At 31.4% G+C, this 72,089-nt stretch overlaps 5 protein-coding genes and 2 pseudogenes across 5 annotated transcripts; 5 read left to right on the forward strand and 2 right to left on the reverse strand.

Moving 5' to 3' along the window:
• The first annotated feature begins 2,784 nt into the window (after positions 1 to 2,784).
• LOC132937386 (uncharacterized) lies at positions 2,785 to 3,131 on the forward strand (annotated as a pseudogene).
• A 138-nt stretch (positions 3,132 to 3,269) lies between these two features.
• Positions 3,270 to 6,406, forward strand: LOC132932574 (uncharacterized; annotated as a pseudogene).
• On the forward strand, positions 6,407 to 11,817 carry LOC132932575 (uncharacterized). Its single transcript, XM_060998955.1, has 9 exons — positions 6,407 to 6,542; positions 6,788 to 6,883; positions 6,986 to 7,451; positions 7,519 to 7,753; positions 7,823 to 8,291; positions 8,352 to 8,609; positions 8,681 to 9,512; positions 10,628 to 11,549; positions 11,599 to 11,817. The coding sequence occupies exons 1-9, from the start codon at positions 6,407 to 6,409 to the stop codon at positions 11,815 to 11,817; spliced, it is 3,633 nt and encodes a 1,210-aa protein (XP_060854938.1).
• An 8,400-nt stretch (positions 11,818 to 20,217) lies between these two features.
• On the reverse strand, positions 20,218 to 21,014 carry LOC132934017 (zinc finger MYM-type protein 1-like). Its single transcript, XM_061000308.1, has 3 exons — positions 20,820 to 21,014; positions 20,479 to 20,746; positions 20,218 to 20,417 (listed from the first exon to the last, which is right to left on the reverse strand). Exons 1-3 carry the CDS (start codon positions 21,012 to 21,014, stop codon positions 20,218 to 20,220), a joined length of 663 nt encoding a protein of 220 aa, XP_060856291.1.
• Positions 21,015 to 33,831: 12,817 nt separating this feature from the next.
• On the reverse strand, positions 33,832 to 34,927 carry LOC132937446 (uncharacterized). Its single transcript, XM_061004274.1, has 4 exons — positions 34,760 to 34,927; positions 34,401 to 34,523; positions 34,146 to 34,342; positions 33,832 to 34,040 (listed from the first exon to the last, which is right to left on the reverse strand). Exons 1-4 carry the CDS (start codon positions 34,793 to 34,795, stop codon positions 33,884 to 33,886), a joined length of 513 nt encoding a protein of 170 aa, XP_060860257.1. The 5' UTR covers positions 34,796 to 34,927; the 3' UTR covers positions 33,832 to 33,883.
• A 6,772-nt stretch (positions 34,928 to 41,699) lies between these two features.
• Positions 41,700 to 56,504, forward strand: LOC132932576 (uncharacterized). The gene is made up of 5 exons (XM_060998956.1): positions 41,700 to 42,015; positions 53,457 to 54,203; positions 55,020 to 55,183; positions 55,386 to 55,606; positions 55,892 to 56,504. Exons 1-5 carry the CDS (start codon positions 41,700 to 41,702, stop codon positions 56,502 to 56,504), a joined length of 2,061 nt encoding a protein of 686 aa, XP_060854939.1.
• Positions 56,505 to 64,248: 7,744 nt separating this feature from the next.
• On the forward strand, positions 64,249 to 66,150 carry LOC132932578 (zinc finger MYM-type protein 1-like). Its single transcript, XM_060998957.1, has 2 exons — positions 64,249 to 64,689; positions 64,792 to 66,150. The coding sequence occupies exons 1-2, from the start codon at positions 64,249 to 64,251 to the stop codon at positions 66,148 to 66,150; spliced, it is 1,800 nt and encodes a 599-aa protein (XP_060854940.1).
• Positions 66,151 to 72,089: the final 5,939 nt, after the last annotated feature.

Genomic DNA, 72,089 nt, shown 5'->3' on the forward strand with positions numbered 1-72,089 from the left:
ATAATTTTATACTTTTAGATTGATGATGATGATTGGTTGTCTAGTCAAATCTGACGAAATAAATACATCAGAACTCTTTAAATATACGCCTTATGGAAATGGCAAGGGATTATATTACGAAAATTTAGGACCTACTAGGATTATAGGGGCTGAATATAAACTTGTAACATATCTTTCGCTAAAGGAGTATAATACAAAATATGATTTATTGGGGGAAAAAATGAAAAATATCACAAAAATATGTACCGATCAAAAACATATCGATTTATGCGGGAAATACCAGATAGTAATAACGGATTTATACAGCGAAATAAGTAAACAAAAAGAACGTATGTATTTGTCATTAGGAAGTGGTATGGAACAATTCGATAATAAGCAACGGAAAAGAAGGGGGTTAGTAAACATAATAGGTAACGCTATGTACACGTTATTTGGCGTATGCGATGATAAATGCACTAAGAAAACACGGGAAGCTATAAAGCAAACAGAAGAATCGGGGGCTAATATACTACACATAATGAAGGCTCAAACAACATTAGTAAAAACAATAGTAAAAAATATAGGAAATACGTTAGAACAAACCGAACAATTATATAGAAACATTTCTACTAAGGAACAACAATTATACGTAAGAATGTTACAAATACAAACTAGAACTGACGATGTTTTAGACTTATTAATGGCAGGAGAAGTACATAATTTATACACAATAATCACAAATCAATACGCCTACGAAACTCAAACGTTAGGATAAATAGTAACAGCCGCTAGAGAAGGAATAATACACCCAAGTCTTATGACACCGCAAGAATTAGCATCAACTTTAAAATCAATAGAACTAACAATTAAGAAACAATATAGCATTCCTATGGGAACAAAAGCTTCGGAATTAAATGAATTTCAAAAAATTACTAAAATGAGTATTTACTATGAAAACGATAATTTAGTATTCATTACAAAAATACCGTTAGTTATTGACATTGAACTTACATTATACCATTTAATACCTATACCAATAATCCATGTTCAAAATAATACTGAAGGGTGGTATCTTCCAACAGTTACTTATAACAATATTGCAATAACTAAAGATAGAAAACGATTTACTACATATACAGACAAACAATTGGACGACTGTACGGAGACTACAATATATAGAATATGTAGAACACCACAGCCAATTATTCAAGAAAACAGTGAACGTCAACCATGCGAATTACAATTATTCAAAGGACCTGATACTACTTCTAATCAACGGAACTGTGCAATCGAAAAATTTAATCTACACAGAAACATATACCATAAATTGCGAAACAAAAACCCCTGGTTACATGTGGGAAGTGAAGCACTGACCGTAAGTTGTACAGATATGGTCGAGCCATTTACGCTAGATACTAATAAAATTGGAGAAATAACTATCGTGAACAATAATTGTCAAGTATTTACACAAGATGCAGTACTAACCGCCACAGAAGAGATTACCAACACGAATTATAAAGATTTCATACCTACAACTAACATAAAAAGCATTTTAGAGAAGATACCTGAACACATACATAGATTCGAAGTAAATAAAGAATGGGGGGACAATCCAAATATACAATTAACGGATCTACACAGCGTATCCAAGTCCTTGGATGAAGTACAACAAATGATAGACCAAGAAGTTTTAAGAGAACAAAGCCAAAAACACCAGTTTATACACAGTAACTTACTATATGTAACACTAGTATTAGCAGCACTATCTCTCGTACTCATAATAGCAATATATATATTAATTAAATGCAAATATATTAGTGATGAACAAGTAATAGATATACCCAGAAGGATAGTTAAATATAGACCATCAAACAGAAGTGACTACATAAGGGGGTTTGAAGAGACACCATTCACTCCACCACCGTCACCAAGATAATAAAAAAAAAAGAGAATAATATATAGAAAAAATATAGAAAAAATATATAAATAAAAAAAAATATATAATAATAAATAATAAGCTAATTAATTAATATTAATAATAATTATAATAGTAATGCAATCAAATAATATAATTGTTTCAGAAAATAAACAAGAGAACGTCAAAATAAAATATACGTTAACCATTAAATTAAAATTATAAACATGGGCGAAACTGCACAAATATCTTTAGATTATTCATTTACATTACATGCAATCGATTTTATTAAAGAATTAAAGGAAGTATTATTAACTAGTGCGCATATTCAATAAGTACGAAGAAACATAGTATACGTAAGCTGTTTTGAACACCATGTACTAGAAGCAAACAATAGAATGCCCGTACCATTATCAGAAGAAGAATTAGATTTAGTGATGATTCCTTTGACCACTTATCTTCATCCATTTTGTAACCTTACACGTCCGAATAGATCAATTTGTTTAACTATAGGTGCAGTATTAAATCAATTAATTAATAGACGTATCATTACCACCGAATTCTTTTTATAAATAAATCCTTGTAAAAAAAATAAATAAAAAAAAAAAATAATAATAAATAAATAAATAAATAAGAATAAATCAAATGAAAATAAATAAATAATAATAATATTAAATAAATAATAATATAAATTATAAATACGTACAAATAGAAAAAATAATACGTAAAAATAATATTTCATAAGTAATATTAACAGAAATTAGAATAGTAGTAATATTAACGTAACTATCGTAATAAATAATGAAATTTTAACTATTTCAGAGTATAAGAAGAACGAAATATAATTACACGTAAAAGTTTAATATATAAAGATTTTAACAGAGACAAACATGAACGAAAACATACCATTGTCGGCAGAACAACCATTGACACTACAAGCAATAGAATTTTTCAGAGAGCTGAAAAACGAATTATTAAACGGGCAGCACAATCAGTTCGTCCGGGGGGATATGATTTGTGTAGGATGTTTCAAACGACACGTCATAGAGGCTAATAGGAGAATGACTATGCCGTTTACACAACGTATTTTAAATCAAGCTAACCGGTAACTGCATTTATACACGCAGTAATTGTTAACCCTAGGGCGGATAGTTCAATCTGTGTAGAAGTCGGAATGCTTTTAGAGCAACTAATTTCACGACGTATATTATCCACGGACCATATATTCGAAGAGTAAAACATAATAACAACAACACAAGAAAATTAAATATAGTAGTAATATGTAACTATAGTTATAATAATATACATAAATTTAATATTTTATATATATTCTAGCTCTCAAATCCGTTTTTTCATAATGGATTTCGAATTCACTATGATCAATAGGACCGAAATATTATTGGTATCCGGCGCCATCTCCAACAGTTTAGAAAAATATAAACCGATGGAACTGGAGGGGAATCCTCTTGTACTTACACAAGACGATAAGTTAAGGAGGTTCCGGCGCCGTGACTTGGGAAAAGTTGTGCAAACAATCAAAAGGGTATTCCGGAGTAAACCAAACTTGACCACACCATTGTTGGACCAATTATACAAAAGTATAGACCATCAGGGGGAGTCGACTTTGTCAACGGTATACCTACAGAAATATTTGCACATCGATAGCAGGGAGCCAATAATAGTTTTTTTGGAACGGAACGACAGATCTAACAATTGTAAAAAGATTAAGGTTAAGGGGTATTTTAGCGTTTTTAAATATAACGGCGTACAGTGATAGGAATAATAATGAATTTAATTTAAAACTAACTAATATAGAAACAAGAGAAACCTTATATTCAGGGTACATAGGAAAACTTAATAAAAACGGCAGGATGTTAAACTTATTAGAAGCACATGGATTGGTGTGCAATACGAATCATCATATCACGCATTGTCACGATCCAATTGCTGATGTAATTTTAACCAAATGCGTTTTTTACTATGTAGTCACGAAAATAAGGCCGATATATTTGTATAGACTAGGTAGAAAATATAGGAAAAAATAAAATATATATAGAGATTTTTAGGATAATTTCACGGTGAAGGTAATTACGTAGACTTAACACAGTTATATTATTTTAGATTTATCGAAGAATTAAAAAAAATATTAAGCACCGAAGTACATATTTATAAACTTAAGGAAAATAAGATGGAACCGGTATGCTTTAACTGGCACATATTAAAAGCAAACAAAAGATTAAACGAACGTTATGATTTCAAAAAATTAAATAAGATAACCAGAAATATTGAACTCTTTATGAATGACCATAGTAACGGAGAATGTAAGGAATTACTTAAATTAATAGAGAAAACAAGAGATCCAAGCTATATACTCGAATATCCTAAGTAAATGAAATTATGTTGACATATATGTGTAACAGTTTATTATATTATTCACATAACTTATCAATTTGTGGAAGATTTATTATAACTAACAAATATTGTATTCAAAAGGGGAAATATAAACTTATATTATATAATAACTAACATTTTAACACTTCTAATATTATAATTTCAAGTAATCAAAATTTTATATTATTATGTATTCAAATTTTATCTTATTGTAAAAAAAAAAAAAGAACACAATGTAATTAAATAATATTGTAAATTACATTATAAATGTAAAATGTAATAAAATATGTATAACAAATTGTAACCTATTATAACAAAATTGTAAATGTAAAACATATATATATATATATCAATTATTATAACTTGTTATAAACAAGATTGTAATGAAATGTAAAAATTATAACAAATTGTAAATGTAAATGTATACCAAATTGTAAAATCAACTACTGTTGACTATTGAACTCAAATAGTATTGTTAAAGATTCTTAACCTTACAGGCTAATAATCTTTTTTTTGGCAGGGAGGTGTAAAGGTGCTACGCACTCAATTCATGTATTAGTATATAAGTATTATTATACTCAGAGAGGCAGTTCTCCTTGAGTTGTTATGGTCTCCTAGACGTAACCTCATAGTTAGAAACTATATCCTATTTTGGCAAACTAATCAAGGGGAGCGGCCAACAACAAGTGACGAGCGGCGGTTGCGAGAATAACAACTTATTGAACCAGCTACATACACCGCCCCGTCCATGCGCAGGATCCATCAAAGGAACCGACATCATATATAGGAGGGCTGGGAACACAGTAAAGACAGATGTACCTGGACCAGCAACGCAGAAGCGACTTCACGCCACTAGCCATATACAGAACGACGACTACTACTACTACTATTACCACGACGATACTATACAGTTTATATTTGTTCTAATAAAACATTGTATTATAAATCTAATTTGGCTACCATTATTTCCAAATCATCTACATAGTGAATCCCTGAAGGGGCAGCACGTAACACGGTTCTGGCTCCCCACCTAGTAGTTGGTCGACTGCAGCTCTATCAGCGGCGTAAGATGTTTGACGCCGACAGTATGTGTGTGTAACGTGTTTACTGTTTACGTGTCTGCATTATAACGCCTCGACCAGACTAGTGCGACTCCTATACCCCGATACGTACCATTCAGCTGATGCTTAATACAAACACCGGGAGCGGTATAGACAATCTTACTGTGCAGTGCGCATGCGTAATACTTAAAAATAATTTGTCCAACTGCCGTCGCTGACTGCTGCCCAGTGCCCGCCGGTAATTATAATATTTTACAATATACTTGTCTACGACTATCGCTGTGTTTGCCTGCTAGTGATTAATTATTACTTTATGTCCGCTTGTGTGTTTATATTTGTACGTTATACTTATTTACCATGTCAACGTCAGAAGCTCAGCGTTCTAAAAATATTTCAAGGTGTGTCATTATCGGCTGTAAATCCAAAGGTAATAGGTATACCAATATAATTTGTTTATTCATGACTTAATAAACAAAAATGCACCTAATGCGCTCGTGCCATTTACATACACCATATTATAGGTATGAACATTTTTGTCTCACAATTTTATTTTATTAGGTATAGTATGCCATCGTTTTCCAAATCCAAACAGATACATGGAAAGACTTCTGAAATGGATTGATATTGTTGGTTTGGATAAAAGTGATGCATTATCTGTTTACCAAAAAAAGGTAATTTGTGGTAATCATTTTTAGTATAGATTTTCGAGTCCGGGCACAAAACGCCTCAATGCTAATGCCTATCCAACATTGAATCTACCAGGTATAACATATTATTATAGTAGATAATAGACTTTACACCAGATAGGTATGTTAATTTGTTTTATAAAATCCAGGTGAATGGTTATTACCGGTACCAGCAAATGTTAGTACATCAAATGCCAAAATTAACAAAGTTGCAGATATTAATATATCTGGCTCTGAAGTTCAAAATTTAGGTTTGTATTTTTTAACGAAAACATTCTTATTGCACATCTACCTGTTAAGAATTAAAATATTGTAATTGGTTTTATATATTTTTTTTATTAGAGATGAGTTTAACGACTGATAAAACTGAGTAGATGTATTCAATTCCTGCTGTGATGCAAGTTAATGATCTAAATGTATCTGGCTGTGAACTTTTTGAAAATGAATTTGAAAACACACCTTCCAATTGCAACAGTTTAAATGTTGCTCCATCGGTACTGCGTTTAATGAGTAAGTTTCAGTTTATTATTCAAAACTAATTTTTATGATTATATTAGACATTAGTTATATGGCTTATGCTTGGTGTGCTCAATGTTGGGGAAGTGACTTTTTTTGGTAGATAAATTACATTCAAGTATAAATTACCTATCAAAATTGTAAAAGTAGTTTCATTACAGTAACCTTTAAATTATGTTAAATTATTCCCCAACACTGCTTATGCTTAATATAAATTATAAATGCAATGCTTTATGTAGATGATGATGATGTAATATCAATGCATGTTGGCAATAGTAATGCTGTTAGTAGTTCATTAAAAGCTAGGGCGATCAAAAAGACAAATAATGATATAGGTTAGTATTTGTAATATTTTTTTTTTAAGTTAATATTTATTAATACCTGTGTTGGTATTTAATTACTATTATTAGACATACATTTGTTTTAATGACTTGCAGGATTGTTATGTAGTATTGGTGTAAAAAATAGAAGACAACTTACTCCAAAATGTTTGAAACTATACAACGCAACCAATATTCTGTTAAAAAAATGTAGACGTGCCAAGAGCCAAAAATGTCTTTTTAAAGACAGACTTAAAGGTGCAGAAAAACTGAATGATAATTATTTGACTGATAAATGTACAAATAAAATAAATGCAGCCACTTCATTGTTCATGAAACTACAAGTAAGAGAGACAACTAAGGCAAGCCGTGGACGAAGATTCAGTATTGATGAAAAAATGTTAAGCCTATCATTATACAAAAGAAGTCCTAAATGCTATAGGATGTTATCAAAACTTTTTACTTTGCCTAGTAAAAGGACACTCAACACAATTTTATCGACGGTATCCATTCGACCTGGCATTTGCCCTCTCGTGATGAGTGTACTCAAAGAAAATGTACAGAAATTAAAGCCAATTGAGCGGTAAATATATATACACAAATAATTCAAATATTTTATCTGTATTACTTATTCCTTATTTATTATGTAGATATTGTTCAATTATATTTGATGAAGTGTGCTTGAATGGTGGACTACAATATAATTCAACCACTGATGCTATTGATGGTTTTGTTGATTCTGGAGATTATAAAAGTCAACTACTTGCTGATCACGCTCTGGTGTTAATGGTTCGTGGAATTAAAAAAAAATTTAAGCAGCCAGTATCTTATACATTTTGCCAAGGAGCTACCAAACAACATGAACTTGTGCGGCAATTGAGAGAAGTAATGATAAAATATTTCATTTTCAAATGATATAGATTTTTAAATATATACTATAATTGTTTTCATTAGGTAATTTGTCAAGTCCAAGCAACTGGTTTGTGTGTGGTTGCCACTATATGTGATCAGGGATGTGCAAATGAAGGTGCCATAAATATTTTGAAAAATGAAACCAAATTGTATTACCTAAAACAACAAAATGACTACCGGGTTGACATTTATGAAATTGAAATTAAATCTGATGATGGTGTAGAACGCATTCCTATTGTGCATTTGTTTGATGTACCCCATCTTTTAAAATGTACAAGAAATAATCTTATGACAAAAGATTTATGCTTTTCTTCTGATGGGGTCAAACGAATTGCGAAATGGGATCATTTAAAACAATTGTACGATACTGACAGTATCATACCGGACTGTAAAATGCTTCCTCGTTTGACTGACAACCATGTTATACCGGAAAAGGTACCAAAAATGAAGGTACGATTTGCCACACAAGTGTTCAGTCAACGGGTATCTGCAGTTATGAACTTTCTTGCTTGTAAGATTCCATCTTAACTATTATTCAATCATGAGAAGTTAATTACATTTTTATTTCTAGCTAAAAGTATCATTGACCCAAAAGCATCTGACACAGCAGCTGCCTTTTTATTTTTTAATAAGCTGTTTGATTCCTTAATTGGCTCATTTGATAAACAAGTAGACGGTAAAATGTATAGAACATCTGTGAAACAAAATTCGGTTCACCATAAACTTTGGCAAGAGAGTTTGAAAATATTGTCAACAATGCAATTTGTTGGAAAGAATGGAAAAGCAGTTAAAGTACCAACACTTAAAAATTGGTCAACAACAATAAGAGGTAAATTAATTTAAAAACATGTGAAATTTAATATGACTATAGTAATGTAATTATTAATTTCTATTTTTTAGGTTTCCAAACACTGTCAAAAAATCTTTATAATAAAGGAATAAAATCATTACTCCCCAGGCATCTGAACCAAGATTCTTTGGAATGTTTCTTTGGTGCTACAAAAAGTGTTGGTTGTTCCAAACCGACTTGCAGTCTATTTATTTCAGCGTATAAAACTTTACTTCTAAATAATTTGGTGTCCTCACAATCTCCAGGAGTAAACTGTGAAGAAAGTCTGATGAGTTATAAAAATTTATTTTCATTTCAACAAGAACATCCTAAACCAATTTTCTCATCATTTAACTTCCCAGAAAAACAAGTAGCTGAATCTACTAATTCTACTAAAGATTTAAGAGATTTGACGCATACCTACATTGCTGGATATATAATCAAAAAACTTAACAAATGTGTTTTTAAAAACTGCGAAACTTGTTTACAACAACTATGTAGTGATAAAGTTCTTAATGAACATGCATTAATTGAAGCAAGGGAATATCAATCATTAAGACCATCTTTGAAATATCCAGCTGCTACTTTCAAATATCTAGTTCAAGACATAATTTCATACACCAGCAAAATACTGCCTTCAATATGTCATCACTCGCAATTGAGACAATCACTAGTCGCAGATATATTAACTAAGTTCAATGTTGATATTCTTCATTGTTCCAAACATGAAACAGATTTCAATAAAAAAATAGTAAAGTGTATTGTAGAGTTAATAATAAATCATTGGTGTACAGAAGTAAATAGGATTTTAACGGGAAAACGTAAGATACGACTACATGAAAATGACCCTATATTTTTATTTGCAAATACATGGTATTTAAAACACTCAAAAAAAAAAAAATTGTTCAAGGTAAATATAACCTATTACTATAAATTATGTTTTTTTAAATTATTGACTGAGTAAGTACTTGGATACATTTTTGTTTTAATATTATTATTATGTTGTCAGAATTATTATTATAATTTTAAATAAACCAAATTATTAATTTTTTAGTTATAATATATTACATTAAAAATGTTTTTTTCTTTTATTGCTTTATATTAATAATACATTTTTATCATGTAGATAAAAATATGTAATTTATACATTTATTGTTATTTTTTTTAATAATTGTATTTTTCTATTTTCTTAATTTTGTTCTGCAATTGACTGTACTTATACCATTTGCTGGTTGTTAAGTTATTTATATAATTATATTATTAGTATCATTATATTATTCTCATAAAATATTTTCAGTTTAAATATAATAATGTACCTAGTGTTTAATAGTTCTCGTGTTGTTTTTTAAAATACAAATATATATTTCATTTTCAATTGAATTGTTTTTTTTATTATAATACATAAACATAAATCATAATTAACTATATTTTAAACTATCGATAACTGTAAATATCGATAACGGTAACTATCGATAATGGTAACTATCGATAATAATAAATTCTCTGATTTAGTGTCATTATACAACCACCGGGAGCAGTTATGACGGTCCAACAATTTAACACAGGAGTCGCTTATCTATTCTATATACTTGTCTATGGCCTCGACGCCTTCGTGCTTGCCGCTGAATTACGCGCCTGTCCGTTTATACCGATTTGTTTGTTTGTTATTGCAATTGTGTTTTGTTTATTATATAATGGGAGATAATAATGAAATAATCACGGGAGATATCCCTGAAATGGAAGGTTGTATACCTCTGCAGCCTGAAGAAGACGTCACTACTACTTCTCCAAAAACAAAAAAATAAAAATGGAAAAGTAAGTAATAGTGATTAATATAATATTCAAATATTTAAATATTTGATATTTGATATTTCAAATTGTATTATGTATATATTATTATTTATATGTTTATTACAGTTTGTGTCCAGTCGTCAAAAAATAATGATAGTCAATATTTACAAAGATATCATTTCTAATACACCAGACAAAAAATATATTGACATTATTAACCGTATTAGAGAGTTAACTGGTTTGGTACGAGACACAATAAGGAATACCATCAGCGAATATAAATCGACGAAAACAGTATTATCTCCTAACAGAAAAAGATTGAAGACTTCACTGTTTGAAAAAACCGATGATATGAATCGCACAGGATTACGTCGGACAATTCATTCCATTTGGTTAAAACGTGAACTACCAACCATTGACCGAATTTTATTCGACGTAAACGCAGATCCGTCGCTTCCAAATTTTAAAAGGACGTCTCTATATCGTGTCATAAAAAAATTGGACTTTGTATTTACAAAACGAAAAAGGTGCAGTGTGCTGACCGAGAGGGAAAACCTAATTGTTTGGCGTCGTAAGTATTTACAAGACATTCGGAAATATAGAGCTGAAGGTCGATCTATATATTATCTGGATGAAACTTGGTTAAACGCCGGCGATTGTGTCGATCGTATTTGGAAGGACAATACGGTTCTCTCCAAACACGATGCATTCAATAAAGGCCTAACAACTGGTCTACCAAATCCATCAGGTAAAGGAAAACGACTAATTTTACTAAACATTAGGTTGGAGAATGGTTTTCTGCCAGGTAGCCTATTATGTTTCGTTTCCAAAAAAAATACAGGAGATTACTATGATGAGATGAATGGGGATAACTTCAAACAGTGGTTCGAGTCCATTATCCCTGTACTCGATCCAAATTCAATCATCGTCATGGACAATGCGCCGTACCATTCAGTAGAGCAAGAAAAATATCTAAATAGTTCTTGGAAAAAGGCAGCTATATTGGAGTGGCTCATTTCCAGAGATGTGGTTCGTGAACGACCGCTATCGTCATTGTTGAAGCCCGAACTTCTGGCGATATCAAAAGAAATGAGACCACAATACAAATCGTATGTAATAGACAACTTGGCCAAAGACAACAGGCACACCGTACTCCGATTGCAACCGTACCATTGCGAATTCAATCCCATTGAAACAGAAAAACACCACTTTCAAAATCGACGATGTTCGCCAACTACTAAATACAGCAATTGAAAGGGTTACCCCTCAAAACTGGAAAAATTTTATAAAGCACGTAATTGAAGAAGAGGACAGAATATGGAAAGCGGACGATATCATGGACGAATTGATAGATGCAATGGAACCTTATATTATGACGATAACAGGAGAAACAACTTCAACAGATGATTCGGAGTAATTAATTTATCTTTTTATTGTGTATTATATTTTTTTATCATGCTTTATGTATTATCATTTTTTTTATCATGCTCTATGTTTTATCATTTTTTTATCATGTATTATATTTTTTTATCATGCTTTATGTTTCATCATTTTTTTTATCATGCTTTAATATAATAAAGTGTTACTAATTAAATTATAGGAATTTGTTTTTACGTACCTATAACATCAGTTAGTAAAAAAAAATATAGGGATTAAAAATTGAACAAAAGAAATAGGTGTTGTACTGATAGGCGATAGCGTACACTGACGTACGTATGTGATTATGTGGCGCGCGACTGTGCGAGTGACGGTACGGAAAAATACATCACGACAGACAGCCCGCACTCCATTTGTTTCAGAGTATACAATGCAATTTAAGTTATTTGTACAGTTCGCTGGTCTACAATAGACTAATTACGTCGCTCCAGTCGTCGCGCCGCGACGGCAAAGTTTGAGACCGTGCTCGTAGTGAAACCACGCCCCCATGCGTACAACCGGCCGCCGAAGGCTGATCTCATTTGGAATAGAGAATAGTCAAAGTCGAGGAACCTCACAAACGCCGCGATATCACACAATGCCTAAACTGCCAATCCTACGGGCACACAAGAGCTTTCGCAACAGTCACTCAATGATCCATCAGATTCATCGCCTGGTTGACAAAATTTCATTTGCCCTAGAGGAAAAATTATACTGCACTGGTGCTTTCCTTGACGTCTCCCAAGCTTTTGACGGAGTCTGGCACTCAGGCCTCCTCTATAAATTAAAACCTATTCTTCCTAGTCACTACTATCTGATCCTCAAATCCCTACCTCGAAGATCGGTTCTTCTCCGTACGTGTAGGTTCTTCCTTCTCATCTCCTACTGAAATAAAAGCAAGCGTACCACAAGGTGCAGTAATTGCTCTCCTACTCTTCAATCTCTACATCTCCGACCAGCCTACTTCACCCCATACCTTAGTCGGTGATTTTGCTGACGACAAAGCCATACTAGCAACCAGCCCTGATCCTGTTTTAGCCTCCTCCTACATACAAGATCATCTCTTCTCCCTTGAATCGTGGTACAAAACACGGGGAGTAAAAATGAACGAAACCAAGTCCATCCACGGTACCTTTTCACTTCGCCAAGGAGTATGTTCAACACTTTACCTCAACAACCAACCACTTCCCCCTGCGAAATGCATACGTTACCTCGGTATCCTTATCGACCGCCGTCTCACTTGGAAACCTCACATAATTAGCAAAACCCGTATACTAAATGGCCGCTTCCGACTCCTTCGTCCACTTCTAACATCAAAGCACATGAAACCTTCCAACAAACTCCTGCTTTACAAACTCCTACTCAGACCCATCTAGACTTATGGGATTCAACTATGGGGCGCTGCCAAAATCTCCAACACCAACTGAATTCAAAGATTCCAATCCAAAACTCTACGCACAATTCTAAAAGCACCATTATATGTCTCTAACCACACCCTCCACACTGATCTCAAAATACCATTTGTCTCTGAACTAGCCAAAACTCATTATAAACGTTTCAATAGCCGCCTAGCTCACCATAAGAATCCGTTAATCTCCGACCTATCATCTACTTCTATCCCAGGTAACCCAGTTAAAAGACTTAAAAGATAGTTGTGTCGTGACCTGCTAGCCTAATTTAGTCCTACTCATGTCGTAGTACCTCCGCTGGGAGGCCTCTACATACGGGATGATCTGTTATTTATTTTTAATTTATTTTATTTTATTTATTTTCATCAATTGTTTTTATTGTTCATGTATTGAAACAGATTGAATAAAAATACTTTAATAACAAAAAAAAAAAATATTTAAAAATACAATTTTGTTTTTTTTATTATGTCATTATTTTTGTATTAAAACATAATGTAACATTTTATTGTAATATGACATTTTATTATATAATAAAAAGAAAAAACATGATATTTAAAAAAAAGTATTTTTATTTTACAAACTATTTACAATTTTCTTACATCACCATTAAATGGATTATAAGTTATAATTTGGTCGTGTAAGATGAGACAATATACTGCAGTCTTTTCACGTATAGTAATATCAGTCTCAAATTCAATACGTAGGTCCATGGTTAACGACTTCACATTGTCGTTTTGATGCGATAGATCGACAACGGCGATTGGTACATGGTTTTGATAAATATGTTTTGACAGTAACGGCTCGCAGTAGTCTCTTTCGTAGTACGATTTTTGAAAATCTGTGTAAGCTTTATACAGTATCGAAGTTTGTTTGTTTTGGAAGTTTGCTGGGAAATCTTCGTACGGATACGCTTCAGAATTTACCGGCATCGAGTGTTATATTATTTTTTCGATCTGTTTGAAATCCAATCAATACAAATCTAGGGTTTTCGAGTAAATTGCTAGACTTTACAGTCCACGAATGTGAAGTATTTTTAGGTAGCACTGGATATTCGCAGAGATCCCAGGTTCTGAACGCGCACGATAACGTTTTACGAGAATCCAATATTTTTAACAGTCTTAACTTTTCTTGATCACTAACTTTGATAATAGGCATCTTCCATAATATCTTAGTCAGTTCGACTGTAATTTTTTTATTTTTCTCAGTGTTATCAGTAACGTGTAATGTGTCAAAATCGGTTGACGAGCGATTCAAAATCAATTGTTGATTACAATTAAGTAATATTTTTTTGTAATCTTCAAAAAATCCAAATAGATGTTTCAGTCGAACGCAGCCGGTAAACACGTTGTTGGCCATGAAATTTTTATTATTATCGTTACTACCCAACGACGACCCCCCAAGCCGCATTCTCCAGCGTGTTCAAGTCGTTTGGAGTATATGAACAGTAACCTTTCAAACAAGACGAAATTCCGGGTGATTTTATTTTCTGTACTTCTGCGCCGTTTATCTCGTATCACATTTCGGAGAATAAAAACGCCAATCCATTATTCGAAAAACTAACGTCTCCAACAGCATTGGTAGGTTTATTTACTTTTCCCTCGATGTACAGATAACTCTCACACGGAAAAGTGTAAGAATCCATATTTAAAACACTTATCCTAATTTCATCGTTATTAGAAAAAGACATGTTTGAATACGGGGTAAACGAATGATAATTCTTTTGTGTTATTTTACACTCGTCGACATAGCCGGCTGCTACGTCTAAATACGAGTCATCCATGATTACATTTTCAAGGAACGAAGAAAATTTAAATTATTTTTCGTGAGTTTGGTTTCGGGTTTTTTCGGTTTGGATGTTGACTTCTTGACTGTAGATACAATACTGATACAATTTTGATTGTACCTCTTTTTATATTGATGTTACATTTGAGTGCCATACCCACGCGTTATTTGCAAGCGAATCGTAATTGGTTCGTCGCGTAGATTTATTAGACAATCGTTCTGATCTTTTAATACGATATTTACTCTAGATATCGAAGTCGTGTTGAGACCATAAAAAACTGGATGTCTAGGTACCTCGACGATTTTATAGCCTGGTGGAACAGTTGAATAGAGTTCGTGTATGATCTGGCTCGGTGCTCCGTCACAAAATGAACCAGTAATCAAGTTGCACTCTACTTTTATACTATTGAGTTTCATTATTTTGACTGTACTTTCAGATTCATGATTAAGGCCCGTAGTGTATACAACATTACCGAAACCCAACAATTTCGCTATGCTATTCTTGACGCCCAAGTCCACATCATGACTACACGAGAGCGTACACTTTAATGTGGTATTGTTTGCTTTTAATTCAAACCAATCGACATATTCGGACACATTTTTTTGTATAAAAGACTATATTATCAAACTCATACGACCCCGTAGGTATGATAACGTAATCATTTTGACCGATGATATTTCGGAAACCGATAGTATTGCAACCGGGTTCGATGTTTGGTATCGAATTATTTGTCTGTAAGCTCAAAAGACATATTTGTGCTGTGTTTTCTACTTCTAGTGGCGGAAAAATATCGCATGGCAATTCACTCGAGTTCCCGTTTAACGTCAACGTGTACATGATAAAACTTTTAAACACAAGTGTCCGCAGTTTGTAGTATTATATTTCTGATCTCTGTTGTAATTGAAATTAATGTCACAGCCGTGAAAATATTTTTGTACTTCTAATGGAGGTTGTAAATTTCCAAAACTGTCGTAATAATAGACTTGATTTCCGATTTTTTTATACGCTACCCAGTGAGTGCCTGTACCGTTTTCCGAATCCAAGTTAACAATCACTGATTCTATTCGTTTGGGACGTTCAGATAACCTGTCTCTAGTAAACACGCCGATGAAATGAGGTATTTTCATTAAACGGGCTATTTTTATAAGTTCGTAATTGTACAATGCTCTTCTGGGTAACGTAGATAATAGTTTTTTTTTACTTTTTTGCCTCCACATTTTTATATGGGGCGAGATTTTGTACGAGTTGCCTTTATACGGAGCAAGATATAACCCACCGCCCAAATGCGTTGGTGTGTTTCTTTTAAATTCATTAGCCGACTTAACGACGTTGGAAACACCGCCAGTCAGAGCTCCCAAGGCCGATAGACCAGCAAAAATCGGAATAAAGGTAGAAACACACTACTGTCACGTCACGTGAAACCACACATTGTAATGTGAGCTCACGTGAAAGGGAAAAAGTGCGGAGTGCCATTTTACATATTATAACGTGTCTCAAGCGTCTATCGATGTAGTGGCTGATTCAGGTGATTTTTCAGACGAGTTTAGAAAATGATACACCAAGTCCTTCAGAAAACTGTGGTAATGTGGATGTGGAAGTTGGACGAAATTTCCAGGCTGTTGATAAATTAACTCTAAACGATGTCGAGTCAATGGAAAACCATTACCTAACCTAACCTAACCATGATTATTCGAAATGGTGTCTCTTCCTTCGCAAGATTACGAGTGATATATAATAATACATTTTTTAGTAACTCAAAAACAGTATTTTGATTTTTTTGTATTTTAAACAGGTTTAATTAAAAAGGTATTTTGATTTTTTTTTATATTTTAAAAAAGGTTTAATTTAAAAATTATTTTGATTGTTAAAAATATCTATATCTATAAGGTATAAGGTATAATTTTTTCCTACATACCTTAAACAAACAGTAGTTATGGCTTCAGTAGTTATGGCTTTTCGAAGTTGAGTGTTTCGTTTGTATATATCACTTTTAATAAGTTCATGTATGTAATCAAATTGTTGTATTGTCATTCTAAAATACATATGGAAACGTTTCAAATCGTTTCGTAGCTCTTGCACTAGCCTTCGAAACTCACCTAACTTTTCTCTTTTGGTATTTATATCGTGTACCCATGTTCTTGTCGACCTTTTGTTTCTCTCGTTTTCATCGAGGACCACAAAAGCAGCAACAGTTTCCCAATCTGATGAACTCGAACTTTCCATAGTTAAAATAATATAAACTGACAAGTGCTCGTATCAAATATACTTTGCTAACTGTTTAAATATAGGTACTGCGAAATGTATAATATGTATAATATGTAAGAAAAAAATTGTCAACATAGAGTGTTGTTTTGAGGTGCCGCCGAGCATTTAAAATCTATATATAGAAATAGGAAACGAAAAACCTAAGTATCATTATTTTTATTACTTTACGATATCACCAAATTTATTTTGACCATAGTTAATAGTTTAATAGATTAAATAAGGCAATCAGCATTATTATCATTCGACTTACGATTAGTATCGCACTATTTATAATCGAGTGTGGACGTAAACGACGTTTTACAGTGCTAATATAAAGTTATTAACGCATTTATTCGTTTAATTTTCAATTAATTTCTGAAATGGCTATTTGTACCAGAATTAATTCAAAATGTCCAATTTTTGGTGACACTCGTGATCTTAGTAATTTAGTTTTACCTACCTATGAAGATGTAATGAAGTTCTATTTACAAGTAAGAAACCAATTAAAACAAAATAGTAATAGAAAAGATCCAACTGTTAAAATAATTTCTGAAATAGTAGTGACAGATGTAGAAAAAATATGGCAGAAAGCCTCTATTCCAATAGTATCGCACATTCGTGCACTACAATTGTTAATAAATTATCACGATAAGTACAAAAAAATAGTTAAATCTATTAAAAACAGGAAAAATACATTAACTTTTAAATCAAATCTAGAAAAATTTCAGAATAATGCAAAAGATACACTATTTGATTTAGCAGCTTGCAAATGTATTGAATTCTATCTTTGATACTTAGTAACTTTATTGAATACCTAATAATAATAATAAAGCAATATAATAATAACTTTTTTTATTTATACTTAGTATGTACCATATACAATATTTTATTTTATTTTTATAAATATTTATTTTATTATGTTGATAAACAAAAAAAACGTAGTACAATCTCAAAATTTTACAAATTATTTTTACGATATTTAATAAAACAGTCTCTACATATATATATTGCATTCATCACAAAGTGTCAAAACTTTTCTTGTCTTATTTTGCGCAGTCTTTCTTCCTAATGTTGTTGATATGGATGCATAACACTTCTGACACATTATTTTTTTTCCGTTTCGCTGGTTACAAGATTATGATTGGCCTTAAGTGGAATGGTTTTTGGAATTTCTGGTTGGTGTAACAATGATTTAATAATTTCTTCTTTAAAAAACGTAATTTTTACTTTATTTTTTGTGACAGATTTAAATAGAGATAAAGCGTTAACTACTGATGTTGATAATAAAATATCAAATGCAATTTTTCCGATACCATTTCAGTGATCTTTTCAGTGGAGATGAATACGATGCCATTTGGTCAGAACGATCAATATATGATTTGCCCATGTTATAATCTTCTACTGATTTCGGTTTTTTAATTATACCTACCATATCTGTTACGTATTTCTATAGTCTCGTCCGTGTGTTTTGTTGTTATAATATGTATGTCACGTTTGTCACGCCATTTTAAAACTACTATATTAATATTACTTTGTTGAGCAATTAGTTCCCCCTTTTTTAATTTTTGCCAATAACATCAGGTGGGTTTCCTCGTCTATTTGCTCTTAACGTTCCTACCCATATGGGTATTTTCTTTAAGAAGTTTTTCCGCCAATTCCCACACTGGAATACCAATTGTCGACGTATAAGCACCGACCAAGATTAATATAAGGTTCCATCAGCTTTAATACTATTTTATACGAGACGTTGACACGGCTACGACGGGTGGTGGCAGATGGTCCGCGGAGGAGCCGGTCGTTGATGGGGTAGAATGGACGGCACACTCGAACGTTTAAAAAGAAACGACAACACAATTTCGGTGGTGACAAGAATGATGTTTATTTCACACGGATATGATTGTAAATAATATAGGTATACTAAAAGATTTTTAGAAAAAACACGAGCAACTGACGGTGGCTATATGAGACGGTATATAGGTCGTGGTCGTTGGCGTGTGTCTTTTTTCTAGTGACTAGTCTACGACGGCCGGTACTCGTTCTACGCGACTCGCCTTCCCGTCCCACCTTGTGCCTTTTTGGCGTGGTGGGGGGGAGTTGGCGTTGTCGCGCTGTAGCCCGTAGTGGCGGTTGACGAAAAATGTAGACTGGTCGCTGCGGTACCTGTACTTTGTACTGGTGGCCGCTGCGTACCGTGTCAACGTTGGTTTCACGAACTTCATTTTTACCGGCATAAATATTGTATTGTAAAGTATAATAGTCTTTAGCACATTTATTAATGTATCTACTATTGCTTTATAACTGGACATTACAGCTTCACAATTTCTATAACGGCAATTCCACCTTGCTTAACCTTGTAATTGACTTTTTTTTTAACACCCAACTTATTTTGAATATCCATTAATTTTTTATTATTAGTCGGATATGAAAAGTGAATATGAAGGGCCTCTAATGTGTTAAAAACGTTTCTGGTTTCCTGTAATTTAATATTTGAAATATTATTAAATTGGTTTTTATTTTAAAACAAAACACATTTATTTAAAAATAAAAATATAAATAGGCAATTTAAAATAATTAATTCATACCTTTACTATTTTACAAATGTCTGGAACTACTAAATTAACTTTGTGTGCCATGCAGTGTGTGAAAATTGCATACGGATGTTGTTCTTTAATCTTTGCTTGGACACCATTAAATCGCCCAGACATAACACTGGCCCCATCGTACGACTGGGCTACAATTGTCAATTGAGGGTTTAAATTACATTGCTTGAGGGTAATCTAACATACTTTTACTTAAAGTCTCTGCATCTTGTTTATATGAACAATCAATGAAACCAAAAATATTTCTTTGATTTCTAACCCTTTGCAGTATCTCAAACATAAAACCATTTGCTCATCTTTAAAACACCTGAAAAATTCAAATTAAATTTTAATTGATCAAATTTTCAATTAACATTTTTAATTTATTACCTAGCTTCATCGCACATTATTCCAAATATGCCCACATCTTCAACTTCTTGTATTATAGTATCTTTTGATAAACCTGCACAAATATTAATAAGTTCATCTTGAACTCCATGGCTAGTATAATTTGTTTTCTCTTTATATTTCTGGGCAAATTCCGGATATAATTTAGATATCATATTACAGGCTTCTTTAAAATTTCCTAAATACAATAATTAATTTAATTTAATTATTAATAAAAAAAATTAATATCTACATCATACCTTGATTCATGGAGCTGGGAGCTTCATTGTGGCCTCTAAATGCTAGACCTTGTCTGCACAAAAACAGTGTCACTTCACATAAAGTTCTTATATATCTACGATTACTCTCAATAAGTAGCTTATGTTGAGTAGAAACCTGTGCCATTACACTACCAGTTTTTTCAATGTCTTTATGTGACTGCCATTTTTTATTAGTCAGATGATATTTTGTTGTTGCATGAGCATGAAGTCTACCTTGGCCTTTTTTAGATCCTCTTGAACCACTAAACTGTATTAAATTTAAACGTAATAAATAAAAAAAAATGTATTCAATAAAATTGTTTAATTATTAAAATGTTTACTTTATTCCATTTTTTAAAACCAATTTTGGTAAATGTATCTTCGGTATTGTTCCCAGAACCATAAATACGACAAGCAAAACAGTACAAAGCGTTATTGATGATACTATATTCAAGCCATTCAAAGCAGTCGTAATATGATGCATTAAAACTACGGTTTTGTTGACCAAATTTTGTCATTGGATAAGACTGGAACATTAAAAGTACCTAGTAGTCACTATAATAGTCACTCTATACATTTTTGCATGCATATAACTTTAATAAAAAATAAGCTACCTAAGCAATATTGCCAATATTTATCTCAAATACATAATATCTACCTTCATAATTGGACGTGATGGACCAGAGTTAATATTACCCAAATCATTTATATCATTAATTTGAAGCCGCTGAGAATCAAAATCAATATTCGATGACGAGTCGGAGTGTACTGTAGTTGTTGGCAACACGTTTTCAGAATTTACAGTTTCTGTTTCTTAAGGTTTTTTTTTTTAATATTAAATAACTCAAAATAATTTGACGTTTTAATAAATAATAATAACGATTTACAACATCAGTGAACAACGCAAGACACAACACTAAAGACGAAACGGTCGAAACAGCAATCGGCACATTAATAATGTTTATCAGTCTGAGATTATCGGAAATTTCTATTTTTGTCATTGCGATAATGCGATAACAATCCGTCGCGACGGTCAGCCGGTGCGCATCGATGACGATTAGGGGCCGCGTCACACTATCGCGGTTGGAACCGCGTGGCGTAACCGCCAAATTTAAACACATATTTATATATAGTACGCGACACACTGCAGCGTTTCTACCACGTTTTGGCCGAAATCTGCCGCTACAAACTTCGACATGTCGTGGTTTGGCAGCGGCGTGCCGCATGATATTTTTGACCACGTGGATGTAAAACCAATGGTTTTCAATTATGTACATCACATTACGACGGTTACAACGCGCGTTTTTACTCATAGAATTTTTAAAAGTTTTAAAATTCTGAATATGAACGTTTTTGACACTGAGCTTTTCATATTGAAAATTGAAAAAGAAAAGTGCTTGTGGAAAACAAATTCAAAAGAGTACATGGTTGATCGCTATGCTAAAGCCAAAGCCTGGATAAATGTAGCATCAAGTATGTTTGATGAGTGGGAAAGCTTCAACAAGGAAGAACAAGAATTAAAAGGTGAGTTTAATTTTAAACTTTGTTAAGAAATTAAGTTTATGAAAATGTTTTCATTTACAACATAATTTCTAATTACTGATAGGTACATATTCTAAAAAAAAACTGTTAAATAATAAATACTAACTTGATTTTTTTAATATTAGGTTATTTATTTATATTAAATAATAAAATAAATGAAAATCGTTCTAGAAACTACATTACCTATACCTACCTATACTAATATATACGTAAAATTATAGTATAAGTACATCTTTATTATAAGGATATATAGGTGTAAATTTAAAAAAAAAAAATGATTCTACCTGTTATTAAATATTATTTTGTTGTAACTTATTGCAAGTGTAGACTAATACTTAAATAGGTTTTAATACTTACAATACAATTATATACATAATAAATTATATTTATTAAAATAATATATATAAAAATAATAATAGTACCTAATTATTAAATAATATAAAATAGTAATCAATTAAAACGATATTGAAATGGAACTGACCCAGCGTTTACAAAATAATCAGCGAAATATTCTCGTACATCAATCCCTTCATGATGAGATCCGGAGTTTCCATAATTTTTGAATATCGTCCAAATTATGTATCCTCAAATTGATATCCGTCTCTCCCTTCGTACATAATTATGTAAAATACAGCATGCTTTCACGATACAGTCGGTAAAATCTGGTTCGACTAATATTGGGGTGTGTAAAACTCTCCATTTATTCGCTAGAATTCCAAAAGCACATTCCACATACCGCCTAGCCCTCGACAACCTGTAGTTGAAAATTTTTCTTTTATCATTAAGTCCACGTCCTGGGTACGGTCTGAATACATTTTTATGTAGGCCAAACGCTTCGTCTGCTACTATAACGAAGGGTTGGGGGAATCTGTGGGTATTAGGTAGGCACACCGGTTCGAAAAAGATTTAGTTCTTCGGAATACAGTTTTCTACCAAACGGGCATTCTTTAAAAACGGTAGAATCACCCTCTCTACCATAAGCACCGACGTCAATGGTCGTAAAACAATATTCTACATCTACTACATCCATTAAAATATTAGAGAAATATTTTTTATAATTAAAAAAACATAGATCCCTCATTTCTTGGATTCACACATCTGATGTGTTTTCCATCTACAGCTCCAATACAATTTGGAAAGTTAGTCTTTTGGTAAAACTTATTTGCAATATCTATCCATTGCTCTTGGCTAGTTAGTTCTGGCATCTCTGTAGGCTGTAAGGTGGTCCATATAACATTGCACGTTTCTTGGACGATTGTTCCAATTGTACTTCGTCCCAATAAGAACTCGTATTGCAACGCCACAAAATTCGATCCAGTAGATAAATATCTAAAATGTATTTGTTAATTTATATATATTTTGTTTAAAATGTATATTTTTTAGATTCTGAGTTGAACGAAGAATGTATTGACTTTTCAATGATGTGTGTTTTTTATTTTTTTTTTGTAAGTAAAAGTGCTTGGATTTTCTTAAATAGTATCTTTTTTGATAGGAAAGTGAATCTAGTTGGTACTTTGGGGGGTCAAAAGTAAACATTTTCCAGTAGTTTTCAAAAGCGCCGGGAAAAGCAAAAGAAAAATTAAGGAAAAACGGGAATTTTTTACACAAAATCTGTTTTCGGAAATATCGATTTTGGTTTTTGGTGTAACTCTTAAAAAAATGACCGTAGGTACATGAAATTTTGACTGAATGTTTATATTAGCATATTCTATACACCATAAAATTTACAAAATATTTTGACTCTTTTTGAGCTGTTTACGGCCATTGTCAGTTTTCAATTTTTATAGTTTTTTTTTCTATAAATATCAATAAAATTTTATCTGTTGAGTAAAAATGCTTGACAATTTAATATAAGGCTCCTAGGTTATTTTTTCAAAGGCAGATGAAAAAAATTAAAAATCCTTAGTCACAGTTTTTATTTATAAGCATTTAAAGTTCAAATTTTGACAAAATACGGAAAAATCACGAAAAAATAGCAAACTATTTTGAGTGGAGAATTCATAAAATTTTTTCTTTTTAGACCAAACCGCTCCGTGTGTAACCAGCTTTAGGGTATAATATAGTATAATAATATTATTATTATATTGACATTTATTTTGACATTTCGGGAAAAAAAAATATTTTGTAAAGTTCCAAAATGTTATCAATCGTTATAAAATAAGTACCTATTTTAATATTTTATACTATATCAAAAATGTTTAATAATTTTGGGGGGCTAAGCCCCCCCCCCAAGCACCCCCCAATCACTGCCTATGGATAATAATCAAAATAGAAGTAACACTGGTTATTACTGTGGAAAATCAAATCATTTCGCGAGGGGTGTGTTGGCAAACGAACGGTCGGTCAGGCGGGAAACGACTCGAGCAAATACACATAATAATAATCGTGATAATAGTGCGCGTAATTCTGGAAGCGGGTAATAATAATAGGAACAATACGGGGTGTTCAGAATTTACATTGTAATTTTTGTAATAAAATAGGGCATGAAATTTCGAACTGTTTTACAAAACAGAAAAACGAGAAAAATAATTCAAAAAATTCCAAAGTGCAAGTTCCAGTGGGCGTCAGGCTTGTCCAAGAGATAATACAACCGCCACAAAACGATGTTTTCACATCACAACTAAATTAATAGAAAATCATATTACTTTAAAATCACCTAGTTTTAATAAAGAGCAAATTAAATTATCAGTAGACACAGGGGCTGAATTCAATATCATTAAAATTAATGCACTAAAGCCTAAAGGGGGTATACAGAAATTAATGAAAAAGACAAGATTTAATTTAAAAGGTATTAATGAAAAAATAGTCTCAACAATAGGTAAAGCAAAAATAGATTTAATAATAGATAAACAAAACCATTCGAAACAGAATTTTATGTAGTAAACAAAACATTTCCAATAGAAGGAGAAGGCATATTAGGACATAAGTTTTTAATGGATAATCATGCAGTTAAAGATATTGCTAACAATACGATAACAATAAATGAGAATAAAGTAGAAAATGAAAAAACTTCGTTGGCCTGTAGGTTCAGGTCCGTGAAATGTTGTATCAACCGGATTTCGAGATCATCCTTCGCGCCCGTATCCGACAACTCGCGCTGCCTGCATTCATAGCGCAACTCCGCGGGGGGTCAACTCATTAATATATTTTCCCGGCATGACGTCCGGTTGTTTTTTCCGGTGTTGTTTACGGGAAAATATAAAATGTGGCTGTTGTCGGTGGAACGGTCGTCGCGTTCCTTCGATCAGCTGTGTTGACCGTTTATCGGTGTTTATTTGCGTACGGAATGTAGGTCAGTGGGTTGTTATTGTTTTGTTATTGCGCTTGCCGGGCGATTACAGTAACCGGTTTTCGCAGAGTGTTGTCACGGATGCGCGTGTGTGCGTTATCCGGCCCACTACTGCGATTAAGGAAGACGGCGGCTGTCGCTTTGAGCGGTGGCGGCGGCAGTCCGATTATGTGGTATTTCTGTCACGGGTAATCGCGTGTTGACGTTATCGGCGGTGGGTGCTGGGGCGGTGGTGGTGTGGCCCTCTCACGCTCTTGCGTTCCTACCTACCTACGTCGTGTGTGTGTGGACTTTGGCGCGTCGCGCGCGGGTGTAGTCGGTGCGTCCGTAAATCGGGCGGCGCGGCTGGTCATTACGTCCTTATTGTAATGTTACGTAACGCCGGTTTTTCCGTTTTCGCCAGCTAACCACGTTTTTTTCGGGGTCGCGTCGGGGACTTTTTTCCAAGTCGCGCAACGGGGAGGGTATATGATCGATGGTAGTAAGGGGTAAGTTAATAAAGTTTTTCACTTGCCGGTGATTCCTGTACGGGGAGCCAGTTGAGGATGAGGGTGGTGAGGGGTCTGCTGACCAAAGTGAACAAAAAAAAGGAAAAAAAAAGAAAACGACACAACGATTTATTGTTCCGGGAACTGGCGCGTTTATTCGCAACGTAAACACCAAAAAAAAAACAATATAGAAAAAAAAAACAAATAATAAGCACGTTATATTGAAATCGACAGAACGATGGGTGATGCGACTACGGGGACGCAGGTAGACCGTCGTATGACCGTCAAAAAAACTAGTGACAGTGCAATCCGGTTCACCCAACGGCCGGCCGACGGTTTACGGCACGGGGTGTCGCGCGCCGGCGTCGTCCGTCGTCGATTGGCGGTTTGTTTGAGAAGCGCTGCGCGGCTTTCCGCGTAAAAGGCTATTTGAATTCAAACAGCTATTACGCGGGACCGCGTCATGTATTTATCCTTATCATTTATTATCATGATAATACGATCAAACGCTTAGTTTAAAAATATTAAATTATATAAATTATAATGTTATAATATAATACGAACACTGTCTCGCTTTGAGTATTTTATAACTATTCATTATAATAAACTCAAGACCATGTCGAACCGACGACTGAATTTAATGATGAGCTTAGCAAAAGCACAGGCCTCAAATCAAACAAACGAGCTCAATTTAACTGTAAGTGATATATTTTCAAACAGTTTTGAACAGTTACTAACCATTTATATTAAATTGATAACTTAAAATTATTGTCGTACAATTATATACATTATATCCAAATTTAAAAGATATAATAATTTAAAATAACTATTGTTAGGTACTTACTTTTTAATTTTATATATTTTATAATATGAGAGATACGGAAAATACATTAGAACATTATAATAAAATAATAGATTCAATGATTACAGTTGAAAGTATTGAAAAACCCTATTTTAATTGACAGCTGCAACCAACATGAAGGTCCCACGTCTTATACAAATCTTGAGGGTAGGTCCATTCTAAAATAAATAATTATTTCAAATGAATATATTATTTTTCCTGTTAATTTATGATTACATTTTACAAAAATAATGTATATATTCATTGATACCCACTTAATACTTAGTTACTTTTGTACTCTGTAGAATGTTTTGTGATGTTCAAGATATGAAATGTACACAGATTACATATACAAATAATATGAATATAGATTTGTTTAATGATATTCAAAACACTGCCACTTTTGTTGAAAACCTTGATATTGAATTTGACTTTCAAGATAAGCAGTACACAAATATTGAGGTAGTAAAATAAATTTTATAAATGTAAAACCAATTTATATTTTAACTAATTATTTTAATTCATTTTTAATAATTATTAGAGTTTCCAAGATAATGAAGCTTTATTTTCAACAGTTGAGAATTATAATATTACTAATACTGATGATCATTGTGTTAGAAATAATAATATTGAGAATTTTAATGAAAATTCTTATAGTCAAAATTCAGACAATTTTAAAAATACTCTGGTATATATAATTTTTTAGTATATTTAAGTTTTTACATAATTGGTAGTAAATAAAATAGGTACCTACTTATTTTAATTTGTTTATTTTAATATAGGAAAATAAATATGATAGTGGAGTATCGCACATTTCAGGTAGTGATATCCAAGATGAAGTAGAAGCTAGTGTAACTAAAAAAGGAACAAAGAGGAAGCGCCGTCGTTATACAACTTCTATTACTGAAAGGAAAAATATAAAAATGCAATTAAAACGTGATAAGCATAAGCTACGGATCCCTTGTTGTTTAACTTGTAAAAAAAAATGTATACAACATATTCCTGAAATTTTGAGGACCGAAATAAATAGGCAGTTCTGGACTATTTTAAAAAAAGAACAAGAGTTATTTGTTTTGAACTCTATTGAAAAAAAATGTGTACAGCGTCGTAGAGGAGTTAAAAATGAAAAAAAAAGGAATTGGTCAATTTCTTATTTATTGAAAAACTCAGATGGGTGACTTAAATATGTATGTAAAGAATTTTATTTAGCAACTTTAGGATTTTCCATGAACAATGATTTTTTTATTCGAAAAATATGTTCAAGCAGTGAAAATAATAGTTCTATAATTGTATCTCCATCAAATAATTCTAACAAAGAACCATGGAACAAAATAGATATAGAACCAATTAAATCTCATATAAATTCATTCAATCCTTCAGTTTTACAGTATAGAAGAGGACATGCACCTTTAAGAAAATATTTTTTCTAATGAATTAACAGTCCAATTCATGTTTTCTGATTTTCAAGAAAAAAATCCTGATTATAAGTGTTCATATGATATGTACAGGCAAATATTAAGAAAAATGAATATATCATTTACAAAACTTGGTCATGAAGAGTGTGAGTTATGTGAAACTTTCATTCAACATGACCCAAATCATAATAGGCATAATGCTCAAGAAAACAGTGACTGTGATGGATGTAGTAAATGGTCATTGCATTTTGAAATATACACAAATGCTCGAATTAAATATAATGAGCATTCAGAAAAAACCAAAAATGGTAAAGTAAAAAATTATACTCATTTGATTAATGTTATTCTTTTATTTAAACTTCTGAATTGTTTTATTAGGAGATGAATTGTATGTATCGGTAGATTTACAAAAAGTCATAATGTTACCAAGAATGGACAATTTTAAAGCTGAAATTTTCACTAAGAGGGTTATATCATTTAATGGACCTAAAAGTTCAATTAAACCCCTAGCTGTAATATGGCACAAAGGGATAAGTAAAAGAAAACAAGAAGACCTAAAAAGTTGTTACTATGCTTTTTTTTTTATTTTATAAAGACATGAAAAAAATAACTATTTGGTTAGACAACTGTTCTGTTAAAATAAGAATTGGTGCTTATTTACATTTTTAATTTCTATGATGAATTCTCAAGAACTTGAAACTATGATGATCGATATTTACTATTTTCAACCAGGCCATAGCTTTATGTCTGCGGATTCATTCCACCATCAGGTTGAACTTTCCATAAAACATATGGGTAAAATATATGACTTTTGTGATTATGAAAATCAATAAAGAATTCAAATAAAGGCCATGTAGATGTTAAAGTATTAGATGGCAAAGATTTTTATGATTGGAAGTCAGAATGCTCTTTGTATAAACTAAACAAACAAATTAATCGCCCAATGTTAAATAGTATAGTTCATATAAGGGCCGAAAGAGGACTGAAATACTTATTATACAAATGTATATATGATGAGTATACTCCGTACCATATGCTTGACTTCTAAAAACTATCATTCATTAAAAAAGATATTGAATAACCTCAACAAAAAAATAAATTAAGAGGTATTCATCCGAAAAAATAACAAAGTATTTTAAAAACACTAGTCTCGCTTATGCCAAAGAGTAGAAAACACTTTTGGTTTGATATTCCTACATCAGATACAGTTAATGATTTATATGAAGAACCTGAAAATTAGAAACTGCAAAAGTAATGTGATATATAATATTGTGATAGGAACCAATATTGCTACCATAAATTAAAATTTTGTTTCATTTTATTTTTAACAGTAAAGTTTATACTAAAAAAAATATTTATTTTGTTATTTAAGATTTCATTTATTTTAATTGTTTTTGGTGATGACCACCTAAAAGGTATTGTTTTATTTTGTTTTTTTAAATATTTAATAGATTAAAATAAAAGTCTAATTATTTTGTAATAATTTTTTTATAATAAAAAAATTTAAAATTATTTGTTTGATAGGATTGGAGTTACACTTTTTTTTACATACAAACAATGTTGTATGATCATAGACTTAAATATGGTATATCCTAAAAAGTCTAAGCAATAACCCGGTAAGTCATTTATTATAAGTCCATTATTATTATAAATTAATATATTATAAAAAAAAAGAAGAGTAGGTACCTATGCTTTAAAATACGAGGTCTAATTATTATATATATTAATATCCACTAATATTTCAGATTTTTAGCAACGGGTGATTCGTTTAAAATGATCTCATATAGTTATCGTTTGAGGCATTCGACAGTATATGCAAATAGTGACAAATACTTGCGAAGCCTTGGTCAAAACTTTAATGTCTGAAGTAATGCCAATACCCACTAGCCAAAAATGGAGAGAAATCGCAGATGAGTTTTGGAAATGTTGGAACTTTCCAAACTGTATTGGATCATTGGACGGCAAGCATGTAGTAATCCAAGCACCACCAAATAGTGGGTCACTATATTTTAACTACAAAAAGACGTTTTCAGTGGTACTTATGGCTCTCGTCGATGCTCATTATAATTTTATTGTGGTAGATGTAGGCACGTATGGTAGGAATAGTGATGAAGGTATTCTAATGAATTCGAAACTAGGAAAAAGCTTAGATAGTAAACAACTGAATGTACCTTCAGATACTGAACTCAGTGGCGCACGCAGGGGGGGGGGGGGGTTAGGAGGTCGTAACCCCCCCCCCCGAAATGTCTTCCTTCATTACGAGCGTCTAGAAACAACCCACGAACAAATTTCTCATCATGTCTTTATTTCTTATCAAATATATTATAACCAGAAATTCGTTACTTGTAATCGGTGACTATTTCCCCTTAAAATTGGAATTGCATTGCTACGTCTTGCTAGACGCTCGTTTTTTGTTACCGGGTACGCGCACCTACAATCACTACAACCGCGATCTCAATTAAAGTGTGATAACTGATAAGGATAAGCAATCTGTGATAACGTGTTTTTAAATTATTGTTAATTGTTATTGGTTTTGGTTAGTCAATGGAAATTTATTAGACAATAACTCAGTCAATAAGTATTAAATTTATTTCATTTTTAAGTTTTTCACATTATGAGTGAAAAAAAAAAGGATTGCCCATGGTAATATTACGTCATTTTTTCACAAAAAGTGTAAAAAAAATTATGAACAACCCTCAACTTCAAATCTAATAACAGTAAGAATTTAGAAATACATTTTTTATTTCATTTATTTAATTATTTAAGTACTAACTTCAAAAGTTTTCTAAAAATGTTTTAAATTAGTATTGGTGAATGGTGGTACTTATTTTATTATAAATTAAATGGCATTTTATAGGAGCTAAATGATGATCACTCATTGCAACTATTGCAAGTTAGTCAGGACACTCAAGAGGTTGAGGTAAAACTATCTGATGATAGTTAGGATACGCCCGATCAGGTAATCAATATCAATGTAATTATGTAAATATTATTGGACTATGTTAAATAATATAAGAACCATTAGATACAGTTAACATTAAAAGGTACATTTGAATTCTGTATTTAATGTATTTCCATATTTAAATTTGATAAAACTAGCCAATGACTTAATTATTTAAAATAATTAAATTTTATAATATTAAGATTAATTTAAATTCTAAAAAATACACAATTACAAAAAATAATGATATGTTAAGAAATTTATTACTTAGTCTATCATAATTTTTAAAAATAGAGACAATTGAATTTCATTGATTAGTTAAACTTTTGAATCATACAACAATAAATTATTTATGATTATGAAATAATTAATATATTTTAAAGGTTAGATTACAGGTCCAAATTAAAAATAAATATAGTGGATAAGTAGGTACTTTTTTTTTACATTAATTATTAATTTGAATGCTTATGAGTTAAGCCGCTGAACACTATTAATTTTAAAGTATTATTTATTTGTATGTTTATATAATGTATTTGAGTATATTATGCTTGTTTAGTTATTTATGACATTGTGGCTTCACTTTCATTATTATCACTTTTTTTACTATATTGAATATTAAAAATACAATGATTTGTTTAGTAAATAATAGTATAATGCACATTTCCAAGTATCTTTCATATTATAATGAATTCTTGGGAATTTAATTTTAATATACTATGCTAAATGCTTTAATTTCTAATATTATTAGAAAAAAAATCTTGTATGCGCTATTGCTATTTGCTAATAACTGCTTCTAAGGAGCTTAGTAGTATATATTTGTATGTTCACAGCCAATTTTTTTCAAGGGGGAATGTCCCCCTTGGAGCACTCAGATTTACCGTGTAACACATTTCACACTGATTGTTAGTAAATTTTACCTCGAAAAAATGTACTGTATTTCATTTTTACTCATGTTGGTTACACTGATTTTTTTAATAATGATAAAAACATTATTTATTATTTACAATAATTTTAAGTTATAAGCTGATTGCTGATTATTTTTTTCATATTCAGTTACTAATGATCCATCGTTCACTCAAGTCGTGTCTCATTTTTCTTTATTTTCTCAAAGTTTTATTAAATTGTATAAGTTATTTAATTTCTTCAAAAATGAATTTTCAAAAATGCGCAAACGATGTCCAGTCATTGGTCGATCAAATACGATTCAATTCAACGCCAGCGTATCCAGAATTCTCTGCATTTGTATCTAGGTTACGATCTTTTAAAAGTTTTCTTTCAAATACCGGCCAGAATAAGTACAAGCTCTCAGAATGTGGATTTTACTATATCAATCTCGATGACGCAGTTCAATGTCATTGGTGTGGAGTAATTCTACATAGTTTTGAAATCGATGATAATTGTTTTATAGAACATACCCGATTCTCACCAAAATGTTTATATGTATTATTAATGAAAGGTAATCAGTTTGTTCAAAAAGTCTTAAGTAAATATTGTAAAACCGAAGTTATTTGTAATTGTGAAACCGGTTCGTACGACACCATTTGTTAAATCATGTTTTTTTTATATAATATACTGTTTATAATATTTGCTGTATTGAATAAAAAAAAAAATAAAAAAAAAATTGAATGTTTTATCTTAAATGTTTTATTATTCGATTTAATATCTCGTGGACGTATAGCCTAGCGGGTTAGTGCGTATATAATAATTTAAAATGTTTTTCAGGTATCAGGTTAGTAAGTATAATATGTAAATTCCCTCTCTAGTATGCACTAATTGGCTAACTGTACGTTCACATTTTTTGCATTTTTTTTTTTTATCTGAGTTTTAGTATATAATATGACTGCAAAGGAAAAAACTAACAGTCCAATGTATAACTCCTAACAGTTATATCCTACTTTTTATTGTGTACTTTTTTAGCAAAAAAAAACTTCATTATGAGTCCACCAATAATTGTCTGTAAGTCTACATTCGACATCCGAGCTTTTAACAAGAAAAGTATTACAGTTGGATTACTAATTAATAAGCAGATTTCAATTATTTTATTATTAGAATGTAAACTTTCAAAGAAAATTATTACATTAAGTTTAGAAGAATGGTTCACACTGATGTCTGAATCTAATTACAATTCAATTACTAATAACCTAAATACCAGGGTGAGGCGTGTAAAGATTACCTATTCCTTTTCATATTCAATTAATGTTAAACAGAGTTCAATTACCCTACATCTAAACGAGGAATATATTACCTTGACACACGTAGATTTGTACCGGCTTCGTCAATTACAGAATTTGATTGATTTGTATGTGGTAGACAAGCAAAAACGTTTAGCAAATTATCAAATTACTTTCAACACTGCATATGACCTAATTAAAAATGATGTCCGTGGTCTGCCATCCACTTGCCAAAGGAACGAATTTACCAACCAATATATTCAAAACTATGATTTTAATTATTATAATCATTTACAGAACGATGACACATCATTTTTATATGAAATATTACAATTTCATTTTAACACATTGTCCGATATGATTTTACAAGATCTAATAATATAAAATATATAAATATGTTTAATAATTATTTATTTAAAAAATAAAAACTTTTTTATTCAATAATAAACTTGCTTTTTTTTCTTAAATTACATGTCACCTTTAATCATAAAGAATAGTTTTAATGCGTTTTAGTTTCAAATTTTATGTTTTCAGTAAATAAGTAGATTGAATTTTGATAGTACAGAATTGATAGCAATGTTTCAATTAGAAATTTCAGACATACTATATAGTTTATAGGTTTATGTTTTCCAAGACCTTTGAGTATTGAACAAATAAAAACATACATGTATAATAATATTTTGTTTTATTAAATGAAACTCATTTTTCCGTATAATAATCAAACAACCGTCTTGCTTTTAATAGTTTGACGCTTTGGATCGGTTAGTAATTTATCAAATATAATTTGCATTGTCTCATTAAGACCAGTATGAAGTGTTTGATCTATTGATTCGTCGGTCGTGTACAATCTAACAGTAGCTTCACTGAACTTCCATCTATTACAACAAATTATTTTATTTAAAAACAAAAGAAGTAAATAAAATCAGTAAAAAAAAAAACAGATTCAGCAATAGTTTTTAAATTTAAACCAATGTATTTACCTGTCCTTTACTGGTACATTCTCGATGTTAGTAACCTTATAATGACTTAGCACCCAAAGATCCTTTCCTTTTTCTTCAAAAGGCGTCTTTATTGTCACAACGCCATCTCCTTGTCTGAATGTTAGCGAATTAAATACTTCAACATCAAAATCTTCTGATCTCAAGCGTTCGCTGATATTATCTCTGTATGATGCATTCTATAAAAAAAAAAAAATTATTTATGCTATCATTAGGAAAAAATATTATTTTTATTACCATTTTATTCTGCTTCTTTTTCATAGGTTTTTTAACACTTGTTTTTTCTGCAGAACGTTTTGATCCAGGTTTTGTTTTTGAAAAAGACGGTCTTATATCAATTGATTCGCTAAAATGTTCATTCTGTGAAACATAAAACATAGTATATTATTTTTTACTGTTTTTTTCCATTATATATTTTTCTATGTCCCAAGAATTATACCCAAAGCGTTGAGTAATGTTACGACGCACTTCCAATATACTATGTTATAATCAGTCATTTAATATTATTTTAAGAATTATAACCATAGCGTTGAGTGGTGTTACGACCGGACTCCAATTTGCTATGGTTATAAGATATTTACTAAGTAGTTACTAACCTCTGAATCAGTTGAAGCATTTGTACGGTACGACATTTTATTTTGGTAGTATTTCTGTTGAACTGAGCTTCTTGTCCTGGGATGAAATCTTGAAGACTGGTGAATATTAGAGAATTCCCTCTGTCTTTTATACACAGATTTTTACCACTACTTCAATAATTAAGTATACAAATGGCCATAACTTTACATTATAGAAACCTGCTAAAACATGAACATACAGGTACAACAGCAAAATCACATTACATGAATTTAAATTGACGCTAACATAACCTATCCCAGCCAAATGTTTATGACATTCACCTTTTACCATAGTCAATACCCTCCTTGAATAAATTTCTACAATAACCTTACCTTAGAAGGGTGCTGAAACATGTTCATATACAACAGCAAATTACATTACATGAATTTAAATTATTACAAACAGGATTTAAAATAAATTAGAATGTATACATTCATTCTCAAAAACCAATTACATTATATGAATTATAATTGTTGCTAACATAACCTGTCCAGCCAAATGTTTTCACATTTACTAAATGCCAATGCTTAGAATGTATACATTCATTCTCAAAAACCAATTATATTATATGAATCTAAATTGCTGCTAATATAACCTGCCCAGCCAAATGTTTTCACATTTACTAAATGTCAATGCCATTATAATATTAAAACAGGATGTAAAATAAGTTGAAATGTTTAAATCCATCACAAAAAAAATTCTAATGAGAGAAGAGAGGGTATTTTCGGGTATAAAACCCAGAATTTCTTAGCTTATCGTCATCAGTTCAAGCAACAGCAGTTCCAAGAGCAGCCAGCAGCAGAACAGTCTTCTTCGCCAAAACAACAGCCAGCCAGCAGTTTACCAAACATCTTCAACAGCCAGTCAAAAGATTGTCAAAACAACTCTAACAAATAGACCAGCCATCATACTTAGAAAAAGTACCTCAATTTCTACAAGCTATGTAAGTACTATTTTTTTTTTTTATTGTTATTATTTAATTTAACATCATACTTCTTTTTTTTTAAAAAAATAAAATAGAATAATAACAATTTATTGTTGTAATGATAATACAGTTTTATAATATTACTATGGGTATTGAGTGTTTAGACTTAAAGATTTTTTTTCATAGATTATTTAAAATAAAAACATTAAAATAGAAGTAGTTGAAAGACGGTTTCTCAACTCTCACTTTTAGTCACTACTATAATATAAGCTGTTTTCTTTTTTTTTGTTAAGTTATGATCAAGTAACAATAATACGTTATAATTACACCACGTCCACAGTATAGAAGATAACTGATGTACCATACTATCATAGATTTACATAGATAAGATAGAACATCGGGCTTATCATTCATCAATAATATTGATAATTATTACCTAACCTCAAAAATCTTTAATAGTCAATCTCTTTCATGATAATAACTATAGATACCGTTATCTAGTAGTTGTTGCACGATACCTTGTTTTTATCAATGTTAAAATACTATAGCTGATTATAAATATTTGTTATAGATAACGTGATTGTTGTATTACACGTGTAATATTATCTTACGTAAAATGTTTTAATATAAAAAATTTTTTTTATTATATTAAAATATTCAATAATGTTTAATGACTGTATAAAATATATCCTAAAACATATATTATATACATATATAAATTTAAATTATTTTTTTCTATAATGTTTTTTTTATTGCTTTTACGCTAAGATTATTCGAAAGCCGCTGTCACACGTTGATAGTAAACACGTAGTTGCTTTCGTGACAACGTAATGTTACCGTACGAACTCTACGATAGTTACAATCGCCCTATCTACTATTAACTAACATATAAACTATCACGTTTTTTTCTATTATCGTGTGACGTAGCTTCACTAGCAACTAAAATTTTATTTTTTATGATATAAATGCTATATTGTCTAATTTTTAAAGTTTTTTTATTTAGCTTTGAATAATATAATCAGTTATTATTATATATACGTATATACGTACATTCGTTGTTTTATAAATAATCGCTTTAATAATTAGATTTATATAATATTTTATATTTTATACTAATGTATTTAGTCAAAAATTACAGATAATGAATTTTTGGCATTCATATGATTTTTGTAATAAACAAATTCAATATTATGGAGAACAAATTGTAACCTTAACGAAGATGATTGATGAAAATAAGATTAAAGAAAGATATGAATATAAAGATCTCAAAAAAAAAATTAAAAATCTGAAATTCATTATTTATTTAAGTAGAACAAACTCTAACCCAAATTTTTCTTATATAAAAGATTTAAACGCAAAATTAGTTTTATTAAGAGAAGAAAAAATGGATATATGTAAAAAATATAGTGATTTATATGTTACAAATTTTCGTAAGCAAGAACACTGTTTCGGTAAAAGGTTAGATTTTATTACAACAGCAGAATCTAAGCGTGAAAGATTTAGATCAGGTTAAAATTTTTTTTTTTAAATTTGTTATGAATAATTAGTAATAATATTATAAGTTTATATTTATGTATATAGGTATTCAATGTAATTTTCTTTTTTTATAGTTTATAATATATTATTGTTTTTTTCATTTACGTTATTATTAAATTATTCGTTAATTTCTGCAAACTAAATATAATCATTGAAAACTATAATTTATACACGATCTACCATCATAGTTAATTTTTATTTTGATATAAATGCTTATATTATACTTGGTTTCATAAAATAATATAAGCATTTATATGTGAACTAACCTAATAAAGAAACATTTATATAAATATATATATATATATAGGTCAGTCAGAGTGATTAATCATTACGCCAGAAAAATCGTAAGAGCTGATGACTGATGAGGCCTGTGACAACGAACAAATATATGAATGTGTATACAAACTTTCGAAACTACCGATGACTATAGAACTTTTAGAAGCCACTGGAATTGGTCTAGTGGTCAACAAATTAAGAAGTAGAGGCGGAGTCGTAGGGAAATTAGCAGAAAGAGTAGTCCTTACTTGGAAATATGTTGTAAAAACAGAAATATTATTATTTTCCCAAGGAGTACCATAGCTTTTAAGTGTTAAACATGTTAGTAAATTATGATTAACACAATTTTTTCTTATATAAAAGAGTTAAATATAAAAAAAAATAATAAATTATTATTATTATTGTACATTATTTTATTTCTATTCAATTTTTCTAGAATAAAAAAAAACAAAAAAAAAAATGGAGTCGTCACTTATCTTGGAAAAAATCAACTCCATATTACAACAACGTGACGAAAACAACCTCGGCATGGATGAAATCAAAGTCACTTTCAGAAAAAACTTGAGAGAAATAAATATAAAGATTCTGAAAGCGAGATTGAAAACGACAAGAGCAATATTAGAAGAAAAACAAATGATGATAAATAATTATAAAAATTCAAATTATACAGCGTTTCTTTGTGAAAAAAATATACAGAAAGGTCTTAGTGAGTTGTATGAACAATTAGACAAATATTGATAATATTCAGTTTTTTCAAAAAATAAAATTTGTTTTTACAAATAAATTATTTTGTTATTATTTATTATTTTGTATTATAAAAATATATCGAATGATATTGTAATAAATTATAAAATATATCATTCCTGTGTATATAATATCTGTTGAAGAATAATAAATGTTTTATATCATCAATTCTGGATAAGTTTGATAATCGTTTAAATTAAACTAATGCAATAAAAATGTTAGGAAAAGTGGTTTAGATTTAAAAAAACGTATCAATTAACAGTTAGTTTTGAAATTCTATGTAATTTTCAGAATCATGAACTCAGAAATAAATGTAGTTAAAAGCAGAACTCTAGAAGTAGAACAGCAGGTGCGTGACAATAAACGCTATTGTATCGAGAAACGGAAAGCATTTCAAAAAGTATTTACAAAAATTAATGATTGTATTAAGAAAAAAACAGTTTTTAAAAATAAATTGATAAATGAACATAATAGTTTCGAAAAATATTCAAGTGAATGTAAAGCAGATCTTCAGTGCCGGTTGACAGAACTAAACAATCGGTTAAGAGAATTAGAATCTGAGTAATTTCTTATTATATTAACCAATTCTTTTTTTCTTTGTAATAATTTAGAATTAATACTTTTATTATATTTTGAAAACAATATTCTGAATTGCTTGCATAAGATTTAAAAAAAAAAAGAAGTTGATGTTATAATAAATTTACAATATTATGATTGCTTTTACCTATGTTTTTTTTTTATTTAATCTATTTTTTCAGTTTCATAATGAAAAGAAAAACGGTTACAAAACACGAGCGGATGTCATCTTCTGATGAAGGTTTATTTGAAATCGAGAGATTTAAGAAATGTTCAAAAACATTTTTGATTAAGAATACTTTAAATTTTATAGACTACACGCTTTTTTTTAACTATGTTAGAGATAAATTAATTTTAAAGTTAAAAGAATCATGTTTACAATCATCTATAAAATTTAATTTACATGTGGATAGCGTATACGAAAGAATACTCACTCAAGAAGTTCGGGACATAGCTTTCAAAACTTCTAATACACTTGCATGTAATTCATCCAATTTCAATAAATTACTAAATGGAATGTTCAATAAATTATTATCTGAACAAGACCAGTTTTTAGCGAAAGGATCTGGGTGGTCCCTTAAAACTATAGATGTATTACAATTGAGAATTAATACAGTGAATCCTCTCAGAGGAGGAACGTATCTAGATCTACCTGAATATATAAAAGATAAAAGAGCAATTATAAATGTAAAAAATAACGATGCTAAATGTTTTAAATATTCAATACTATCTAAGTTTGATAATCGATCGAATAAAACTTATTTGAATAAGAAATATTTTAAAATGTTAGAAACAAAAAGTGGTTTAGATTTTAAATGTATTGATTTTCCATCACCAATCAGTCAGATGAAAAAATTTGAACGTACAAACGATGTATCAATTAATATTTATAGTTTAAATGATAAAAAACATATTTTTCCTTTGTATATTTGTAATACTGAAAGAAAAAAACATTTCGATCTTTTTCTGTTCAATAATGATGAAACATCACATTACTGTTATATAAAAAAAATTTCAAGATTCGTTAGAAGTCAGAAAACTAAAAATTGTACTAAGCTAATTATCTGTAAAAGATGTTTTACTACTTTTGGGAACAAACCGTGTAAAAGCAAACTTTGGGGTATGAAAGGATTGATTGAACATCAACATAATTGTAGAAAGAACCAATTAGGGAAACCTATAATGTTTGAAGAGGGAGATGATGATTTTATTTATTTTAAAAGTTATAAAAAAACTCAAAGGATACCAATTGTTATTTATGCAGACTTCGAATGTATTTTAACTCCTAAAAAACCTGATGAATTCATTCAGAGTTGTAAAAAAAAAAACATATATTACACATTTACATGAAATTATGAGTTATGGGTTTTATGTAAAAGTCGACTATGATATTATACCAAAAGAGTTAGTAAAACAGTTGAAGATTCCTAGAAAGGTGGTTATTTATAGAGGTGAAAATGCAGCAAAAAAATTTATGGAAAATATGATTGATATCGGAAATAATATCAAAACAATTTACGAAACTGCTACACCAATGGGTAAATTAACTGAAAAAGAAGAAAAACGTTTACAAAGAATTAAAAGATGTGAAAAATGTTCAAAACATTTTAAAAAAAATAATTTAATTAAAGTTCGAGATCACTGTCATTTTACTGGTAAATATAGACAATGTCTTTGTCTCGAATGTAATTTTCAAATAACTAATCCATCATTCATTCCAATTTTCTTTCATAATTTATCGTACGATAGCCATTTCATAATTCGAGAGCTCGGTTGCGATGATCAAAATATTCACGTTATTCCTAATTCATCAGAAAAATATATATCCTTCAGCAAGGAAATCGCACCTAAATTTAGTATAAAATTTGTTGATACATTCCGTTTTATGAGCGAGTCATTAAGTAAACTTGCGGAAAATTTATCTGAAGATAAGTCGAGATTTAGAGAAACTCTTAAAATATTTTCTGCGGAAGCACTAGATTTAGTTACACGAAAAGGAGTCTTCCCTTATGAATATGTCGATAATTGGAGTAAATTAGATGATACATTTCTGCCATCAAAGCTAGAATTTTATAACTCTTTAACAGACGAGAAAATTAGTGATGAAGATTATATACATGCTAAAAATGTATGGCATACATTTGATATAAAGACTTTAGGTGAATATAGCGATCTTTATTTAAAAACTGATGTTAGCATACTAGCCGATGTGTTCGAAAATTTTAGAGACTTATGTTTATCTACGCTCGAACTAGATCCTGCTCATTATATGACTGCTCCCGGGTTTGCTTTTGACTGTATGCTGAAGTATACCAAGGTCAAATTATCAAGGTTAAAGGAGTATAACATGTTGCTTTTCTTCGAAAAATCAATTAGAGGCGGGATATGTCAATCAACCAAAAGATATGTTAAGGCAAACATACCAAATATCGAAGGATTGGACTATAATGCAAATGAACCGATCACATGGATTACATATCTCGATTGTGTGAATTTGTATGGGAAGTCTATGTTAACAGAATTACGTTTTAAAGATTTTGAATGGGTTGACGATCTCAACATAGATGTAACTAAAATTGCTGATGATTCAGAAGTCGGATATATATTAGAAGTTGATATTGAGTATCCTAAGCATCTACATAAATATCATAATGATTTCCGTGTTTTTACCGTTTAACGAATGTCCACCAAATTCGAAAGTTGAGAAATTGTTAACTACTTTATCACCGAAAAAAAACTATATTGTACATTACAAAAATTTAAAACAAGCAATTTCTCACGGTCTTAAAGTAGTAAAAATTCATCGAGCTATCCGTTTTTCTCAAAGTAAATGGATGGCATCATACATAAAATTATGTACATCTATGAGAGTACAAGCTAAAAACGAGTTTGAGAAGGATTTCTGGAAGTTGCTAATTAATAGCGTTTTTGGTAAATGTATGGAGAATGTTCGAGCAAGAACTTCTATAAAACTGGTTTCTTCAGAACAAAAAGCAAGGAAATTAATGGCGAAAACTAGTTTTAAAGACAGAACTATATATTCTAAGAATCTCATGGCCATTCATCAGCATAAGGAAACAATTAAATTCGACAAGGCAATTTATGTAGGATTTGCAATTTTAGACGTTTCGAAAACATTTATGTATGACTTCCATTATAATGTAATGAAGAAATGGTATGGTACTAAAATTAAATCTTTATATTCGGATACTGATTCCCTGATATATGCTATCCAAACAACAAATTTTTTTGACGATTTAAAAAATAGTTTATTACCATATTTTGACACATCTAATTATCCTAGAGACCATTGTTGTTTTAGTGAAATTCATAAAAATCAACCAGGGTTCTTTAAAGATGAAATGAAAGGAATTATAATTAAAGAATTCGTTTCATTAAGACCGAAATTATATGCTTATAAAACTATAGATGGCGCTGAGAAAAAAAAAGCAAAAGGCGTAAAGAAATATATAATTAAAAATCACATGCAATTTAACAATTATATGAATATACTAAACGCTTTTATAAACCATAAAACTCTCAAGGATGAACAAACTCATAGAAAAATGAATTTTATCCAATCAAATAAACATGTTGTTCATTCGAAAACAGTGAGCAAACTTGTTCTAAGTGCAAACTATGATAAACGTTATATAATGGATGACGGGATAAATACTTTAGCTTATGGTCACTATAAACTTAATGACTCAGTTTAAAAGCGTTATCTAGCGGAACAAAATACAGCAGTATTATTATTTTCATTGATTTATTTACCACTAGATGACGCTTTTTGTTTTTATAAATTGTAGATATATATATATAGTTTTCAAAACAGACTAATGAGGATCAGGAGATCATGTGAAATAATTAATTCGACTTAATAAAAAAAACTGATATTTTATTTTATTAAAAAAATAAATAAATAAATAAATAAATAAATATTATACATAAAAAAACATTATTTTAAAATATCTGATGATGTTATCCATGAATTTTGACTTGAATCAAAACCTAACCATTTAACAAACATTTTATTCCCAACTTTTTTTACAATACGTTCAATGAGAAAGGTGTTTGGAAAATCAGTTAATTTAATTTCCTGTTCATAAAAACCACCTAAAATTATACTGCCTGATTCATCCTTTAGTTGATAAGTTACTGGATTTGTCTGTAAAACTTTTGAAACTGTAAATATTTCCGTTGTCCAATTTGGTGTATATCCTTTAGTAAATATATGTTTATACTTATTCGTACTTTATCGTTAACTTTAAATTTTGGTTTATACAATGTTTCAGAATTTATATATGTACTAAATTTAATTCTGTTTGTATCCATTCGAGCTTCACTAGGTGTACATTTGATTGTTCTGTGTTTTGTGTTATTATAGTAATGTATAATTTTTGATATTGTATTGTACCAATTCCATGTGCCTGTTGCAGTAAAATGCCTATATATATTATTTTTAAGAGTTCGAATCACACGTTCCGCGATAGAACATTTGATAACACTGTATGAACTGTAATGTTTAATTTTATATTTTTTCATTAAATCTTGGAATTGGACATTGTAAAATTCTGTACCGTTATCTGTCTGTAAAAATGTTGGTTTAGCTTTTTTCAATATATTAAACATTCCTTTTGTACATTCTTTACCTGATTTATTTTTCAGCGGTTCCACAAATACATATTTGCTATATGTGTCTATAACAATTAATATGAATTTAAAACCATAATTTTTTTTAGAATGAGATTGCATATCCATTAAATCAGCTTGCCAGAGGTCGTCAATAAACCGTGTTACCACACTACGTCTAGGAAATATTTTTCTCGCTGGTCGATGTAGCTCATTAGCTATACTCTCTAAGGTTGTCATTATACTATAATATTTCTCTCACGCAGTTCTTCTAAAATAGATATAATTTCATTATTGACACCAGTATTACCAACACTTTGTGATGATGTCAGAAGATTTAATCTAGTTACTAGCTCATTCGGATCGTCATAATAAACTAATTGTGTTTGAGGTAATACATCTTTATATAAACCTCTGCCTGTCTTAGGATCAGGTGATGAAGTAAAATTAATTATATCTGTAGACATGTGATCTGCAGGTGAAAAACTGCTTGCTGATTGATTAAAATCAAATGGTTCAATTTCTTGTGTTATTTTTCTACGTTTAGCGTTAAATAACCCAAAAGGAGTAGAAGGTAAAGTATTGTTAAATGATTTTAAGCTAATTCGAGGAGTTGTATTCTCATTAATTTTAGCTATTTCTTCGTTAAACTGTTTTTCCTCCATTTTCATTCGATCATACAACGGTTTTACAACAGTCATCCATTTATGGTACCTCGAGGTTCTAGGTTTTCCATCTGCTTTTAAATGGACTCCAGAAGTTTTCAAAATATTGTAATAAGATTCTATATCTTCTATAGTTGTTTTTTTTGGTTCCTTCTCACATAATAAAGACCATAGTCCTGGTGTAAATTTATAATATTTATTAAGCAGCAATAATATACCGTGACTAAAAGTTGCAGAGTGTTTTCCTATTTTATACGAATCACTATCTTTATCATAATGCGAACCATAGGATTTATCATAACGTGTTGATTTAGGACGGTTATTTAAAAAATTTTCAAATGGTGAATTTAATTCGTTATCATCATCATCTTCACTAGTACATGAGGTTTCTGATTTATTTTCTAGCTCAGTTGACTGTGTGTTCCATATTTCATTTTGTTTTGTATGTGTACTCAATGGTTCAATTATTGGCTTAAATGTTTCACGGAAATAGTTTTCAGAATCTATAACACCGCGTTTCATTTCCATTATTTTTCGTTTAATATTTTTTTTTGATGTTATTAAATTTTCCAACAAGACTTTTTCTTTGTTCATTGTAAATAATAAATGTAATATACCTGTATCGTGTGACTACCGATAACACTATGCAGATAATTACTTTGTGACGGTATATTTATATATGAGTATAAGCATATAAAATTATCTTATTTTAATGAACGTATGAAAACCACATCTATACCTTCCTTCATTCATTTCCCGAGTTTTATCGATGACCATAAACCCATAATCACTAAGATTCCAACATAAATGAGAAATTTTGCGAAATTCTGAGAAATCCATATCCGTAGATGAATGATCGTTGAATATACGTCGTAAATTTGTATCATCTTGTTTCAGTATTATTAAGAAGTTTGCGTTATCTCTTACTAGCTGTTTGGTTATTTTAGAATATGTCTGTGCTAAATAAAATACAGAGCTAGCACCCGAATGTCTACCCATACTAAAGTATTCTCTAATTACTGACTGTGGGCCACATATCACATCGTCAAAAATGATGATGGAATTTTTTTTGGTTAAGTTTGGTTTTATAACCTTATCAGCGCTTGTAAATATGAAAAAATTAGCACCCTTCATATCATCTATTATTTTTTTCAATAAAACATATTTTTCCTGATTAGAGGTTTTTGAGTATAAATAAATATTTTCAAATCTTAACCCGTTTGCATGTGTGATCAGATTATACATTATATTTGTTTTTCCTGAACCACTGGGGCCAACTAGTATAGCACGTATAGTATCGGGTAATAACGAACCATGTCTTGATGGTTTTTTTACTACCTGAACATCTACATTTATAACATCTAATTTATCTTTCTGCTCAATCAAATTCATATTATTTTCATATAAATACTCTAGATTTTTTAAATTTATAGCCAGTTATAGATGGCGTGTTCAACTCGCAAGTATAAGTCAGACAAGACTGGAAAAGGATTAGTAAACTCTCTTATAAATAGTCTCCCGTTCGAACCCCATGTTTCAGGCTATCAGTATTGCGGCCCTGGTACAAAATTAAAAAAGAGACTAGATCGTGGTGATAAAGGAATAAACCCATTGGATGCTGCTTGTCGTGATCACGATATTGTGTATGCAACGAGTAAAAATTTAGACGATAGACATAAAGCTGATAAAGTGCTAGAAAATCGTGCTTGGGAGAGATTTTTATCAAAAGATACACCTAGAAAAGAGAAATTAGTTGCGTACGCAGTAACAAACGCAATGAAAGCTAAAAGAAAAATAGGTATGGGCTGTAAACGGAAACGTGCTATAAAAATAAATGGTATACTAGCAGCAAAAAAAAAAAGAATCTCAAAGAAAAAGAATGGTGGTAAAAGGCTGATTTTAGCACCGAGACAGTCAGGAGGTGTAATTCCCTTAATACCTATATTTGCAGGATTGTCGGTACTTGGTAGTTTGATGTCTGGAGGTGCTAGTGTGTATAATGCTGTTCAAAATTCAAAAAGAAAAAAAGGCAGTGGTTTGAAATCAAACAAAAATAGGTTAAGAAAAAAAAACTGATGATCACGCTACCTAACAGACCGCTTTCGTCTCAAGATATTATAAAATATGTTGGAAAGTTGAAAATCAATCATTTCCGTGGAGTCTTTTCACGTGATAACTTACCTAAAAAACCGCATACGATTTAATGTGGTGTATTAAACTTGGATATATCTTCAGGCGACGGAAGTCATTGGGTAGCGTTTTATAAAAATAAGGACAAAGTTGTTTATTTCGATAGCTTTGGTGATTTACCACCACCAATTGAATTACAACATTATTTTCATGAGTTTAAAATAGTATACAACTATTCTAACTATCAAGATTTCAATACATTTAACTGCGGTCATTTATGTCTTGAATTTTTACAATGTATGAATCTGTTACATTAAGTTTGACTGGAAATACAACTATATTATCAACGAATTATTTTCCGTCCCTAAATGTTTACGAGGATTCAGAAATAGCTTTGTTATGTTTACAAACACGTAATTTATTTCCAAACATAAATTCTACTAATAACCGGCTGGAGATAGAGGTAATTCCTTCAACAAGTAATAGATTTATTCTAAAAACGTTTATCTTCATTTTGGAAGAAGGGTGTTATGAAATTGAAGATATTAACAACAAAATTAAAAAAAAGTTATTTCACTTTAATAATGAATTTAGAACACAGCTAACATTCAACGTATCTATTGATCCTGTTGATTTTAGAACATACATTAAATGTAATGGAATACTAATGTTGGATATTCCAAACAGTATAGCATCTGTTTTTGGGTTTGAAAAGAGAACCTATAAACCAATGTATGAAGCACATCGATCGGGAAAAGCTGCTAATTTAAACACAATTAACTCTATAAAAGTAATGTGTAATATAGCACATGGATCATTCAACAACCAACTTCTAAGTCATTCAATATATGAGTTTTTCCTTAGTGGGAGAACTGGATCGAAAGTAGTTCAGTCACCACCAAATTTGATATATTACAGATTAAACAAAACAGACATTAATTCAATAACTGTGCAGCTAGTTGATCAAAACAATAATCCGATCGACAACTTTAATGAGACATTGTCAGTTGTTCTGCATATTAAACGTTACGAGTCTCATTATTAAATTTGTATCTCAGATATCAGGATGTACGAGTCAGTTACTTTAAGTTTAACCGGGAACACAACCATATTATCTACAAATTATTTTCCGTCTATAAACCTTTACGAAGACTCAGAAATAGCTTTGTTATGTTTACAGACATTTAATTTATTCCCGAATATTAACAAAGATAATAATAAATTTGCTATACAAGTAGTTGACTATAATAATAATAATAATAATGATCGTATGTGGTGTTATATTAAACTGGAAGAGGGATGTTATGAAATTAAAGATATTAAGCATCGAGTTATGGAACAAATAAATATTTATAATGAAAAATTCAAAACTAATTTAACATTTGACATTTCGGTTGATCCTAACGATTTTAGATCATATATAAAATGTAATGGAATACTACACTTTGAAATTTTACATAGCATAGCACCTGTATTGGGTTTTGAAAAACGAGAATATAAGCCAGAATATGAAACTCATAGATCAGAAAAAGCTGTGAATTTAAACACAATTAATTCTATAAAAGTAATGTGCAATATAGCTCAAGGATCATTCAACAACCATCTTCAAAGTCATTCGATTTATGAGTTTTTCCCTAGTGAAACGACAGGATCGAAAGTAGTACAGTCACCATCAAATTTAATATATTACAAATTGAATAAAACAAATATTGATACGATAACCGTTCAGTTAGTTGATCAAGATCATAATCTGATTGATAATTTTGGTGAGACATTGACAATTGTGTTACACATTAAACGTTGCGGGTCTTGAGATGGGATTAAAATTCAATATAAGCCCACTACATCGGATCAGTACAACTAGTCATAAGACTAAAGTGCTACCAGTAACATCAAATAAAATAAAAAAATTGACAGTGAAGAATAAAAAAATTTTGCAAGCTCTGGGCTATCAATTAAAACAAAATGCCTGAAAGTGATATTTTGGATATAACTTCACAGTACGAAACGGATTCTAAGATTACAAAAATTGAATATCATTCATACACACCGTATACAGCATCATTTAATAATAATGACGAAATACGTATATCAATCCAGCAAACAGATGTTTATCCATATCTACATGAAAGCTTTATTTTTTTGGAAGGAAAAATTACTGATGCCACCAAAGTGAAACTATCTAATAACGGTTACTCTTACCTCTTCGAGCAAATACGATTGGAAATCAATGGGATAGAAGTAGATAGTACACGTGTTCTTGGAATCACTAGCTCGTTGAAAGGTTACTTATCTGGTACACCAGACAACTACAATTGTTATGAAAATTCTGGATGGAATTTTAAAAATGCAACGCAATCGGAAAATGATAAAGGTGAATTTAGTGCTTGCATTCCATTGAAATATTGGTTAGGTTTGTTTGAAGATTATAAAAGAATATTAGTGAATTCTAGATTGGAATTAATATTAACTCGAAGTCATAGCGATTTAAATGCTTTAAGTTTAAAAACTGGTGTAACTGCTTCTGAAGGTAAAGTCGTTTTAAATAAAATAGCCTGGATGGTTCCACATATAACTGTTGACGATGAAGAAAGGTTAAAATTATTGAAACTTATAGAAAAAGAAAAAAGTTTGTTTATTCCTTTTAGATCTTTTGAAACTTTTGAATATCCTGAACTCGGAACCGCTAAAAAAGTTGTATGGAATTTGAAAACTGCTTCAAAATTAGAAAAACCACGATTTATCATAATTGGATTGCAAAAAGGACGCAAAAATATGTTATCGAAAGATTGTAGTATATTTGACCATTGTAATTTAACAAACGTTAAAGTATTTCTGAACTCGATAGCTTATCCATACAATAATTTGAATTTAGATTTTACTAAAAATAATTTCAATTTATTATATAATATGTATACATCGTTTCAAGAATCGTACTATGAAAAAAGTATTCGTAACCCGATATTGAGTCCTTCTACTTTTCTGACAAACGCTCCAATTATAGTCATCGATACTTCGAAACAGAACGATTCAGCTACTGCCTCGGCAGTGGATGTTCAATTGGAAATTGAAGCTTCAGAATCGCTTGCAGGTGTAACTGCTTACTGTTTATTAATTCATGATCGTATTGTAGAATATGTACCTTTTACTAGAGAAGTAAGAAAACTTGTGTAAATATAATTAAGAATTAATTTTTAACAATAAAAACTATTATTTAATAATTTGTGTTCTTTACTTGAAATAATTATTTTAGTTTTAAGATTTGCTAAAAAATTTGCTACACGAAGACAAAATTTGGTAGAAAATCTCTGTTTTGTGTTGCCCCTGTGAACATACAAATATATACTACTGTTGTGTAAATTAAGATTGTGGAACATGAATTTTCGATTTGATTAAAAACATATTATAAAATTGTTCAACCTTTTAACTTAAATAAAATAATAATTTAGAATCAAACTGAATTAAATTAAATAGTAGTAGTTCGAATATTTTAAAACAAATAATAATTTAATAATTTAATAATTTAATAAATAATTAAATAAAATAAAATTTACAAACATTGAATAAATTAAATAAATTAAATATTAAAATAAAACTTAGAGCAATTTAATAAAATTAAAATAATACTTTAAATTTTTTAATTTTTACTTTTAATTAAAAACATTTTACAGTCATTTAAATTAAATCAAATATTATTATAATATAATTAATATAATTAAATAATTTTGAAATAAACTAAAATAATTTTTACAAGCGTTCATCAGACGAGTCACATTTATACACCATTCAACGGTTGTATTATTTGTGCATAATATTTTTCAATGTTAATAATGAAATACCGATGGTGTATTTGTTCGCAAACAGTTAAAGTAAAGGGTTGTACGTCTTCGTACAATTTTCAAAAATTAGTTCTGTAACGAACCCAATAATACACATAATATATTATTGTGATCGTTCCGCCTACGGCTACATTAGGCAACATAAAGATTAGATAAATATTAGCACATAGAAATTCGACTAAATAAATCAAAGTCATATATCCTATTAGAAAACCTATGGGAATATAACGAGAGGGCAATATGATCTTGAACCCGCATTTCGATAGGTCCTACAACCTCGCCTGAATCATAAATCATAAATGTACGAATATAATATTTAGATATTGCTTATGAAATATACATATATATATATAATGCACAGTATCTAAATATTGACGGATGGCGTATAACATATATTGCAAACACGATAACAGGACACGATTCTTGGAATAACCAGGCGTGGGAATGTATCGATAATTAATTGAACAATGTCCTGTGAAATCCGCAGATAAGTCGATAGACTAGGGGGGAAGTAGGAGAGCAAGAGGCCCTATAAAACCAGACCAGAAACGGCCTGTAGATCAGACGTGTAACACCACAGCACAGGCGAGCACCTTCACGAATGACAACGCAATAACTTGTCAAATTGTACTTAGAATATTTTCAATAAAACAACTAACTTTTCAATCAGTATTAAATTATTTATTAACTCTACCTGAAGAAAATCCTCTACAATCAGTCTTGCTACCTGCAACTTTATGAGCTAAGCAGTAACTCAATTGCTAGATCATAACACTGGCGCAGTCGATTACGGAACTTTCAAGGAATTGAGGCGAGTCGAGCAGTCAAAGCAGCGGAAATCAGCGGAGGAAGTGCAGCAGTGACGCAGAGCTCGATTCAAATCAACTACACGGAGGCAACTTTCAAAGTCACAGTCGTGGACCGATCACCCTTGACGACTCCGGGAAGTGACGAACAGAATTGAAGACAGGAAAGCAGACTAGGAAAAAACATGAACAGAGCAGTAGGTGCAGGGATTATGTGAGTTAAATAATTAAGTTGTAAAAATAATTACATATAGAATTGTAGCTTGGGTACACGTCTCACGTTGTTTTTTTTTTAAGGAAGCCAGCGGTAAAAATTTTAGTTTTGATTTTGGTGAAGGTGCATATAATAAGTTGTTGTATTATATAGTAAAGAAAGAAAAATATAAGTTATTGAAAAAGGAATATATATATAATTGTGGTAAAATAGACAGCAGTAGACTGATCTGTGTTGAAATAAATAGTTGAATTAAATAGGAATCAACAAATGAAATAGTAAGGGAATACTATAGTTAATTGAAAAAGTAATAGAAAAAAGAAGTATAGAATTTTATAGAGAAAATATTGGAAAAATATATATATGAATGCACGCGTAGCAGTTGAATGAATGTAATAATGCGGAAAATCAAAGTTTTAGTAAAAACGAAAATCAGGGTGCAAATGGGGATAATACAAAGCAACAGAATAATAATGGTAAAAATAATACACTTTACCGCAGTAATAACGGGCATATGAATCAAAACGGCAGGAATAATAATTTTAATAATCGAAATGGTTATAATTACGGATACGATATATTCAATAAAAATATTAATCGTGGAGGATACAGTAATTTTAATAATAATAATCGTAACGGATACAGTAATTTTGATAATAATAATCGTAACGGATACAGTAATCGTACAAGATACAGTAATTCAAATAATCGCGGCGGATATATTAACAATTATAGACAAAATTATAACGAAAATAATGATCAGCGAAATAATTTTGGTAATAATTAGAATAGAAATAACACTGGTTGTTACACGTGTGGGAAATCAAATCATATCGCAAGGGAGTGCTGGCAAACGAACGGTCGATCAGGCGGAAACGACCGAGCAAATACACATAACAACAATCGTGATAATAGTACGCGTAATTCTGGAAGTGGTAATAGTAATAGGAACAATACGGGTGTTCAGAATTTGCATTGTAGTTATTGTAACAAAATAGGGCATGAAATTTCGAACTGTTTTACAAAACAGAAAAACGAGAAAAATAATTCAAAAAATTCCAAAGGGCAAGTTCCAGTGGGCGTCAGGCTTGTCCAAGAGATAATGCAATCGCCACAAAACGATGTTTTCACATCACAACTAAATTAATAGAAAATCACATTACTTTAAAATCACCTAGTTTTAATAAAGAACAAATTAAATTATTAGTGGACACGGGGCGGCTGAATTAAATATTATTAAAATTAATGCACTAAAGGGGGATACAGAAATTAACGAAGAAGACAAGATTTATTTAAAAGGTATTAATGAAAAAATAGTCTCAACAATAGGTAAAGCAAAAATATATTTAATAATAAATAAAACAGCATTCGAAACAGAATTTTATGTAGTAAACAAAACATTTCCAATAGAAGGAGAAGGCATATTGGGACACAAGTTTTTGATGGATAATCACGCAGTTATAGATATAGCTAACAATACGATAACAATAAATGAAAATAAAGTAGAAAACGAAAACAGTGTATGCTTTATTTTAAAACCACGTTCGGAAACAGTAGTTTAAATAGATATCGCAAATAAAGCAATGAATAATAAAAATATAATAAACAAGAATTAATTAATAAACAAGAATTATCACCAGATGTATATTGCGCGAATATTTATAATACAGTTAGAAACGGAAAAATAACGATAAGTGTGTTGAATATATCGGAAGTAACGCAAAGTATCAATGTAGGTCAAGTTCGTAGAATATCATACGAGGATGACATAGTAGCACACATCGATAACGTAGCATATGACAACAAAATTGACATTGACCGCGCGAGCAAAATAAAAACATTGATTAGGACGGAGCATTTGAATATTGATGAACGAAAATCAATAATAAGAATTTGTGAAAACTACGCAGATATTTTTCATATAGAGGGGGATAATCTTACGTGTACAACGGCAGCAGAACATGTAATAAAAGTAATAAGGATTTAAAACCAATTTATAAAAAACCGTACCGTTTACCGTTTTCACAACATGACGAAATAGAACGACAAATAGGTCAAATGATGAAAGACGAATTATAGAGAGATCAATGAGTCCTTTAGTTATGGGTTTAAGCTCAGCTCCGGCAACATTTTAAAAAATGATGACGAATGTGTTGTCAGGGTTGATAGGAATTAAATGTCTAGTTTATTTGGATGACATACCTAATAGTATATGCAAAGAACTTACAAGATCATAATGATAAATTAATTAACGTATTTGAACGATTACGTATTCATAATCTAAAAATAGAACCAGATAAATGTAGCTTTTTACAGCGGGAATGTTTATTTCTAGGTCATGTAATTACAGATGAGGGTATAAAACCAGATAAAAAGAAAGTTGAAGCTGTTATGCATTTTCCAGTACCTAAGAACGTTAAGCAAATAAAAAGTTTTTTAGGTCTTAGTGGATATTATCGCAAATTCATAGAAAATTATAGTGCTATAGCTAATCCAATGGTGAAACTATTGAGAAAAGACGTAAAATTTAATTGGGATGAAAATTGTCAGAAAGCTTTTGATAAATTAAAAGAAATACTTTGTTCAGAACCGATTTTGCAATATCCCGATTTTACAAAACAATTTATACTTACGACAGATGCTAGTGGTAAAGCATTAGGAGCAATTATTTTATCTCAAGGTACAGTAGGATCGGATTTACCAATAGCTTATAGTTCGAGAACCCTAAATAAAGCAGAATGTAATTATTCAGCTACAGAATTAGAATGTTTAGCGATTATATTCGTCGTAAAAACATTCCGCCCGTACTTGTATGGTAGGAAGTTTACAATACTAACAGACCATAGACCGTTATCTTGGTTATTTAATTTGAAAGATCCGTTATCTAGATTAGTAAGATGGCGTATCGAACTGGAAAAATATAATTATGAAATAATTTATAAAATGGGAAAATTAAACACTAATGTGGATGCACTATCGCGAATGTATAATATTAGCGAAATTAAAGATGAAAGTTATACGAACTTTCTAGAAAAATTAGAAACTACAATAATTAGTAATAAAAATGTTAAAGAAGTACACGGCGAGTTAATAGACTCTCCGTCAGAATATAGTATAGTATCGGAAATAGAAAAATATTATAATTTCAGATCAGGTATTAATTACGAATTAAAAACACGATTCGGGCGTGACAAAAAGTTGAAATCTAATAAAGATTTGGGTGACGTAGTAAAATTCAAAAATGGGGATAGATATATAATATGTTTAATAACAAAAACAAAACAAAAACAATTAACTACGTATGAGAACGTACACATAGCATTGTTGAATCTTAAACATTTTTGTGAAAAACATTCGTTAACTAAATTAGCAATGAATCAATTAGGACGACAAGACGGACTAGATTGGGCTAAAATTAGGTCAATGATAAGATACATTTTTCGTAATACAAATATAGAAATAATAATTTGCACCAAGTTCGAATTCAGTGAGGAAGAGAAATTAATTATTTTTAAACAATTCCACGATTCGAAGCTAGGGGGGCATGATGGAGTTAATAGAACAATGAAAAAAATAAAAAAACAGTTTAAGTGGCCAAATTTGAAACACGAAGTGAAGGAGTACATAAAAAACTGTACAGCTTGTCAAACAAATAAAAACACTAACAAACATATTCAATATCCGATGGTTATCACCACAACGAGTACAAAACCATTTGAAAAAATATTTTTAGACATCGTAGGACCATTAATTACAACGGGGTTAGGCAACAACTATATATTGACAATGCAATGTGATTTGACAAAGTTTAGTTTAGGTACACCTTTACAGTGTCATACAGCGAACGTAGTAGCTAGAGAATTTGTGACAAATTTTGTTTGTATACATGGTATTTCAGAAACAGTTTTGACGGACCAAGGTACCGAATTTCTTAGTAAAACTTTTACGGAGGTATGCAAGTTGTTAAAAATTAATAAGATTAAGACTTCCGCTTATCACCCGCTTTCAAACGGCGCACTTGAACGTAGTCATAAATCGCTAGCAGAATACTTAAGACACTATGTGAGCAAGTTTAGACAATTGGGATGAGCTGTTACCTTACGCAATGTTCGTATATAATTTAACGGAGCATAGATCCACGAAATACCAACCGTACGCGTTGTTGTATGGTAGGGAGATTAATATTCCGGTTAAATTGAAATCAAATCCAGAACCTAGGTATAATTATGACAATTACGTTTATGATTTAAAGCAAAATTTGCAGGAAGCACATCACATAGCCAGGGAGAGATTAATTAGAAGTAAAGAAAAAAGTAAAAAATATTACGATAAAAAAGTAAAAACGGAAACGTTAGAGATAGGGAATTTAATATTACTCAAAGATCATACTCAAAGGAATAAGTTAAGTCCATTTTGGAGGGGACCATACGAAATTTTGGAGGTATTAGATTCAGAAAATGTAGTTATATCGCGAAATCGAAAAAAGTAACGATACACAAAAATGACGTGAAAAAATATTACGAAAACGATGATAAAAATAACGAACAAAATGATTGAATATACCACAAATAATTAGTTATATAATATAATAATAAATAAATAATAAAACGGTAAAATAATAATAGGAAACAGTATATAGATATAATGTATAAATAATTAAATATAGTAATAATCGAGTTATATAGCAAAATACGGATAATAAAAGTCGACGTGGGATGTGAACGTCGTAGCATAGTGAAATGATAAATAGTATATATATATATATTATAGGTTGTGTTGGTTATGGACCACAATTCAAGGAGTGTCAAATAGTTTTAATGACAATATACCAGAATATGAAGGAATATCAGAAATAAAAATCTATTTTAATGACAAACTCGGAGTTAAGAGAGGAATGGTGGGAGTATCGAATCACCAAAATGATAGGATAGTTGTACCACAATTCCGGAATGGAGGATGTAATATAGAATCGTTACAGTATATATGTAATACACTATATAAAAAAACTGATAATGTTGGTTATTTGGGAGAATATGCGTATCTTTTGGAGAAATCATGTACCATACATGTGAAAACTATGAATGGCACAGACGAACAAGTTAAAGTAGGAAAAATGGATTATTATTTAATAATAAATCAAACAATGGATATGGAGAAGGAAAACAATAATAAGTCAATATCAACTAATGGTAACACGATAACAACGAAGAGGACTGACCAAAAGTTAAGAGAAATACCTACAGAAAATACAACTATAAATGAAGACGGTCACATTAGTACTACAGAAATGAGCAAAAATCACAATAGAATAACAACGAGCACATCAATAGAACTAAACACTACGAGATTAGAGGAAGTTGAAACACATATTCAGATAACATAGTAAATAGTACTACGCATGCAGTACAAACAAAAGAACATTCAAGTTTTAATTTTTACACGACAGGAAGTGACCAAAGATCGGATATAAATAAGGGGTCACAAAATTGTAATAACGAAATCAATAATACTAATAAAAAGAATGAAACAGTTGCATGTAATCAAGGAAAAAATGAAACAAATTATGTATATATAGTGTGTGTGTTATTAGGAATGATAGTAGTAATAAAGATGTTAATAATAATGAACATATTGAAATATTATAAATTAGTAAGGAAAGAGAGGTACAGGTATTTGGTACAAACATTGACTACTACAGCACGACGCGGCGTTCAAAATAGGGAGGAAATAACTCTCACGAGTCTTTAGAAAAAAAAAATAATAAACAATAAATAAATAAAAATACGTAATAATATATATAGCAATTATGAGTTAATTCTAGTATAGATAAGATAAATAACTGTAGAATAGAGTATACAGGGTGATAAAGTTTCTAGTAGATTAATAATATACTAATAAAGCATGGCGCAGCTAACATAGAATTACTATAAATTGATAAATAAATAAAAATACTATTATAGGTTTTTGATCGCAATAACGTTCAATGGACGAGAGGCAGATAGTGAAAATCTAATAGGAAAAATAATAGGATTAAAATTCAGAGGACAGTTGGATTTAATTAATATCACGGGAGAAGTAGATGATGAATTTTATATTCCAAATTTGGACTATGAGAAAAATTATATCGAAACTATTCAAATAAAATGCGAATTATCTGATAATTATATTAGATTGGATAAAGTGTTGAATGCACCTAGAACATATTATTTACAAACATTTTGTACGATTAATTTAATAGGCGGGAAAGATAAGAAATACGAAACAACATATATACACGAAGTTAACAAATCAAATGAAGAAACGAATAAAAAATTAATAGTATCTACAAACGAAACGTTACAGCAAACAACGACACCGAAAATCGATGTTTATAAAATTTTAAAACAAATGGTTAATGATAGGGGGAATTCAACAACGTCAATTGAAGAATATTATCGGAAAAATTTTTTCAAAAATGTCTATACTAAAATGATGAAGGGACACAAACAGAATGTAACAGTAATCGCAAAAACCGAAAATAAAATAGAATCTAGTACAGCAATCAATATTATTAAAACAGAACAGGAAAAAGGAAATGAAATAAATTATATAATGATAATTTTTATGGTGACAATAATATTGGTGGCAGTAGGATATAAATATAAAAGTAGAAATAATTATACATTAACTGAACGCCGAGTAAATGATAACACGAATGTAGAAACAACAGAGTTTTGAAAATAATAAATAACATGTAATTATTTGAAAATAGTTAAATTAAGAGTAGTTAATAAAGTTAAAATAGAATATCAATAGTTAAGGAATATGAAATTAATAAAATTAATACAATTGTAGGAATGAACAAATAAGAACAATCCTAACAAATGACAAGGACGGAATAATACAAGGCATAGTGCTAAATGGCAGGGAATGGTCAGAACCGGTGTACGAACTAGCTTTAGTTGAACGAGCGGGGAGTCGATTGTTGGTGGTGGTGTTGAAAAGAAAAGGGCAATACATAAAAGAGAGAGAGTTGTTTAGATATATGGGGGTAGAACCGTTCATCTACAGAGAACGACATTCATTCGATGCATTAATAAATGGACAGTATGGTAGACTGGATGGTCTCGATACTACAAACCAAAGGCAGTCGAAAATGGCGAATTTTTGTAGATGGTTGATAGGACAGTTCTACATACCAAACAACCAGTTTGTCTCGGATTTGCCTTTTCAATACCACCGGGCGATGGATCGACCGCTGCGGGTTCAAAATGGCGCTAAGCCGGTGGGCGTGGCCACTATAATATTCCAGCAATTAGTACCACCAATCATAACAAGAGAGGAGACAGACGAGCAATTAAGGACGTTAATAAACCTAGCGCAGCGTGTTCAAGAAGAATTTTACGAGAATAATGAAAATTTAGATATAGAATTATGGGAAATATGTAAAACACGTGCAGAAATGGAATTTTTTTAACTTTTGAACCAGGTTGAATACTATTTTTCGGTAGGAATGGCAGATCATTATGCTTGTCGTGAAGTTCTTTTGGATATGATATATCGACCTCATACATCCGCCCGATTGGTGATCTATCGTTTAAATCATTTAACCCCTCTAGTTTCGGCTCAACCCACTTAAATCCTCCGTATGGCATGAATTGTGACATTGCGTAACAGTACAAGTTGTTACCTGCAATTTAAGTAATATAATAAATTAAATATAACATTATACTCACAATCCTGATAAACAAGCCATGATTTTGGTTGTGTTGGATCATAATCTGGAGTCTTTTCATTATTCGCCTTTGCATATCTCATGCTCGCCTGGGTCAAGCCGCCACGAATTCCTATAATAAAAACAGATATTTTATCACATTATTTTTTTTTTTTTAATAAATAACCTGACCTCACCTTTCTCGAAAATTAACAAAATATCATAATCTGAAATCAGTTCAAGTTGTTGACCCGTGTATTTCAGCATACAGTCAAAACTAAATCCCGGTGCTGTGTAGTAAAATGATGGGTCCAGATGGTAAGTTCTTATACAGAGGTCTCGGAAATTTTCAAACACATCAGTCAGTAGCAGCACGTCGATTTTTAAATAAAGATCAGAGTATTCCCCGAGTGTTTGACAACTGAAATGATTCCAAACTGTATTTGCATGCTCAGAATCCTCATGTTTTATATGTGATTCGTCCAATGTACTGTAAAAATATTTTTTCACCGGTAAACTGGTTTCTTCAAGCTTATCCCAATCATCTGTGTAGTCATACGGGTATACCCCCTTACGAGTAACTATAGTCGGGGACACGAAAAATGATCGCTGCCCGTCACGCGCCAAGCGGCTGTTTTTCTAAAGTGGTTATCAAATTACCAAACTAAAAGCCCGCTTTTTTTTGAAATATATTCATACATTTATCAGAATTTAATAACATGGTTATTTTGTTATAGTTAATTTTTTAATAAGATATGAACAAATAAATAATGTACATAATGTAAAAAAGTACAATATTTTTAACAGTTAATAATAAATAAAATATAAGTATAACATAATAATTGGATGCGCCGGGTAGGGAACAATGATTAGCCCGTGGCCCGATCGCCGTGTACGTCGCGCGCAATACTCACACACCGACCGACCTTTGTTTTTGTGTGTATATGTGTTATAGCTCAGCTAGAATTGGTTGGGTTCGCCGCGCAAATACTAGTGAGCTATGTGGTGTGGTGATGTGTAAGTGTGTGTATATGTGAGAGTGTACTATAAGCTTAAAACTATTGGACGGAAGGTAACTATGAAATGGTAACACGGTTGCTGGTAAAATTTTGTTGTTGTATTGTACACAAATAATAATGAATTAAGGATACAAGAATATAACAAAAATCACAGCAGCATGAAGGTATAAAAATATAAGTGATAATATTATAGCCCTTCTGGCCCAACAAAATATAATAATAGTATGCGCCAGCTATTTGAGCTATGGCTAGTATATAGATAATAAATAATATTACTCACAATTTAGGCGGAGCACGGCTGGCCAGCTGCTCCTATCCTATAAAAATGATACAGAGAATATCGAAAATACAAAATAATACACAGTAGTGCTTAGCACATACTAAAAACAATATAATTTTAAATAATATAAAAATGCGCACTTGCGCTCACAGATAATAATAAAATGCAGCGATTTGCGCTCTTATAACAGAATAATATTCAACTTTGAAAAATAATATAAAGGTCCGCTACGATTTGCACACACGGTCACAATTAACAATAATAATAAGATATGCTTAGGTATAACAAACGCACCTTCGTGGCGATTAGCGCCCACAGAAAAAACAAAAATGTATGGCTATTTGAGCCATAAAAAGTATAAATTAATAATTACTGACGATTCGCGCCCGTGAGCATTATAATATAATGTAACTTATTTAACTTGCGGCGATTCGCGCACGTACAAGTAACATAGGCACATAGCTAGTCGCGTTGACCATTTGTAACGAACTGGTGGGATAGGCGGCCGTGGTAATTGCTCTCGTTCCAGCTAGACGGCGGCGGCTGGTATCGAGTCGCGCACAATCTACATATTATATAATTCACAATACACAGCTGACACAATTAAACCGAAATAAAACAATACAAATATAAGCATGGAGATGTGTTGTGTGTGTGTGTGTGTTTTTTAAGAGTTAAATATTAAGTCCTATATTTCATTTATTATTTGGTATTTTCAAGTCGGATCAACACAGATATGTTTTATATGCTTATCTACACTACATATTAAAAGTTTACCCCCCCGATTCATATTTTTCATTTAAGTATAACTCCGGGAATATTCATGTTAGATTGTTTATTTTTACGTCAAACATTTGTAATTTTAATTCTTTATAAGTCCCCCTCATAGTAACATAGTGTAAAATCGTTTTCAAAAATGTTTGGATTTTAATTATTATTGCATTCAGATTTTCTTAAAAATTATTTTAAGAAATATTGCATTCAGATTTTGTTAAAAATATTTTAATTATTATTACGTTTCAATTTGTGAAAAAATATTTTAATTATTAATGACATAAGTTTTGAGAAAAATATTTTGGGGGGATTTTGCAAAAAAATATTTCAATTATTAATGACATATGTTTTGTGAAAAATATTTCAATTATTATTGCAATTAGATTTGTGAAAAAATATTTTGGGGGGATTTTTGCAAAAAATATTTTAATTATTATTGCATTTCAATTTTCTGAACTTTTTGTATATTGGGTGTTTTTCTGAACTTTTATTGTTTTGTAAGGCACTGCGCTAGGAATGGTACACTTATACTACTGCTATATCACAAAATCATCAAGCACCAAAATTACTCCACGCAGATAAAGGTTTAGAATTTGAAAATAAACATTTTAAAAAAGTTTTGCAAGAATATGGAATTAAAATGTATCACACCCAAAATGAAGAAAAATCGTCAATTATTGAAAGATTTAACAGAACATTAAACAGTAAAATGAGATTACATTTTGAAGTTACAAATTCTAAAAAATGGATTAAAATTTAAAAAAGTTTAATATATGAATATAATTTCAAAGACATACATCGATCTATTGGTATGACACCTTGTGAAGTAAATAAATCTAACGAAGATGATGTTTTTCACAAATTATTTTCTACAAAAAACAAACCTAAACCAAAAATTAAATTTAGTGTAGGTGATAGAGTAAGAATAACAGCTTCTAAAAAAACATTTGGTAATAAATATAGTAATAATTGGACAAAAGAAATATTTATAGTTAATGAAATTTTATACACAAATCCTATTACTTATAAAATTATAGATTTAAACAATGAAAAGATCTTAGGGAGTTTTTATAACCAAGAGTTACAAAAAACAAAATTTTAAATAATATTTTTAATAGAAATTATTCTATTAAAAAATTGAATGTAAAAAAAAATAATAAAGAATATAATAAAGAATGGATGGATTAAATAAAATTGAACCTTTTGTTAAAGGAAATGTTAACAATAATAAAATATATGCTGCTAAAACTTGTGATAAATGTAATTTAACAGTTAAATACAGCAGTTGGTCTACTCATTTAAAATCTTATAATCATCAACAAAATGATATAGATCAAACAGTTTTACCTTTTAGATTTAATAAAACATACAAGGGTATATCAATTAATCAATATAGACTAAAAAATTTTAATTATTTGAAATTAATGCGAAATAATATAAAAAATAGTATAAAAAAAATAAATGTTATGTGAAATTTTGTGCTTTTGAATACTATGAAAATTCTGAGAATGTTAAATATAATCTAAATGAAATTCCAATTGATGGAAATATTTTCATTATTAGTCAAGGAGATGTTGATTTTGGAAATGGAAAGCCTTATGTTTCTAAACTATTACATTCACCAACTTGGTTAGAACTTTGTAAAATAGCTAATGAGCAAATTATTACAACAGGTGATTATGCTCACCATTTTCTAGATGATATTAAGTTTATTCAATATTTAGGAAATATTAAAATATGTGAATTTAGTATGGGATCTTAATATTATTTAAATGTTATTTTTAATAAAAATTATTTTTATTAAAAAATGAATGTAATAAAAAATAATATTCTATATAATAAATGGAACATATAAATAAAGTTGAACCTTTTGTTAAAAGAAATGTTAACAATAATAAAATGGATAACAAAACTTGTGATAAATGTGACTTAACAGTTAGTTACAAAAATTGGTCTAGACATTTGAAATCTATTCGTCATCAAAACAATGATCCAGATCAAACAATTATACCTCGATTTAGACGAACATACAGAGGTACAACAACAACAAATGTAAGAACAAGACAAGAGAGAATACCAAAAACAGATAAAACTTGTGATATTTGTAAGCTAACAGTTAAATACAACAGTTGGTCTAAACATTTACAGTCTATTCGTCATCAAAATAATGGTATAAGACCAAGAATATCAAGAGAGATAATACCTAAAAAACATAGTTTTTTAATTTTAATGAAAAAATGTTTGAAAAAAACAACACGATTCGACCTATTTTAAAAAATGAAGAAACAGCATTTCAAAATAGATTAAAAACTTATATTATTAAAAATAATATGGGTATTAAAGATATACAAACATTTTTAAATCGTTTAGATAATCCAGTAATAGGACGACTTAAACAAGAATTAAAAAAAACAAATTTAAAAGTAAATATTTGGTTGTATGCTATATATAAGAGAGGTACTAATAAAGAAAATATGGAATATGAGGAAAAAAGTTTTAAAACACTAAATAAAATTTTAACAAAAAATTCTAACTTAAATGATTTTTATACAAACACAAAAATTAAAATTGTAAAAGAAGAAGAAGATTTTATAATGAAAAAATCTCAATAGAGACTTCATCAAATTTTAAGTTTGGGAATAAATATAAATAAATATGTTCCTTTTAAGGGTTAGGTTACGCGAAGCGTAGAGATATCATGAGAGATATAAGATAAAAGATTCAAGATTATATTATCAATAAAATGGCCAGACATCAGTCACTCAGTGTGACCAACCGCTTACAGCGATACCAAAACTATTTACACCCTACAGAGGCCGTGATTATAATTCTTAGAACTTCTATACAGATTTCTGAAAAAAATTATTATTTTTACGTAGTTTGATGTCTAGGCCTCTAGGGAGGGGCCATGGCCCCTATGCCCCCCCCCCCTAAACGCCGTGCCTGATTTATTAGTTTCATCGGTATACCGACATATTATTGCCGTTAAATGTAGCAAAACGTAAACATTGTATTATAATTTATACTATCGCTATTCGCTGGTAATACAATATTTACTACGTTTATAATGTTTATACGATGGCGTTAAAATGGTTTAAAAAATGTAAACTGTTTTAAAAGTTAAAACGCTCGCACTACGTTTACATGCATTTTGTACTCCCGTAGTTATTTCCAATGCGCATTTCAAATGTGAATCAACTAAACCGTTTTAGGTAGGTAAACCTAATTGGTATTAAACTGAATTAACAATCGTTTACATGCATTTAACTCCGGGAGTTAATTAATTCGAATTGAGTTAAATTATATATTTTTATTGTTAACTTTTCAGTTTTCATATAATATTACAGAATATTTAATTAAAATGGGAAAAAAGCTTTCGGGAGCACAGAATAGAAAACGAAAGGCAGAGGAAATCGCTGCTAAAAAAAAGGAACAAAATAGTATGGAAAAGTTCTTTAAACCTATTGATAACAAATCAATAGAATCTTTTGAAAAATCGAATGAAACTTTTGATTCCGAATTAATGGATAGTGGTACCTATAAACAAAAACCTAGTTTAGACATAGAAAAAAATGAAATTCAAACACAATATGATACACTCAGATTTGACGACGACTTAGATGTTCTAAATGAAAGTACTGTTTGTGATGTCAGTTATTTGGAAAATCCAGCCGAGTGGCCATTAGCAATAAATATGAAACGTAATATTATAGATAGAATAGTAATGATTGGTCCAAAAAAAATATTTGAAAATATATCTTATCCGCTAGATGAGCATAAAAGGCATTTTTCTAATTTTCATGTATATCGTAGTTGTGAAAATTGTGAAAAAATTAAAAGACGATGGTTAATTTATTCAAAAACTTCTGATTAAGTATATTGTTTTTGCTGCAAACTATTCAAGCCAGATAGTGGAACATCGTTAGAACACAGGGGTTGTAATGATTGGAAGCATATAGGGTCTATATTAAGTGATCATGAAAAATCTACACATCATTTTATTGCTACTAGCATATGGATTGAATCTGAAACCCGTCTAAAAAAAAATGCTTGTATAGATGCTCAAAATCAACATATATATGAACAGGAAAGTCTTCGCTGGACAAAAGTTTTTGATCGGTTAATAAGTATAATTTTGTACCTCGCTCAACACAATATGGCGTTTAGAGGTACATCTGATGAATTATTTCAACCAAATAATGGAAATTTTTTAGGCTTAGTTCAACTTCTTGGTAAGTACGATGATGTAATGGCAGAACATTTACGTCACATATCTAAAAAATCGAATAGAAAACATAACTGCAGTCATGAAATTCAAGATCAATTAATAAACTTAATGGCTAATAATGTTCGTGATACTATTATAGCTAATCTTCATGATGCAAAATATTATTCAATTATTACAGATTGTACACCAGATATAAGTAAATCAGAACAAATGTCATTCACTGTTCGTTTTGTCGAGAAAGTTGGAAATAGCATAATTATAAAAGAACATTTCATTGGTTTTAAAACTGCTACTGATTCTACCAGATTAGGTCTTTCACAGCTTATGTTGCAAACACTCAAGGATAACAATATTGAATTTACCAACTGCAGAGGACAAGGATATGATAATGGGGCCAACATGAAAGAAAAAAATCAAGGAGTTCAGGCAAGATTATTAAATATAAACCCAAGAGCATTTTATATTCCATGCAGTTGTCACTCTTTGAATTTAGTTGTTGCCGATGCTGCATCGTCTTCTAAAGAATCAATTTCTTTATTTGGATTAATTAAACGGGTATATGTATTATTTTCGGCTTCTGTGAACCGTTGGGAGATTCTTAAAAGGCATATATCAGGTTGTACTGTTAAGCAAGTATGTACAACTCGTTGGGAAAGCCGCGTAAGTGCCGTTAAAGCAATGCGTTATGAAACAAATAACATAGTTAATGCGTTAATAGAAATTTCTGATTCACCAAATTCTGACGCAGGTCTTCGTCATGAAGCTCAATGTTTAGCCGATAACCTATGTGAATTTGAATTTCTTATCTCACTTGTTGTTTGGTACGATTTACTGTTTCAAATCAATGTAGCTAGTAAATCAATGCAAGGAATCACTATGGACATAATCACAGCCACTTCAATTGTTAAAGGTTGTTTAAATTATATTATTTCTTATCGAAATACAGGATATATTTGCGCTGTTTCATCTGCTAAAAAAATTGCTGAAACTTTAAATGCTTCTTCGCCTGCCAAAAATTTAAAATTTATATTCTAGGGTATCCTATTAAAGTATTTACCGACCATAAGGCCTTAACATTTCTATTATCTTGTAAACTAAAAAATAATCGTTTAACCCGCTGGACTCTTGCCCTACAGGAATTCGATCTCCAAATCCATCATTGCCCCGGTAAAGACAACCCTATCGACACCCTCTCTCGACACTCCCTAGGTCTAGATGACCAACCCCCTAAAGACTCCCCTATTATTCTTCACTATACTCTACCACCTCCCATTCCCCCCGACAGTATCCCTCTCTTTCAAATTCTCTCATTCAAACAACAAAAAGACCCTAAATTATCAAAAATTATTTCCTCAATCAAATTAGATCCCCCACCAGTATGGCATCAATATTATACCATAAAAAACGACATATTATTTATCCGCAAATTCAAGTACGACACTCATTGGTCTTTATTTCTGCCCTCCCACCTGGTAACCCCAATTATTCTATTATTCCATGATTATTATGCTCACACTGGTCCCCTTAAAACTGCTCACGCTCTCCGAAACATATGTTACTTCCCCTCATTCTATAAAACCGTCCGTTTTATAGTACAAGCATGCGAGTTATGTCAGAAGTGCAAACCGAAGACTACCCGTATTGCTGGTCCTATTCAACCCTTTCTCTCACAAAAACCCCTTGAAAAATTGTTAGTTGACTTCTATGACCCTCTCCCCGTAGGTATGTTTCAATTTTCCTATATCTTTGTAATTGTAGATAATTTTTCCCGTTTCATTAAGCTATACCCTCTCCGGCGAGCCAATGCTAAAATCTGTATCAAAAAATTAACCACTGATTATTTCCCGAAATTTGGAGTTCAACAAAATATTGTGTCCGACCACGGTCGACAGTTTATCAGCAAGTATTGGCAAACCTCCCTTAAAAAATTCAATATTCAAATTTCCCACACCAGTATTTACCATCCACAGTCCAACCCCGCAGAAAAAGTCATGAGAGAGCTAGGTAGGATGTTCCGGACACACTGTCACCAAAAACACTCAACGTGGCCCCAGTATGTACCATATATCGAATGGACACTCAACAACGTACGCCATGAGTCCACCCACCAAACTCCCTCTACACTTTTCCTGAAAAATTAAAAACATAATCCACTAATACAGTTTATACAATTCCCCCATAGCAACCCCCCTTTCGAATACAATAGACAATTAATACTCGCCCAAGAAATTCAACTCACAAAAGCAGAATCCCGTAAGAAAATTCAAATGTCAAAATTAAACCCCACTCACTTTAAAGTAGGCGATCTCGTACTAGTCCGCACCCATATGCTCAGTAATCAATTAGACAAAAAAATATCCAAATTCTTTCTCCTCTACAATGGCCCTTTCAAAATTAAAAGTATTAAAACTATTAACGCATACGAACTTGTACACCCTGATGATGGTACACCCAAAGGTACCCACAACATAGTCCACATTAAACCTTATGTACCACCTCCCGGGTAACATCCTCAAGTGTGATCACTCATAAAAATTATTTCTCCAACTCGTTTCTTTTTACACACACAAACAATTAATTAATTATAAATTCTAATCAAAATCTCAGTTCTCCATTTAAATATACAGTAAATCAATGTCAGCTTAACAATTCAATCAATTAATACCTTTTTCTTTTCTTTCGATTCAAAATCAACACAATTAGTATACATACCAGGGGAATTTTCCCAGGGACTCCATGAAAATGGGGGTTCGCATGTGGTGTACTCTGCCTAACACGGAGTCACCACCGTGCGCGAGCTTCAGCTCAGCACAACTGTGCACCACAGTTGTACGAACAACATTCGTAGATCCGGATCATTTAATTCGTAACTTTCCGCGTTCTCCCCCCCCCCCTTCCCCCCATAAATCACTATACTACCCCGCCTTTTTTCTGTCTCTCATATACCTTCTTTCGAATTTGTTGTCCCCCCAGCTCGGTAGGGTCCCCGTCGTGCAGAGTGTACTGATACTACACTCTGACCGGCAAAGAGTGTGGGACACTCTTCTTTTTAACTTAACCGGTGTTGTGGTGACGCTCCGTCCCAGTGAGTGTCCGGGCTTGGTCGGCATCGTGTGGTTGCCAATCAGGGCTTTGCGGGTAGTCTCATGCCCATTCACACACAGCTAGCGTAAAACCCAGTTGTCCCTGTGCACGGAGTATGAGGCCCCGGACCACGCTTACCACTATTGGCCCGTGGCCCGATGATCTGGAGGGTGACTTCCCGCAAGGGGGTAAAGGAGCCACCAGACCCCGCCTCTTGACCGCTCTTTCGCCACAACATGCAGGAACATTCTTGATAGCCCCCCCCCCCTTAATAATGTTAGGTCCCACCATGGCTTGCCATGTGTGTAAAAGTAAAATGTCCAGAGACATCCACGGAGTGCAAGGTCCGTGTTATCTTGCCTGTACACAATAGTTTTATGTTTATTTTATTTGTCTTGCCCCTTCCACATTACGTTCCCATAATGCGGTCGTAGCCTGTTCACCAGTGCCCTCGTAGGCCACTGCTGTCCAGAGTCCCTTCCCCCTTTTCCCCATTTAGGTCTCTCGGTATTATATTGTTCCCCGTTAGGATTATAGTGGTAGATGCGTAGGTTTTATTATAATTTTCCCTGTGTACCTTACACTAAGGTGTGGTATATCTTATTCATATTATTATTGTGATGTTAGTACCCTTACCACCAATACTCCCTAGCCCAACATTATTACCCATTTATGGTTGCAAACCAAACTTTATTATTATTACCTTAAACTATTATGATGCTGTCCCCAGTTAAAATATTGTATTCCCCCAAATTGTATGTCTATGGTCCCCTAAAATTCAGTTCCTCTTTCTCTACAACAAGTGGTTTTCGGTTCTAACTTAGGTAATAACCTTAACAACTTGTTGGGTGGGGGGGGTTATGTAACGTAACGGAATTTTTAGCCTCCTTAATAAATTATAATATCCCCGAGCATACGGTATATACGTTAGTATACGTTGTTGACAAGTCAACGCACCTTTATTCTTCCCACCATGGGTAATAAAACTAGATATCGCGCGCTAGTGCACTAATGACCGCAGTGTTATGTAATAGTTGTTCCCCGATCCCCCCTTTACCATGCAGTGTCCATCGTCAAAGTGTCGCGGTTGCCCGCCGGCGCTTTCGTCGCGTCCGCCAGCACGGCCCGCAGGCAATACTGTCCCTATATCCCAATTAATGTATGAATTCCCGCAAACTTACGACACTGACCTGCCCCACTCCATCAAGACCCAACACCAAGTTCAGCAACGGCCTGACTGCTTGGCCACCGACCACTTACTACTTTTGATAACGGCCAACACGTCGGACGTGCCTTTTCTTAATAGAAAAATGTGTCAAAATCGCTCCAGTCTCACCGCTATCACAGACCTCGTGATCGCGCGACGATTGTTCACGTCACCCACGACACGGCCGGCAGTTTTTCGATCTTTCTTTCCAACGAGGTCCATACCAGCCATGATGGGCTAAGCCGACCTCCATGGGCCCGATGGGGCGAAGTCAACCCACATCAGCACCATCTTATTCAGACCACACCAGCACCGTCGATATCGTAATTATGTCTTTCCCATGTCCCCCCCTGAAAAGCACGATATTAGGCGTCGCAAGACGCGGGCCCCTCTGTAATTTTTCCCCGGTTTAAACGAACCACCTGTACATTTTCCCGGTAACCCCGTGAGGTCACACCGTGATTGATACGGTGTGTAGCCTCCTGTGGGCCGGGAAAAATGTCCCCATGTTTCGTTCTTATATTATATTTATTTAAATTGTATATGCCGTGCGCCACCTTATAAATTAATAACTATTTTATTTGTGTACAATACACTCACCTGATTACCCGTAAAAAAGCATTCGTATTATTTATTTTATTTTAACTTATTTCCCCCATAAATCTTGAGCTTTCATTAGCCCATGCGTGTAATAAAGCCTGTGAGCTCCACCGACTTGACCCTCGGGTCTGACGCGGCGCGGCTCACAGGTCACGACCAAAGGGGAACACCCTTTGGTCGTGGGTAGTTTTTGGTAGGGTAAAATCTACCAAACTCTTACACTATATAAAATATGATTGAACAATATTATTCAATTTGTGATTTAAATTTATTTTGCAAACATTATATTGTGTGTGTGTTAAACTTGGGCGCAAAAAAGTCCCATTAAGTTGTTGCAGACCTAATGGGGGCCGCGTGGGTGAGGTGAGGTTGAGGTAACCAAAAGTTATACGACAACAGAAAAAAAAAAAACAAAAAAACACAACTTTTGCACTGCGATGGTTAACTTTATTGTTACGGCATTTGCCCGGTCGGTAACCGTTTTAACGCGAGTCCAAAACAAACAAAAAAAAAAATAAGAGAAAAGACGATTGGCCGGGGACGTGTCGGTGTCCGTCTCGTGCGGGTCGTCGATGATAAACTAGTGACTTTTCAATCCGGTTCACCCAACGGCCGGCCGACGGTTCACAGCACGGGTGTCGCGCGCTGGCGTCGTCCGTCGTCGATTGGCGGTTTGTTTGAGAAGCGAAGCGCGGCTTTCCGCGTAAAAGGCTATTTGAATTCAAACAGCTACTACGCGGGACCGCGTCAAAGTGGGGACCCTCATTTTGTGGAGGCCCGGGGTCCAGACCCCCCCTTAATCTGGCCCTGCGTATGTCGGAAGGTTCGATTTTTTTCGCAAATCCCGCCGTTTCGACGTTCGTCGACGGCGGAGCACGTCATCTGCTTACCGACGCGGCAACGCGGTCGCGTCGCCCTTTACGACGCCCTGTGTGGACGTCGAAACCGCGTTCGTAATTCGCCGGGGAAACAGCTTAAGAGTCATAGATTCGACGCCAGTTTTCAACTCAGTAGGTAGGTAAGTAGGCAAGGCGTTGGTGCGGATGACCCGGGGACGGGGTTTTGATGCCGACCGCAGGGATTGTTGTTAATTTGCGGTGGCTGTGTTATTCGGAATTCTTTTTTCACCTTTTTTTTTTTCGTTATTTTCCTTTGCTATAACTTCCGCCTTATCATATTATTCGTATTTAACGAAAATGTTACGGTTTTTTTCAAAATTCGAGTTTTACCCCTTTTGAAGACATCGGATCTCCCCGTCAAAGACTTGATCGCGTTCCCCTCTAAATTCATTGACCGTCTGTGGCCGTATTTCGTTTGCGTCAAGTGCCGCGGCGAAGATGGAAAGCGGACAGCGCCGTTATTACTATTGTTGTATATGTATGCACGCGTATGTATGTATGCATGTATGTATGTATGTATGTATGTATGTATATAATATATACATACATACATACATATATATTATGTATATATATGTATGTAATACATATATAGGGATAAATGTGTTAACTCAGGATAAGACGAGTGTGTGACCGATTCGGTTCTCACGATGGTCTACGTGACCGAAAGGGCTGGGTTAGCACATTCTTAGAGGCCTGGACGGACCGTTGCGGTGGGCCTCGCCTGGCGGACGGCAGTCGTGTAAGGTCGAAAGAGTGAGTAACACCCGTGTTACTGGTCAGAGCATCTTTTATAGTTTATTACAGAGCCTCATATAGTTTTAACCAGAACCTCTCTCAGTGTCAGTATTTATATAGATTCATTACATAAATTATATATACATTAATTCTTTTGTGTTCAATTGAAATATTTAGTATTAATATCAACTTATAAAAGCATTATATACATTATTACAACAAGTGTCTGATTTAATAAATTGGTAATCTTAGTATACGTAATCTACGTGTTACTTATTTAACACCAATACCTACGGTTTAACGTCATTCGACGGTGGATCACACTTCATTGGTGGCAGCGGTGGGATCTCTAAAAGGGAAAAATTGTCATAATTTATTTTGTGACAGTGCAATTTTGGAGATCACTAAAGAACCTACGTGGACCACCGCCGTTTGGTTTCAACCGG

This window comes from Metopolophium dirhodum, chromosome 1, assembly GCF_019925205.1.
Source record: "Metopolophium dirhodum isolate CAU chromosome 1, ASM1992520v1, whole genome shotgun sequence".
Taxonomy (NCBI): domain Eukaryota; kingdom Metazoa; phylum Arthropoda; class Insecta; order Hemiptera; family Aphididae; genus Metopolophium; species Metopolophium dirhodum.

Excerpts from the sequence above, each read along its gene's own strand:
- LOC132937446 (XM_061004274.1), bottom strand. The coding sequence starts at position 34,795 with ATGTCGTACCGTACAAATGCTTCAACTGATTCAGAG. Across the intron at positions 34,524-34,759 it reads ATGCTTCAACTGATTCAGAG|AATGAACATTTTAGCGAATC; the intron begins GTTAGTAACTAC and ends TATGTTTCACAG. Across the intron at positions 34,041-34,145 it reads AATGTACCAGTAAAGGACAG|ATGGAAGTTCAGTGAAGCTA; the intron begins GTAAATACATTG and ends TTGTTGTAATAG.
- LOC132932576 (XM_060998956.1), top strand. The coding sequence starts at position 41,700 with ATGAGAGTACAAGCTAAAAACGAGTTTGAGAAGGATTTCTGGAAGTTG. Across the intron at positions 54,204-55,019 it reads AAATGTTAAAGAAGTACACG|AAACAGTTTTGACGGACCAA; the intron begins GCGAGTTAATAG and ends ATGGTATTTCAG. Across the intron at positions 55,607-55,891 it reads ATATCGCGAAATCGAAAAAA|GTTGTGTTGGTTATGGACCA; the intron begins GTAACGATACAC and ends TATATATTATAG.
- LOC132932578 (XM_060998957.1), top strand. The coding sequence starts at position 64,249 with ATGGGAAAAAAGCTTTCGGGAGCACAGAATAGAAAACGAAAGGCAGAG. Across the intron at positions 64,690-64,791 it reads GGCATTTTTCTAATTTTCAT|CCAGATAGTGGAACATCGTT; the intron begins GTATATCGTAGT and ends AAACTATTCAAG.
- LOC132932575 (XM_060998955.1), top strand. The coding sequence starts at position 6,407 with ATGTATTCAATTCCTGCTGTGATGCAAGTTAATGATCTAAATGTATCT. Across the intron at positions 7,452-7,518 it reads AAATTAAAGCCAATTGAGCG|ATATTGTTCAATTATATTTG; the intron begins GTAAATATATAT and ends TTTATTATGTAG. Across the intron at positions 9,513-10,627 it reads CACTCAAAAAAAAAAAAATT|AGAGTTAACTGGTTTGGTAC; the intron begins GTTCAAGGTAAA and ends TAACCGTATTAG.
- LOC132934017 (XM_061000308.1), bottom strand. The coding sequence starts at position 21,014 with ATGTTCCAGTCTTATCCAATGACAAAATTTGGTCAACAAAACCGTAGT. Across the intron at positions 20,747-20,819 it reads GTTTTAAAAAATGGAATAAA|TTTAGTGGTTCAAGAGGATC; the intron begins GTAAACATTTTA and ends AATTTAATACAG. Across the intron at positions 20,418-20,478 it reads TCCCAGCTCCATGAATCAAG|GAAATTTTAAAGAAGCCTGT; the intron begins GTATGATGTAGA and ends TATTGTATTTAG.